The 56001-nt window shown below is 31.3% G+C and overlaps 2 protein-coding genes across 5 annotated transcripts; both read left to right on the top strand.

Annotated features, from left to right (window-relative positions):
• Positions 1-11565: 11565 nt before the first annotated feature.
• Positions 11566-18727, top strand: LOC7484257 (fimbrin-1). Its single transcript, XM_002300313.4, has 15 exons — positions 11566-11776; positions 12192-12513; positions 12630-12800; positions 12984-13222; positions 13321-13492; positions 13576-13614; positions 13933-14001; positions 14117-14233; positions 14658-14869; positions 15875-16030; positions 16253-16452; positions 17344-17501; positions 17593-17689; positions 17814-17905; positions 18294-18727. The coding sequence occupies exons 2-15, from the start codon at positions 12427-12429 to the stop codon at positions 18558-18560; spliced, it is 2076 nt and encodes a 691-aa protein (XP_002300349.4). The 5' UTR covers positions 11566-11776; positions 12192-12426; the 3' UTR covers positions 18561-18727.
• A 15776-nt stretch (positions 18728-34503) lies between these two features.
• Positions 34504-53461, top strand: LOC7487524 (protein ENHANCED DOWNY MILDEW 2). 4 transcript variants are annotated; one of them, XM_024598771.2, is made up of 19 exons: positions 34504-34579; positions 34796-35214; positions 35302-35398; positions 39046-39099; positions 39222-39370; positions 42415-42511; positions 42625-42723; positions 44686-44933; positions 45021-45110; positions 45239-45790; positions 45967-46114; positions 46258-46359; positions 46657-46749; positions 48372-48413; positions 49253-49363; positions 51583-51657; positions 51756-51874; positions 51950-52010; positions 52089-53461. In XM_024598771.2, exons 2-19 carry the CDS (start codon positions 34799-34801, stop codon positions 53277-53279), a joined length of 3744 nt encoding a protein of 1247 aa, XP_024454539.2. In that variant the 5' UTR covers positions 34504-34579; positions 34796-34798; the 3' UTR covers positions 53280-53461. The 4 variants fall into 4 exon arrangements, with proteins under 4 accessions (XP_024454539.2, XP_024454536.2, XP_052311938.1 ...); XM_024598768.2 differs by having other exon boundaries at positions 34553-34621; XM_024598778.2 differs by lacking the exon at positions 34504-34579 and adding an exon at positions 34654-34672.
• Positions 53462-56001: the final 2540 nt, after the last annotated feature.

Below are 56001 nucleotides of genomic sequence, written 5' to 3'. Positions count from 1 at the left end.
GGTTTATTATATCTTAATATAAACTAAACTCCTCTTTTATTGATACACACATGAATTCTAAATTAATCTTTAAATTTTAATTAGTTATTCAATTAATGTCTCCCACTTTAAATAGAATTGTATTTTCTAGTTATTGTGCATTCATATTTTCTTGGTCAATCACTTTTTTTGGTCGATTATAGCTTCTTATTGCTTGGTTGACTAGTCCACTACCTTTTTAACTCTCCTAGTCAATCAATAAATCTTATAGCTTAGTTGATTTTGTTGATTCATGATTGATTGCAGCTTTTTCCCTTTTTTAATTATTGTTGTTCCTTGTAGCCAATCAAGTGGTTGTATTTGACATTGATGTTATTAATGCAAAACATGTATTTTTATTTATAAATGAATATTGTTATCTTTAATATTCATTTAAGTTTGATTAATGTGTCTAAAGTAAAGACAAACTCCTTTGGACAATAATATTTTACAAAGAAAATTATAAAATGGTTATTATTATAAAAAATTCTACTACATTAAAGCATTGCTTTTAAATATTCCTAGTCACTGCTTTATTACAACTGGATATTAATTAGATCTATTAAGATTGATACATAAAATATTATTTCCTTAATAAAAAAAAGCGATTATTATGATAAACTAGAGTATGAGGGACACTTGAAACTAATAGGTAAATGCTTAATAAATAACATGTACATTAAACTAACATGCATGATTTTATATAGGGGTAATCATTTTCGGTTCGGTTCGGTTTTCACATGAAAAACTTAACCAAACCGGAATTATTATTTTTTAAAATTTAAAACCAAAACCGGTTCAAACCGACCAGTTTCGGTTCGGTTTTTGTTGTTAAAAAACTGGTAAAACCGAGAATCAAATCCCATTTCTGCTGATTTCATGGTTCAAAATGACCGTAGATGTGAGATAAGCTGCTGCTGGATAAAAACCCCAAGACTCAGATATTTAAATCCATATTCCGATGCAGAAGGCAATCCATTATTGTCCAGAGATGTAGCTGAGACAACTCCTCATGGGAAGAGGAGCTGGAAGCACACTACAAATGAAACTTCTAGGAGTTTGAGTCAGAAATTTAGGCCAAAATCCTTTGATGCATTGTTGGGACAAAATGTAATGGTAAGATCTCTTTTGAGTGCCATTTCTAAAGGAAGCATAACCTCTTTATATCTCTTTCATGGTCCTCGTGGCACAGGCAAGACCTCTGCTGCGAGGATATTTGCTTGATGCTGCCCTGAATTTCCTCTCACATGAGTACAAACCATGTGGTGTCTGCTGAGAATGTGTTGCGTTCTTTTCTGGGAAGAACCGAGATGTGAAAGAATGTGGCGGCTGTAAGTGTTGAAGTGTTGTTTTAGGATTTAGGTTAGTGACTATTTATACTATCTTTTTATAGTCTTTTTTTTAGAGTTATGTGGTTGAACCGGTTCGGTTCATTCCGGTTCAATCGGTTTTAGGCATTTAAAACCAAACCAAACCGGAAATTCTTTTGGGTTTGCTAATCGGTTAAGTTATTTTTTTTTCTCGGTTCGGTTTTTTCGGTTAATTTTTTTCGGTTTTCTCGATTTAATCGGTTTTTTGAATTTTTTGCTCACCTCTAATTTTATATAAAGATATTACCTATGTATATGGAAAGACTCATATGAAAGTTGTGTAAGTGATTCTTATATTTGAGATCATCAAGTTATCTTATATAAGGAACAACATGTTTTGATCCTGACTATATGGTGCCTTACTCAAAGGTAAAAAATGGACAAATATTAAGTAATATATAAACTATATTGATGTATTTGAGTGATTAAGAGAAGATTTATCACCCTAGGTGATTTAGAAAAATTAGTCCACATGTTTTTAAATAACATTGATTATGAAATTCTTGTGCAAGGTAAAATGAGATCTGAAAAGGGTTTCAAATCTTATTTAAATAATCAAAGCCTATGGTATTGAGAAAACATATAATTTGATATGATAAACACATTTCATGCTCAAAGGTCTAAATAAAAATATTCTAGATGAAGGGATAATAGTTACACTAAGAAACTAATAACTAAAAGACTAAGTCAAACCACATATGACTTTTCTAATATTTAGGAGATCATGTCACGTTGCTTGATGTTATACTTGATCTTTAAATATAAATCAATTAATTTGTTGAATTAATAATATTTTGTTTTTTTAATTTAATTGATCTTATTTTAATTGGGCTTATGATTTAATTTGGAACAATATATTAGGAACCTAGTGGTCACACACATTAAGAATCATTTGTAAGAAATTCAATTAGGATGATTAATCAAGTATGACTAGATAATAAATAAGTTATAAAAATTAAGGACAAGAGTGTAATTAATAAAGGAGATTACAATTCTAGACCTAAAAAAATCAAGTAAGGACTTGATTGCATAATTTTGTAATAATTGTTATAAAATAAGATATATGATATTTTTCAGGGGAAAAAGTAATATTTTACCATTACATGGATATTAAGTTTTTCTTATAAATAGAATGTTATATCTCATATTTTTTTGATGAGTTAAAAAAAGAGAGTTCAAAGTACAAAAATATAATAGAATAAATGTAAGAACAAAAAGAAAATAAAACAACTAGCGCTCGAGGTAACAATCCTTGTATCTTAAAAAGATTGTTAGCCTTGAAGATTTGATAAACTCTAAGAAAGAATTGAGCTTAAGTAATCTTCACACAAACCTTAAATAATTTTATATTGTCTAATAGGATCAATGATACCCCTAAAAAGTTTTAAAATATAATTTCACTATATTCATGTCTTTTAGGAAACCTAATAATGGTGGTAGAGTTATCGTTAAACAATTAAGGTATTTAATTGCATGTCTTAATCATTATTATTAGGGTTAATTATGAATTAATTTTTTATGGAAAAAAATGATTTCTCAAGAATTGCTTTTCCTCATATAGATTTTCAAAAAAAAAAAAAAGTAACTGTTTAGGCTTAAGGTGGCCTGATTTCTCATAAAAAAAATTAGGAAGAAGGTTGTTGCTTCCACCAATGATGACGTTAACATCATAGCCTACTCAAAGCTACTACCTTACACATCGGACCAACATGTAGTGGGTAGTATGCATGTTTCCACCATAGGAGAAAAAGGCAAAATTACAGTTCTACCCCTAGAAATATAAAGTATTGATTTTATATTAAAAATTAAAACACAAAATTAATTTAATTATAGTATTAAATATTAATTGGATTATGATTGAAATTACAACACTTAATTAAAATAAGAAAAATAGATTTTCTAAATAAAAAGAGTTTTTTTAAAACTCCATAAATTTTATCTAATTAATCTTAAAAAGTTAAGAATGTTAGTAAGAATTTTAATATGGTTATTTTATTATTAAAACTTGAAAAAAATATTTTTCAAAGAAAATAAAATAAATAAAATTTATTAGGAATTTACCAAATTGAGTTTGATTTAATATTTCTAAATGTTAGAAATATTACTTTAAAAATTACATATAAAAAGTCAATAATTGAGAGAGAGAGAGAGAGAGAGAGAGAGAGAGAGAGAGAGAGAGAGAGAGAGAGAGAGAGAGAGAGAGAGAGAGAGAGAGAGAGAGAGAGAATGTGTGTGTTTTAATGTGATTAATGCATGGTGTATGATTATGGATATTAAAAGACCAATATGATTATGTTTTGAATGGTCAAATACTAAAAAAGGACTATATGCCCTGCTTTTTTTCTATTTTTCTTCTTGGATGTAAATTTTTTTTCTTATCTAATTTCTCTCGAATTTAACTTGAGATTTATTACTCAATTATATACACTTTATTTAATTTAAAAATGTGGGAATTCAAATAAAAAAATTCATGCTAAATGATACACCTATGGTGCTTGCATGAACTTATAAAGATGTATCGTAACTACTTTGATTTTGACCACCTCACTTCTTTTTATGGTTCGAGAAAATTAGTTTAGATATGTCCACAATCATTCAATTAGAATAACATGCCACATATGTATATTTATATATAATTGTTATATATGATATAATAATCATGCCAAAGTATTAGACCTAATTAATAAAACAAATCTCTCATTAATATATTTATATGTTAAGAACATGATTTATTGCCTTTTAATTTATAAGTATAAAATGAGAGTTAATTTATGATTAATTTGTTGAGTTAAACAACATTATTTTATATTAGATATGTTTAATGTTATAGAAATTAGGTCATACTTTACTAAAATTATATGATTCGAATGAGACACTTATGATCATATACGATTAGAGATAGTAGTTAGGTACCAATTTACTTAAATAAAACATCAAATTATCATTTCCCTAAAGATCAAACCCCTTGGCAATTGTAAGTAATTCGAAACAAAATTGTTATAAACTTACATCAAGTAAATTTTTGTTTTTAAAATATAAGGAATTAATTCATTTAAGTCATGAATAGCCCAACTTTAAGTTAACACTTTTTTCTTAAATTTTACCTTGTCAATTCTTAGCTAGAAACACATAAAAGATGCATGACATATCTTAGGGTTACGATAAAAGAAACACTTTTAAAATTACATCTCATGATTTCTTTACAATAATTAGACTTGAATGGATATGATCCTTGAAATTTATAAGGTGATTCCAAAATAAGAAAGTGATTTTCAGACAAAAGAGGTTATTGACCGAGTTTGCATAGTCCTTGATATAAATGACATTGACATTTCTTGTGAGTCATCCTAAAAAATTTGAGCAGCCAGAGGGCAATGCGATGGATCCTAAAAAGGATAATAAACAATATTTAGATCATCTAGGGGGCAAAGAAACATATAGTCAAAAGATGATTCAGTAAAATCCATTAAAGCTATGAATAACATCTAATAAATAACTCTTGATGATAGTCATAAGAATAAGTAAAGCTAGATCAGATAAAAGCAATTATGCTTAGAGACAGAGGGTTACTTGATGAACTCCATTAGCAGTTGAGAATAATGCTACACTTGGAAGGGTATCTTCGTGTATAAAAATATGGTTTACCCTTTAAAGGGTGGCTATGTGTAATACCTCATCCTACTAGCAAGATATTATCCGTTTTGACCCACGAGCCTCACGGATTACACTATGATACATGAAAAGTGTTATCACATGAATGCATCAGTTAGGGAAAATATGCAATAATCATTGACAATAGATGATTTGATAAACTCCTTTAGAAAAGTGAGAATAATGGGACGTTGCTTCTCCCTTAAAATAAAATAAGTAGGCAATGATGCAAGAATATCACAAATTAGGATGCATCATCCGACTAGGGGGCAACATCATGGCTAAGAAAGTTTGTCACTTCTCAAAGAATGGTTAACTAAGCAAAGCTTCATTTATTGCCTTAAAGTCTATGCTATACGACAAAGAGGTAATCAAACACATTAATCAGATGGGCAAAACCCAAATGAGTTGATGCAACAAAAAAACAATCAAACACATTGATCATATGGGCAAAACCCGAATGGATTGAAAAGTTAAATTGAGCAACCAAGATGCCAAATCAGTAATAACACACCTTTCCACCAATCAAAAGATGATTTGCAAGAAGGAAAGCCTATATTTCAAAATTAGGTAAAGATGCATGGATAACATTTAAAAGCATTGTACAAATTTTTGCACAGGAATTGCATAAGAAATAATCTTTAGTGAAGTCTAGCAAAACTCCAACAAACAGGAACCTAGTAAAACTCGATTTGATTTTCAAAGCCCGACAAGGTTTCAGCAAAGAAGGAATCCAACAAAGTTATAAAGCCTAGCAATGCTCAAGATAATCCTAAACCTATTAAGGTTTAATGAGAAAAGGTCCAGCAAGACTCTATAAAAAAAAAACCCGATAAGGTTTCCGTTGATCTAAAACATAGCAAGGTTTTAACAAAGAAAGAGTCCAACAAGACTCCAGCAAATTAGGACCTGACAAGGTTTTGAGCCCAGAAAGGCTTCATTTGATTAAAACCCAGCAAGGTTCCAGTGAAAAAAAGATTTCAGCAAGACTCTAGAAAATAAAAACTCGATAAGGTTCTGAGCCCATAAAGGCTCTATTTGATTAAAAACCTAGCAAGGTTCCAGTAAAAAAAAAAAAACTTTAGTAAGACTCCAGTAAAGTAGAATCCAACAAGGTTCTGAGCCCAACAAGGCTCTCGGTGGTTAAAAACCCAACAAAGTTTTAAAGCAAGAGTCTTGCAAGACTCCAACAAATAAGGATCGGTAAAGTCCTTAGCCCAACAAGGCTCTAAAAGGGTTATTTGTTTCGTCTATCACCATAAATGGAAGAAAACATGAAGATGAAAAGAGAGGGAAATTGCAATAAAAGAAATAAAAGGTACTAGAACAACAATAGATAAAAATAAAAAAAGAATAGTTGATAAAAGCAATAAAAGCTAGAAAGAAATATAAGTTGAATTGAAATTCCATACATGCAGCTGACCATCATTTGCAATATTTGTATGGCTCTATTTATATTAGTATAGAATTTGAATCTTATCTCAACATGTAGCTTTAATCATATACAGATATTGGTATCAAGAAGACTTTATCAATTCCTAACACAAACTAAACTCTCCTATATTGATATTCATATGAATCCTAAGCTAATTTATAAATTTTAATTAGTTATTTTGTTGAGAAATCCTATTTTAAATAGAATTAAGTCTTGTGATTCTTCTCATACACGTTCAAACTCTTATGACCAATTGCTTTCCCTTGATCAATGGTTACTCCTAATTAACTAGTCAATCATTGTCTTGTTTTCTTTACCTTTGATTGATCATATTATTCACAATCGATTTTAACTTATCTTTTTCTGATATGACAATGAACAAGAATTATTCTTATAAAAAAAAAAGATGAAAAAAGAAATACATATAAAAAAATCACATAAATCCCAATGTAAATCAATCTTGCTCCCTAGATCAGAACATTGTTCCCTGGTTATGGCTTATATTATATTATATGCAGATGACCTGGAAAGTGAAAAGCATAAAGAAAGAAAAGAATAGATAGAGTGTGATTTTGTGTTTCCCTCGTGCAGCCGTGGAGACATCGAATTCACAAATTTCGTAGTCCAACGTGCAAGACACATGGGAGGAAGGAAGATGTATTTCATGGTCGGTTTGGCCGGCTGGCTGGTAGTTAAAATGGTGAATGAGTGGACAAGACAAGAAATCAACAAGGCAAAGGAAGAGCTACTCTGTAGGGTTTGTTTGGCAGTGTGGTTGCGGTTGCTTTTCAAATAGTTTTTCGTGCCAAAATGCATGCCAATGATATTTTTTTATTTTTTAAAAATCATTTTTGACATCAGCACATCAAAATGATTTGAAAACACTAAAAACATATTAATTTGAAGTTAATAAAAAAATAAAAATTTTCAAATTTTGTCAAAAGTGCTTTTGAAATTTGGTAATGTGTAATGCAAACCAGTAATACTATATACTAGATATTTGACCCTTGTTATCTCGGGTTACATTTTTTTTAATAAAAAATTTATATATAAATGTTTTTAACACGTTTATATATTTTAAAAAATTCTAAGTAAAAATTAAAAAGTTTATATATAGATATAATCATATAAATCGAGAATTATATGTGTTAATAAGTGGAAAAAAACCATAAACAATGACTAAAAATAAAAATTAAAACAATCTAGAGATAAGTGTAGATCAAGAAATTTAATTTTGAAAAACATGATATTTACGGGGTTGTGTTTGCTAAATTTATTAATTAAAATAATTTTTTTATACAATCAAACAATAATAAAAATAGACACACATTAAATTGATTGAATAAAATAAAAGAAAAACAAAATAATATATAAGGCTGCAAATATTAGAAATATTATTTTAAAATAAATTTCTTTTTAATTTTAAAAATAAAGTTCATCTATACAAAAAATTAAAAAAATATAGATTAATCAGAAAAACATCCTAAAAAATTAAATATGTAATTAAAATATAATCATCATTTAAAATAGACTTTCTAAATAACATAAAAAAACAAGGGATATTAATCTAAATAAAAATAAAAATAAGATTTAGATTTAGATTAATTTTTAAAAAATAGGAACAAAAAAAATTCTTAAACAAAAAAAAGTGAATAGTGGTGTCGATAATAAAACTTGTGGGGTGAATCTGGACCATGAACTCAACTGGGTTTAATATTGTTTTCCCCTTAAATTTATAGCAAACCTAAAAAAAAATAAGCGATGTGGTCCATGGTAAAACATGAGGGGGTGATCAGTGTGGGTGTACAATATTCACCTCACATATTTTCCCCTTAAATTTGTAACAAAACCTTAAAAAAAAAAAACACAGTGACCAATATTGTTCAAAGAAAAACATAAGGGGGTGAACAGTGCGAGCGCACAATGTTGTCTACGATAAAACATGCAAAGATAAATAATACAATTGCATAATGTTCATCTCACACATTTTCCCCTTAAATTTATGACAAAACCTAAAAAAATATGAAAAGTAAAACATGAAGGGATGAACAGTACGGCTACAAGGTATTCACTCTACACACTTTAGATTATAAGTAATTTATTTCATAGTTATTACAAGGATTATTTTAGACCACAAAAGATTAAAACTTAAAAGTAGAATAGTATAAGAATTGCCAATTACAATAATTTGGAGTTAATTTTTAATGTATAGATGTATTTAATTATATCATATTTTTTTAATTAATAAATACAAAAATGTTATTTAAATTTATTTAAATGAGTTTTAAAACACATATAAGTATCAATACATCATCAAAGAGTTATTAATGTTAATTAAATGCTGAAATGAAAAGCTAATATTTCTTCTAAAAATAAAATATTTAACATAAAATTTTCTTGTTTTTATTTTTTTATCTTAGAGATTGTTTTTTCTTACCAAGAATAAATTATTTTTATTTTTATAAATAAATCATGAAAAATAAATTTTATTTGTATCAAATATAAAAGAAGAAAATTAAAGATAGGTTATAATAGAAATATTATAAAAATACAAATAATTTTTAAAAATAACTAATATTTTAAAAAATAAACTAAAAAACGTTAGAAAAAAATCACACAGAGATAATATTAAATTATTAATTGAACCTCTCTTTCGTCAAATAAAACTTGTTAACTCCAAGATGAACTATATTTTATTACATAAACTTATTAACTCCAAATAACTATTTTTTAGCAGAATATAACTAATTAATAACTTTCTCCTATCTTAATTTTTTTTTTTGGTAACTTTATCTTTCTTATCTAAAATTAAAAGACTAAAAATAAATAAAATAAATTTTTATATAAAAATTAAGATTTTAAAAACTTTGAGATTGACCTGGTATTGTTTTTCATATTTTACATTGTGATTCTTTATATTTTAATTTTATATTTTTACAATAATTATAGAAATAGATCACAAAAAGATTAAATAAAAAAGGAGGTGATTCATTATAGCTCAATGGGTGATTAATCTAGTGGGGACCCCTTTCCTTATTATTGTTGTCTTGTTTTGTGATGTCTGGTTCCTTTCTTCCCTGTAACTTAGGGTCCTCCTGCATCTTAACAAAAAGTTGATAGGATGATAGCTGACAAACATGATACTGTCACTCTTCATTCCTTTTTTTAATCTTTATTTTTTCTAGGATAAATAGAATTTATAATAGTAGTTATGATTTTAAATATATTTTATTTAAAAATATATTAAAATAATATTTTTTATTTTTTTAAAAAATTATTTTTAATATTAAATTATCAAAATAATTTAAAAATAAAAAAAATTAATTTAAAATAAAAAAAATTAAAATTTTAAAAAATACAATTTCAACCATGTTTCTAAATATACGAATACAAAATGTTTGTGTCAATTTAGCAAATTAGTCCTTATAAAAAAGTTTTGGTCAAAATATATCTTATTTAGTCAATTCAATCTAAATTTAGTTAAGGATTTTTAAACTTTTATTTCTTAGACTTTTAAGAATTAAGAGAGTTCAAATTTTTCATTCATTAAATATCTTCCAAAACTATTTTTTTATTTCTCAAATTATTTTCAAGTTTTAAAAACTTTTAGTAGTTGAGAATTAAAAGAAAAAAAATTATCTGAGCTTCTTGATTTTTTTTACTACTTAAAAACTTTCTAAAGCTTATGTCAAAAACTTATTTTTTTATTTATTAAACATTTTAAAAGTATTTAATGACCTTGTATTGTAGAATTGTTTTTCTTTAAAATGTTTGAGAATTAATTTCAAAAGATATTAATTTTTTATTCCTAAAATTTCCTCAAGACTTTTATTTTTAAAGAGTTAATGTTTTTTTATTTGTTAAGCATTTCTAAAACTTTAATTGATAGTCATATTGTACAATAGCCCGTTTAGAAATGTGACTGCAGTTATTTTTTATTTGGAAATGTATTAATATGATATTTTTTTAAAAAAATATTTTTGATATCAGCGCATCAAAATGTTCTGAAAACACTAAAAAAATATTAATTTAAAGTAAAGAAAAAAAAATTTAAATTTTTTTAAAAGCGCTTTTAAAACGCAAAAATAAACAGGACAAGATGTTTTTTTAATTAAAGCTTATTTATTAAATTAATATAAATATAAATATTGTTTTGAGAGGTTTTTTTTGGTGTGCATAATTCTATAGGTTAATTTTTAAGTTAAAAAAACAAAAAACAAAAAATAAAAAGTTGATTAGATTGACAATGTATATAAAAACGAAAATGATACACCTAGGAAGTAATAGAAAGATTTTCTAGGGAAAAAAACAAAAAAAGAAAAAAAAGAAAAGCAGTCCACCTAACACATGACTTTGAAGAAGGGAAAAACTATCTTATCCTTGTTTTTGTAGTTTTTGAATGTATTTGTAGTTATTTTTTAAAATATTTTTTATTTAAAAATATATTAAATATTATTTTTATACTTTTTAAAATTTATTTTTGATATATCATATCAAAATAATTTAAAATTTTTTAAAATGATTTTGAAATTAAAAAACAAACAGGCATAAATTTATAGTCTTTTTAAAAAAATATTTTTGTTTAAAAATATATTAAAAATATTTTTTTAATATTATTATATCAAAATAATTTAAAAATATATAAAAAAATAATTTAAAAAAAAATTACTGAAATTACAGTGCAAAATAAGTCCAGATAAAAACAAAAATAGCAGAAAAGATATAAAATTAAGAAACACGTGTCCACAAATGATGAAGAGCTGGCAAATAAATACAGCGAGTGCATAATAAATATACCATTCCTCGAGAGTAGGAAAACCACCCTCAACTTCACAAACAATCCAAATGAGTTCTCCACCTCTAGCCATACTGGCCTCTCAATCAAAGAAATTCTGAATAAATCGTAAATTATTTTTATTTATTTTACAAAATAAATTAGATAATTTTTCTTAAAAGAACTTATTATTCTTTTTGACAAGTACTGATCATGCTTAATTTAATATTATTTTATTTTAATTAAATAACTTTTGTTAAAAATTAAGAGAATTAACTAATTTGTAATTTACTGAAAAAAATATCGGGAAAAAAAGAGCACAACAACGACTCGAGTTCAAGGCCAGTAAGCTCTTGGCTGTCTCTTTGGTAAAAAACTAATAACCGATCCTTCTCTCTCTAATACTTTGCTCTCCCACGAAGAAAATCCGATCCCTTCTTTCTCTATCTCCCTCCATATTCACACTATAAACAGAGATACTAGAGATTTTCATTTTTCGAACGTGAATCTGTTGTTTTTTCTTAACAGGTATGCACTTCTGGGTTCTATTTGATTTTACGTTTCTTCTAACGAATTCGTTTATATTTCCTGTAATATGTAGTAACAGTTTGGTTTTGATATACATATATGGTTTACGTTTTGCTGTTTCGTTTTTTTTTTTTTAATGCTGGCTGGTGCATCTATATTTAGTGTTTTTGTTATCTTGTTTATTAGCCTATCTTTATTTTCTTGTGATTTTGTGATTCTATTTTTAGTTTTTTGATTGGCTATGGTGCTTGTTTTTTTTTATGTCTTGTCATTTCTTCTGCATGATATTTGATAAACGGTTTCTGCTTCATTTTTGGCAACATTAATTAAGGATCATTTTGGCCCTTCTTTTGTTGTTTCTTATTATGCACAGAGCCTTATTTGAAGTGTGTCTTTCTGGGTTTTGCGTTTTCAGGGACGGAGAAGTGGGCGGGGTCGTGGCGATTCAGGCGATTTAAAGACCATCTGCGAGGATAATTTGGCGGTGGTTTGTTGCTGTTAGTTGTGTATATCAGGATCCGAATCTGAGTCTTTGGTTCTGCTGGTGGGTTTTGGAGTCTGGTTTCAGAGACTCTTGAGGCTTTCTTTTATCAATCTGGACGATTCTGTTTGACAGTAGCTAGTGCTCGCTGCGTTGGGAATTTGTAGAGATGTCTAGTTATATGGGTGTTCATGTCTCTGATCAATGGCTGCAAAGTCAGTTTACGCAGGCTGAGCTTCGCAGCCTCAAGTCAAAAGTAAGTTTGTCTTCATGGGTTATGTGTCTGAACTATTTGTTTGTTATTAATTCTGCATTCATACCAGGATGCTATTCATGCCTTTCTCTTTATTTTATTTTCTTCTTTGATTCTAGTTTATAGCAATGAAGAATCAAAATGGACAAGTTACTGTTGGAGATATGCCGCTTCTGATGGTCAAATTAAACGCTTTTAATTCAATGTTTAACGAGGAGGAGATAGCTGGGATATTGAATGAGTCGCATGCCGACCTAAGTAATGAGATCGATTTTGAAGCCTTCCTCAAGGTCAGTCATCGTGTGTCTAATTTAGTGTTTTGTTGGTCCCATTCTCGTCGGCCTCCTCTTTTTATCAAGTAAAATTCAGATGAGAGTTTTTCAAGCTAGCACTGTTGGAGCTTGCATCCCCATATACTGCCCAGAAGTTGGAATAAATTAGGAGGTAACATATTTATCCAATTGCATTGGCAGGCATACTTGGATTTACAAGGTCTAGCTACAGCAAAATCTGGGGCTTCTAAGCAGAGTTCATCTTTCCTTAAGGCCACAACCACTACTCTTCTTCACACAATTAGTGAATCTGAGAAAGCATCTTACGTTGCTCACATAAACAGCTATCTCGGGGATGACCCATTTCTGAAGCAGTTTCTTCCCATAGATCCAGCTACAAATGATTTATTTAATCTTGCTAAAGACGGAGTGCTGTTATGGTATTTAAACCTGGTTTGGTTGATTTGATCTGCTTTGCTTGTCAATGAAAACCGATATTGGTGGCGGTGTTGATTTTGTCTTGTGGCTTTTGGTGCAGTAAACTCATCAATGTTGCTGTGCCAGGGACTATAGATGAACGAGCCATCAACACGAAACGGGTTCTTAACCCATGGGAAAGAAATGAGAACCATACCCTCTGCCTCAACTCTGCAAAAGCTATTGGATGCACTGTGGTAAACATTGGCACACAGGACTTGGTGGAAGGAAGGGTAAGTTTAGCTAATTTTGATTCTCACATGGTATCTTGTGTGTTGTGGTCTAAGGGATTTTATTTTGTTTGTTCATTTTGCAGCCTCATCTGTTACTTGGGTTGATTTCTCAGATTATAAAGGTGAGCCTCAGGATTTTTGGTATATTAATTTTGCACAGAATATTACCTCATGGATTCAGTATGAAATACCAAGAAGAAGGCATTTTACTAGAATAACCATGTTGCATTTACCTTTTTGTCGTGATTGAAGATTTAAAATCTCTTGATATGACTGATTGGATTTGGTAAATGACCTCATGTGGAATGCTGCAAAAGGATCGATATCGCTAATCCCAGCTAGTTTGGGATTGAGGCTTGGTTGTTGTTTCTGTAGTAATTGAGTTTTTTTTCTGTATCTTTTCCAATAATCTTATCTAATACGGAGTGCTGTTATATCAGATTCAACTACTGGCAGATCTTAGTCTTAAGAAGACACCTCAGCTTGTGGAATTGGTGGATGCCAACAATGTAATGGAATGTTTATTTAATTTGTTTCAAAATTTTTGCCAAAGTATGTTTTGTAAATTTATAAGCATTGAAGATTATGGATAATTGACTCAGCATGATCTTTTGTATCTTTCAGGATGTTGAGGAGCTTTTGGGATTAGCCCCTGAAAAGGTCCTATTGAAATGGATGAATTTCCATCTCAAGAAAGCAGGCTACGAGAAACCTGTTTCGAATTTTTCTTCTGATTTGAAGGTACTAGCCATTTCAGTTGTATATGTAGTCTTGTTAACAATCACAAAGTAAGTTGCAAGGAGTTGTGTATTTATTCGCTGATTAAGTAGACATGCATGTTTCTCTTCATTTTTTCATGAGATTTGAGTTCATAGCTCGGTTAGATTATGCTCAAAATCTCTGAATTTAGGGGAAACTAAAAAATCATAGGTTTTGTTTTTATCTAGAAAAGGTTTGAATGGTTAAATAATGATTTGATGCGCATGTATTTGCTTCTACAGAACTTGGTAAATCTTTTGTTGTAGCTCATTGTAGATGTTCTTAGCTCCTTACTATTATGCTTCTCTACCTGTGCTATTTTTATCCATGCTTGATCTGATTTATCTTTCATTGTCTGATTATACCTAATATACTTGTAATAATGTCTTCTGTCAAACATGTGTAGGATGGAAAGGCTTATGCATACCTGCTTAATGTTCTTGCACCAGAGCACTGCAGTCCATCTACATTGGATTCCAAAGATCCTAAGGAAAGGGCTAAGCTTGTTCTTGATCATGCAGAGCGGATGGACTGCAAACGATATTTAAAACCAGAAGACATCGTTGAAGGATTGCCAAATCTGAATCTTGCATTTGTGGCACAAATATTTCATCAAAGGTGGGAAACAAAAAGCACGGCAACATTTATTTTACTATGATGAAAACTTTGTCAAGGGTAGGTTAAAAAAACCCCAAGGTTTGGATTTACAGGCACTACTTAACTGGCTAAAAAAGCTGGCCTCTCCCCCCTCGACAATTGAACATGTGCAAGGGGGTTTCAGTCAAGTTTAGTTAACCATTTAACAAATCAGAGGCTGCTTTTGTCAAACTTGGATACTTTCGGGTAGCACCTGTAATTTTGCAATGCCCTGGGGGTCCCTATTAATTTACCCTTTTGTAAAAGTACCTCTCTCCTCAACTTTTTTTTTGGCAGTTAAACATTGCAAGATTTCTTTGAAAATTAAGATTGGGCATGTTTGAAGTTTGTGCTTATAAGACTTTATGCTGCTTAGGCCATCTAATATTAATATGAAATTGAATCTGCTTTCCAGAAGTCAAGTTCAATAGCTCCTTTTTTCACTTTTTTATAGTATGTTCATCATATAGAATGTAAGTATCAATATCTGTAATATGAAATAGTTTGGCATGAAGTTCTGATGATTGGATTAAACCAAAACATTTCCCATATGGGGAAACATGCAGTTTTTGGAAGTTTGTTTTTTATTCAATAGGTATTATGGAAATGTGAACATTATCCAGCTGAACTGGAATTATAAAATACACGTTATTTTCTTCGCATAACTTTCCTACATGTTTACTCATTGTTTAAAACAATCAGCTGGTCTGTTTCTGTTATAGAATGTTTATAGGCAGTGTCTTAGTGACAATTGATTATGAATTTCTTGGAGTAATCTTATGTTATCAACTTGGACTTGCCTTGCATTCCTTCTCCAGATTTTGATTATCAGCTCCTCTGCTGATCTCTCTTCCCTTTATCAAATCTCTTCCTTAAGCTCATGATTGTATTGGCAATTTAGATTCTTTAACATCTGAACTCTGTCTCTTTCTACCAATATTTAATCTAATCTTGTAATTGAGAGGAAAGGATGGTATACATTTTCAGGAATGGCCTGACCACAGACAGCAAAAAGATTTCCTTTGCTGAGATGATGACCGATGATGTGCAAACTTCTAGAGAGGAAAGATGTTTTCGACTATGGATTAACAGTCTTGGAATTGTTACATATGTTAACAATGTATTTGAGGATGTTAGAAATGGGTGAGTTCAGTTTTTAAGCAACCGACATAAATGCAGCAAGTTACTGGCCCATTACTGGTTGAATATTGTATTAACAAATCTCAGGAAAATTTGCATATATTTTAAAGAATTCTTGGAGTTGAAATCTTAGATTTTTCATTTTGGTTCAACAACATAATTGTTTAATTCTGGCATCAAAGCTTTCAATTCACAATCTTGATTTCTAAATAACTATGCATGCAGATGGATACTTTTGGAAGTGCTTGACAAGGTTTCTCCTGGATCAGTTAACTGGAAGCAGGCATCTAAGCCTCCAATCAAGATGCCATTCAGAAAAGTAGAGAATTGCAATCAAGTCATAAGGATTGGAAGACAAATGAAATTTTCCCTCGTTAATGTAGCTGGAAATGATTTTGTACAAGGAAATAAGAAGCTCATACTGGGTAATTTCTATGATCTAGTCCTTGTCGAATCAGTGACTGAACTCTTTCTATAAATTTTCCTGATGTGATGTGCTTTTTTTGTTTCTTGATCTTTCCGGTTTCTTTCACCTTGATGAATTGAAACTTGCTAATAGAAGTTAAAAAATTACAGAGTGGAAACTACGATAGAAGAGTTGTTTCACAATGTTACATTTGCTGTTGCACAAATTTCTCATGCTCTCAAATGCATCTTATGTGTATGATTTCCTAAATTTTAAAGCTGAATAAACCATAAATAAATTGATAGAATTTGAAAAGTCTCATTTTGGGGATTCCTTTGATGATTGTGTATGAATATCAGTGATTTTCTAAACATCTTGTGATCAAATAAGTGAAATATAGGCTGTGGGAGCGGAATTGTAAATTAGTCAATTGTGTTGCAAGACCTCTCCCTCTCTATCACTTTTTAAAAATCATAACAAACATCGCTCATATATTCTGCATATGCTCCGCCACTTCGAGATTGTAATGTGTACAAGTATTCGAAGACATCCTTCTGCCATAACTTGGATGTGTATGTCTTTTAAACATTTGTTTCCAGTTTGTCGTGTTTCTTTTTAAAAATTAAAATCAAAGCAACATTGATCTGGATATTAGAGTTGCATAGTTTATGTCCTTTTATACAGCCCTAGGATATCAGAACCTTTTTCTTTTTTGGTTTCCCTTTGGTGGATAATGCATCTGAGGTGGACCTGATAGAAAAAGAAAATTTTGACCTTTATGGCATTACTAGACATTAACTTGCTCACCAAGTCCCCTTTTCTGTAAGAATCCCCTTTTCCCTTCCTTCCCAGTCTTAAATGGCTGTGTGCAGTGCTGCGAACATCCTTAAACTGATTACATTTGTTTCAGCTTTCTTATGGCAGTTGATGAGATATAATATGCTTCAACTTCTGAAGAACTTGAGATCCCATTCCCAAGGAAAGGAGATAACTGATGCAGATATTCTAAAATGGGCAAACAATAAAGTTAAACATACAGGAAGAACTTCCAAAATCGTGAACTTCAAGGTTAAACAAACTCTGGCATTTTGTTTATTGAACATGTCACTGGCCCACATCACCATTTCTTTTTGCTGTTACTAATTTCGAAGTTCAACAGGATCAGAGCCTGTCAAGTGGAATATTCTTCCTTGAGCTTCTCAGTGCTGTTGAGCCAAGGGTGGTTAATTGGAACCTCGTCACCAAGGGTGAAAGCGGTATGTTGCGTTCTCCTAGCAAGTTCCCTTACTTTCTGGCAGATGAGAAATGACTTGTTATCCGACTTATTTTGGTAGGAGTTGTTGTGCTCACCCTTCTTCTCTTCTTGCTTTGTAAACGTAGATGAGGAGAAGAGATTGAATGCTACATACATTATCAGTGTGGCACGGAAACTGGGCTGTTCAATTTTCCTGTTGCCTGAAGACATCATGGAGGTATGCATACTACAGTGATGGTTTTTTTTTTTTTTTATTTGCTATAGGATATAGGTGAGATAATTTTTAGATGGCAGCTTCCCATTCTCTCTCTTTGCAACTTTGCAAGCCTACTGTGATTTGTGAGGCATATATTTGTTATTTCAGGAGAAAGAACTGAATTATTGCATTTCTTTCTGAAACTTGCAGAATCACTATTCACTCCAGCAGTGATGTTTATTTATATATTTTCAGAGAAAGATGACCAGACTACTAATCATTGGCTATCTCTCCTGCTACTCATGCTATTTTTAGATATTGAGATATCAAATTTGTAAACCCAATTCATTTATCTATGCAAGAAACGTGTTCATTGAATTTGATCATTGTTACTGTGATCTGGTGGCAGGTAAACCAGAAGATGATTCTGACTCTAGCTGCCAGCATAATGTACTGGAGCCTGCAAAAAGCAGTGGAAGATGGGGAATCATCTCCATCCCCTTCTAATGGGACTTGTACCGCTACTCCTGATGCATCCCCAGCTCCATCTGTCAACGGCGAAGATGAAATTTCTTCCTTGGGTGGTGAAGTTTCAAACTTAAATATTGATGATGTTGCCTCCGACACTACAGTCTCCTCACAGCTTGAGAATGAGGAATTTACTGCAGTAGAGTGAAGCATGAAGTATTGTAGCCTGCAAGATCAGCTTCAGTGAAATGGAAGTGAATATACATATCTCTCCTTTACAGCGAAAACAAAATGTGCAAACAATAGGAAAATGAAGAGCAGAATTTTTGTAAATTGTGAATGCTTTGTGAAAGAAAGAGAGGTCATACTTCTGCATCTTCTTTTTTCCTTCTATACATGAGTAGGTTGCTACTTTTTTTATTTTTTTTTAAAAAACCTCATATTCTATCGCAAAATCTTATTTTTGGTTCTTAAGGTATGAGGGACCCGACTCCATCCCAACTATAGGATTTCATTATTAAAGTCACCTATTCATATTTTCGACGAGGTGATGGCCGTACCAGCATTCATGTAATCTTTAAAGATGTTTAATGTAATCTATTTTTTAAAATATTTTTTTATTTAAAAATATATTAAAATAATATTTTCTTAATTTAATTTTTTTATATCAACATATCATTAAATCGACCTCAAAATATAAAAAAAATTAATTTTAAATAAAAAAATTAATTTTTTTATAAAACACCTTTTGTAATGCTTGCATTCCAAACATCTTCTTAGAATAATTTTTTTTTCAATGTATATATTATTTTCTTGTTTGTTTGCTGAAAATAGTTTTATTTTGGAAAGTGAATTCCTAAAAAGTGAATTATTTTTATGATATTTGGCAGTACCATGGAAAATAAATTAGAAAATATTTTTCAGTGTTTGGGTATATCATAGAAAATGAGTTGGAAAATAATTTATTAATGTTTTAATATTTTTTTTCAAGTTTATCTAATATATATAGAATATTAAATATAAATATTTAATCACTTACAATAAAAGAGAAATCTAAAAAGTGTAATGATGATTTTTTTTTTATTATATCAAATATTCATATATAGTTTATTTTATAAAATATAACTATATATGTCATATCATATTATAGATATATAACATTGTAAAATATTTCTCAAGTAAAACCTATTAATATATATTTTTTTTAATTTTAAAAGCCTAATTTTTTTTTTCATATTAAGAAAGCCAAATTAGTTAATGGTGTTAAATAAGAGTTAGATATTTGAGTTTTTTTATTATGAAGATTTTTTAAAAAAAGATAAATAGATACAAAAATATTTTGATGGGTTTTTTGGATAGAAATTGTCTTTTTTAAGGGTATGGGCAATGATCCTTTTAATATCCCTTTAATATATATCGAATAAGTATTAGAAAATAAATATAAATATCTTACATCAAACATAGTCATGCATAAATATTAAGTTTTGATGTCATACACATATATATTAGTTCAAATTAACAAACATAAACATAGTAGACCAAATTAAACAAGTAAACATACTTGTCAAATAACAAACATAAACTTTCTTATCATAGTAAAATCATCTTAGAAATCAGGTTTGTAGTAGTGTTGGCTCACAAAATTTTAAACCCAGATTTTTCTCAAATTAGCAGTTTTTGTCATAAATGCTTTTGCCAACATTTTATTTTGGACCAAGTGATCAAATGCATCCCCAAGAGTGATCTCATCAAAGCCTTCAATTTTCATCACTTTTATAGATAGCTCATTAACATCAAGTTGATTTTTGCTTAGACTTTGAATTGCAAACGCTACATCTCTGATCTTTTTAAACAACTTTTCAACATCATCATCTTCTTACATACGATTTCATTTTCTATGTTGCCTCTTTTGTGCACTAGAGGAAGATGTTTCTTTTTCTTTTGAAGTTTCTTCATATTCTCTTTCATTTCAATTGAAATCGATTGCACTTCAATGTTCTCTTCCAGGTTGATATCAGCATCTGATTTGGCATAATTTCTGGTTGCCATGTCTTTTCCAACAACAATTGTCATTGCCTTATACATATTAAGTTTTTTGTTGAGATACTTGTAATGATTGGGATGTGCATGTTCATAAAGTTTAGAGTATGTAATTTTTTAGTTCCTTGTATAAATTTTGGAAATAAAAGTAAATGTAAAAATTACAAAGAGTATAATATTTATCATATCTTTACTTTTTTATCATATACATCTTTCGAAATCGTAATCATCTTCCAACAATCATCCCAACCAAAGCCACTTTTATTTTTAAGTTTGGTTATTATTCCCCATTCTTTTTTCACAATTTTGAGATGATTGTCCATATGCTTAGGCTCGCATTACACGTTGAACTTTTGACTAATTTTTGTAGCCACCTTAACAAAAGATTCTGCTTTAAAGGTGGAAGAAGGCTTGTTTCCTTTAAGTGCCTCCTCAACTAATATCTCAAGTAGCATGTGAGACATAAGCTTAGACCATGTGAAGTGCTTACCCTTGCATTTTTCATTCTGTGTGATACTCATTTCTACGAAAAAAAATTATAAATTTATACAAAATAAAATCATACAATATTTAGATTTAATTAATTTTATACAAAAACTACAATTAATATTTAAAAAAGAATACATAAAATACATAAGAAATTATAATCAAGTCAACAAGCAATCCAAATACATAATAAAGATAATACAAACTCAAGAAAGACATAATAAAAACAAATACATACAATTAATACTCAATTACTAGTTTTTTTGAATGTTATAATCAATTTTTTTTTGTTATCCACTCCCTATTCTCTTCCCTCTCCTCCCGTTGACTTAAGTTGATTGTTCATCTAATTGGTTTACTTTTCGAACATATTTCTTCCATAAAAAAGTTATAAGGATTAACTCCCATTATGTGATTATGAATAATACAACATGCAAGCATAACATCTGCTTGTGTTTCATAAGACTAGAAAGGTTTTCCATCAACTGATCTAAAACAACTTTTCAAAATATCAAACCTTCACTCAATAACGGTTCTCAATGAAGAGTGTCGAAGATTAAATAGCTCATTTTTATTTTCTGGTGAATGTTCTGTAAACTCATTCAAGTGATATCGAACTCCACGAAAAGAAAAAATGATTCCTTTTCAAATACCGTAATTAACATCACCAAGATAATATTTCCCTATATAAAAAAAACATATTACTATCTTTATCTAATTAGACATTTTATATGTTTATTGCATATAATAAATACTTTATTATATACTCTCTGGAATTTTTAGACCAGTATGTCTTGATAGTGCATCACCTAAAACCCGTAAATCATGTGCACTTCCTTCTCAGCCAGCTAAAACATATATAAACTTCAAATCAAAAGTTATAGCTGCTAAAATATTTTGTGTTGTTTCTTCTTTTTGACCTCAAAACTTTCCTTGAATTTTAATGAGAACATTTGCAGGAACATGGGTATCATCAATTGCTCCCGCACAATCCTATATAAACATGAAAAAATAATTTATAACCTTTTCTTCTAAATGTAATTAATGTATAAAAATATTGGTATTGTTCTCATACCTCAAAATAAGGATATAATCTACGATTATTCATTATCTCTGCGGAAACTGTATCCCCTAGGTCTTTAATAAGGTGCTTTTAATACAATTCTAAAGTAACGATGGATAGTTTCAACATATAGTATGTACCACTAATAAAATGAAATCTTTGATTTCAGTCTATAATTTGTAAGAATACAATTACTTGTTCCATAATAGACACATTTTGAGTTAATTATAATAGGTCACGACTTGTGAGAACATCACACAAATTATATAATACAACTGGTTTCATGCGAATTTATTCAACGCAATGTCTATCAGCTCGATTCAAAATGCTATTAATAAAGAATTTTCGTAGAGCAATTGCATTTATATGTGGTTCTCTTGGTATATAAATTTCTTTCTTTCTTGTTCAATAATAGCTACCCTTGTAGCTATAACAGTTACAATTGCTCTCATACATGCTGCATGAATAATCTTACTATCCATAACAAGAAAGTGAAGTTTTTTGAAACAAAACCTAAAAATTTAGGGAAATAAACATTAAAAAATATATCAAATACTTACACAATCAATACAAGAAATTATGCTCAAACTGACACACATTATAAATTAAAAAGTTAGAAATAAGAGGAGTTGACAATGTATCATAATTATGGCAATGATATCTGATCCCCTAAACAAATAGGGCCTTAAAGTAGATTATTTTATAAATTCTCAATCCTTATGTTTCATGGTTTGAAAATATAATTTTCTTGCAAAATTCACTCAATCCCCTTACGATTTTTCTACCAAACCATTTCAAATGTCTTTTTTTTTTATCAGGATTCAATTAAAGTCGAAGCAGTTGCAAACAACTATTAGTAAGGGTTTCAAATTTAGTATTTTTAACCTACAATACCCAATATCAACGAAAGTAAAACTATCTGGGCTTAGACCCGCCTAGAAAATCTTACTCACATATAAATTAGCCTCAACTATATTACCCATCTTGGAATACGTATTAACCATTGTATTCAATGTATAAATATTGGCTAAGATCATATCATTCAACATTTTAGTATAAACCCTCTTCATTTCATCAATCATAAAAAACCTCGCCAACATCATTAACAATTCATTATAGCTTCTAACACTCAACTTAAACTTAATATTGTTGTCATCTCTATTCATTTGCCTAAAAAAAACCTAATAGAAAACGAATATCATTAACAGAAATGCAAGCTTTAATAATGGAAACGCAGATTTTCTTTCCAACGCCAAATAAATTATTGGGAATCAAAGTTTTTAACAGAAAATAATGGGATTTGACAATGTGTTTAAAGCCGGGTTTTATAAGGGTTAGGAGTTGAAGAATTGAAGGGCAATATTGGGGTTGAGATCATGGTGGTTGTTAAAGAGGGAGGAAACATGTGAAGGGGATGGATTTGGGATTAGCTTCTGGAAATGAAGGTGTTTTTTCCATTTAGGATGGGAGAGGATGGAGAGAAGGTGATACGAGGAGAAATCATCAGACGGGTCAGGTTCTACTGAAAGAGAAACGATTAAAGAAGAAGGAGAGGAAGAGATGGAGTGGAATTGAAAGCAGATCTAAAAAAAGATTTAAAGAAAAACAGAACATGGATTTAAAGAAAAGACATGAAAAACTCATACTTTCCTATTTAAACAAACATAAACATATAAATGAACATAAAAAAGGAGAGCTCTATTGTTGGGTAAAGAAAAAGGTCTTAAGGAAAGTTGATAAGAGAAAGTAAAGCAAAAAAGGTAAAAAGAAGCCAAAACCCACCAAAAACAAATATTTTGTCAAACTCCCTAACATCTTCCTTCCACGAATGACACCATAATTGTTAAGCCAAAGCAAGGCAGGACACAAGAACAGAGAGAGTACTTAGTGAGAGACACAGATTGTGGAAAAGGCAAGAACACAGACATGTTAGAGAGGGAGATCATTGTGACATAATGTAGGGTGAGTGGGGAGATCAACTGGAATTGAAAATGGTTTGAAAAACTTAAACCAACTCTCATAACCAATCATATAATCTTAACAAAACAAAGCATGAGATTGTTGTGTTTCTTTTCCAGAAACCAAACAAAACATGAAAAACATAACAAATTAACAAGATCACAAGATTTATGCCATATCATAACTACAAATCCAAACAAAGAAGAGGAAAACATAAGGTAAATAATAGAGAGACATTTGAGGAAAAAGGGTTACCTGAAATAAGAGGATTCAATATGCTTCAATAGAGATTGTTGCAGATAACAAAGAAAAAAAAGAAAATTATGATGATTTTGTAAAGAAAGGAAAGTGTTTTTCAAGGATAAGAAAAGGAAAACACTTTCCTAACATAAAGGTTTAACTTTTACTTTGACTAAAATTCATTTTCCTTTGACTAACTTTCCATAAGTTCACCAAACATATGAAAGTGAGGAAAATGGTTTCCATGAAAGTGTTTTCCTGGAAACAAACAAGGCCTATATATATATAAAAAACACTTAATTTTTTTGTTTATTAAAATATGTAAATCAAGCTTACACATTTATCACATAAAAAAAAGAAACACTATTTCCAAGTCAAGTAGAAATTAGAAGATAAATGAAACGATAAATAATAAGATGTTAGTGTGTCATTGTGATTTTAATATTGGATCTCATGTTGAGTTCTCTAAATGTGTTTTAGAATATTTTCTTGCTTTTTCTTATTGTTTAGTAACAATTGATTTTTTTCTTGGACAGATTCTCAAAATAAACTCAATCAAATAATAATTAATTTATGATTTTAAGCCTTTAGAGTATATATACGATTGTGGATTAAAGACATCAACGCAGACTTATGGACAAAAGATTATCTAGGAGTGAGGCCATATGTATGCCTTAATCCCATACAAAAATAGCGTTTTGTTACTGTTATAAGATAGAAAAAACAGAGACAATGAAAACAAAAATATATTGATTGAAAAGACCAAAACAAAGACATAAAAATAAATCTATCTCCAAAATAATTTTGGAGTGAATTTTTTTACTTTCAAAATAAAAAGTACAGAGAAGACATGTCTTTAAAGACAATATTTTTTATTTTTTATTCCTAAAATATCCTTATAAAAATCTCTTAATTTCAAAATTATTCAACTAAGACATGTAAGAATAAAAATAATTATTATCATAGTTTTAAAACCCAACTTGATGGTCGATCCGGGGCAAAGCTCGGGTCATTGGTCAAGACTTGAGTTACAGGTTGCGTTGACCTAAGTTGACTCAAGTTAGTGTAAGAATAAAAGTGGTTATTATCATAATCTTAAAACCCGATTCAAGGACGACTCGAGGTAAGGCCCGAGTCACGAGTGATGTTGACTTGGATCAACATAAGTATAAAAGTAATTAGTATCATAGTTTTAAAAATTAACACAGGAGATGACCCAAGACAAAGCTTGGGTTAATATAAGAATAAAATAGGTTATTATCATAGTTTTAAAACTTGATTTAGGGGTCAACCAAGGGTAAGACCTGAGTCACAGACCGAAAGGGTTAGGCCAGGTTGATTCAGATCAATGTAAGGATAAAAGTTATTATTATCATAATTTAAAACCCGACTCAAGAGTTTATCAAGACAAGGCTCGAGGCATAGGTAGTAAGGGTTAACATGGGTTGACCCGAGTCAATATATGAATATTAATGGTTACTATCATAATCTTAAAACTCGACTCGGGAGCGAATCCAATTTGAGAGTCAACTCGAGATAAGGTTCAGGTCTTGAGTTGGAAGGGTCAATCCAGTTGATCTAAAGTTTTTTTTTAAAATAATCAAAGCAATCTTGTTTTGACAAAAAAAATTTAAAAAAAGTCAACGAGTTTTTTACCTGTGTTTTATTCTAAGTTGACCTGGGTTTTTGACCAGGTAAGGTCAATTCAATCTTTCCTCTATTTTCTCTTAAACTCGAACCAGTCCAGGCCCCAGATTGACCCAATTCTGGGTCAACCAGCCATACCAATCCTGATTTTATATTTAGGGTTATTATTATATTACTAATTTTAACACTCAATATAAACTAAAAAAAAAATATGTAATTATTTTTTTCAATATGTAAGTTTGACAATATATATTAAGAGTAAAATAATTTTTTTCATATTTTTTTCTTTTTTATCCACTATAACCAAACAATATACAAAGACAATCATTTTGTCTTGTACACCACCACCAAATACAATTTTGTCATTGTCTCATTCTTTGTCTTGTTTCCTCTCTCTCCATTCTCTCTGCCTTTTCTATCTTGGAGCAGTAACAAAACGCTAACAAAGTGAAAATCAATTTCAAATTTAGAGATTTTTCAGTTTAAGAGAACAAAAAATAAATTAAAAAAAGGTGATAATTGGGTTGAAACAATAAAGAAAGAGAGTTGCACAATAAAAATCAATAATTAATGATTGAAAACCTAGGCAAAATGTTGTAGAAAAAGTAGCAACAATGTGATGCAAATAGTAATTGGATGGATTAAAGGTGGAGCAAGACATTTGGTGTAAGAAATGAGGTGAAAGAGAGGCAAATTTAGTATTTGAAGCTTGTTGTGTGTATTTTATAGTTGCTTTGTGTAGGTAAATAGATTTTTCTTTCATGATTTCTTGGTTATGCTATATATATATTTTTATTTCTATTAGATTTTTGCAATGTAAGTTCGTAGAAGGTTAGAATCCAAAATTTTAAAGCACATTTATGGGAATTAAAATTGGATATCATTTGTTGTGGTTTTTTGTTTTTGTTTTGATTAGTGAATGCAATAAAAACTTTTCCAATGCAAATGTGTTTGAAAAACAAAACTAATTGAATTCTATCTAGTTTTAGGTATATAAATGACACTTCCAGTGCATAGAATTCCAACTTAATATATCAAACGCTTTTAATTAAGAAAGGACAAAATAAAACAACATCTAAAATTCATTCAAATAACAAAGATAATAAAATAATAATAATATGATTTTCTTTCAAAGAACAAGATAGAACACAACTGAAAACCCATATTATGCATAACAAACAAAAAAAATTCTTAGTTAATCAAAACATAATATAGTTATCATTATTAAGTTCACAATTTCATTATTTTTTCAATGTATGTTGAATCTAAATGTAGGTTTAATCATTGATTTTTACTCTTTCTTGGGTTAATAAAATACGTGATCCAAATGCCACCTTTTGTTTCATCTTTTCTAGTTGACTCAAGAATTTTCTGGTTAGGCTAAGGCTATAAAATCTTAAAATGTTACTTGGTCATCATAATCAAGACATGAACTCACATTCAAGATTATATATCTAGTTTTTGAATTAACATATATGCATCTACCTTCAAACTTATTCATATTTGTTCCTCTAGCTATGCCTCTTCTTTTAATTCTTCATCTACCTCCATCCCTCATAAAACACCTAAATCAACTATATTTTCACTTTTTTTCTTCAATAATAAGACCTTTATTAGATTTAAAAACCACAACATTACCTTTCCTTATAAATTTGGCTCTGACCTTTACATTTGCATCTAACTCAATTGCATCCCCACCATTGTTGTCAAAATCACGAGTGGACTCGTAAAATCATATGATTTTACGAGTCAACATATATATAACGTGCAAAATCGGGTTAAAAACTCGAAAACCATCAAACTTGGTCAACTCGGTAAACTCAGACCAAGTTGACAAGTTTGATAAAAGTAAGGAAATTAATCGACTCCCCTCCCTGTCCATCACTCACTCCCTAGTCCTAGTCTCCCTTTTCCCTTTTGCCTGGTTCCACAACTTTCACTCTCTCTCTCTCAAAACACCATTTTCTTTTCTTTACTTCATTTGCCTCTGTTCTTCCTCAAGTCTCTACTCACCAGTCACCATCTTTTATCTGACTTACTTGAGTGGAAAAGAACAAAAATTTGATGCACATTTTTCTTTTTCATAAGCCAGTCATGACATATAAAATTCCCTAAGAGTTTCAAAAGTCGCCCTTTCTCTTCCCTGAATAGGTTATTTGGAATTTTACAGTCTTTTGATGAACCACCTTAACTGTTCTAAGAGGGAGACAAAGCCTACTTCTAGAATTAGGATTAGTGATTTAAAATATATAACCCTATTTGGCTCACAACTAAAGATCAAAATCCCTCCCTTTCCCCCATCATTTCTTTCACCAACAGATCAATCTCCCAAATCTCTAGGTGAATTTGATATTAAAAAAAAGAAACTCTCAATTAGGTTCTCTCTTTTGGGTTTTCCCCTTTTTTAGTAAAAAAATCATTATTCGAATCATCTAATTCGGGTATGGAAACTCCTAATTCTCCTCGGGTCTTCTCTAGGTGTCTTTCTACTAGTGAAATGGAGCTCTCTGAGGATTATACTTGTGTAATAACCCACAAGCCTATTCCTAGAACTACTCATATTTTTTACAATTGCATTGTCGAGAGCTGTTGTGGTGTTGTTGGCTTCTCTACTTCTTTAAAGAAATACAATAATAGATTTTGGGTGATGGGTCAAGTTACTCGCCTAATAATTTCTTAAGCTTCTGCTTTGCTTACAAGAACAATCTTGAGCAGGAAAACTATGCTAAGCTTGTTAACTTAAATATTAAACATGGAAATTTGGCTCAAACATAAGAATATAATTATTTAGCTTCCTTGAAAACAATAAAGTTTTCATAATATTTCTGTTGTGCACATTGTATTGTATTTTTAAGTTATTTAAACTATGTATGAATTTTTATTTTAACTATATATTTTAAGGTGTTTGGACTTTTGTATTGTTTATTTCATTTTTATTTTAATTATGTTATATTATTATTTACTACTTGACTGGAATTGTCACTATATAATTATTTTAAATATTTTATTTACGATTTTATGATTTTACGATTCAAGTTTACAATCTGAGTTTATATTGTATATTCTGTGTCGTGTCAAAAAAACGATTTTGACAGTCTTGATCCCCACAACCTTTTTCAGCAGCAACTTCATTTTCATTAGGTTTATAAACAACAACATTGCCTCTCCTTCTGCTACTCACTCTAGCTCTAGCTCTAGCCTTTAAATGTGCCTCTCCCTGTCCTTTCACCTCTATGATTATAAGTAATTTTTTTTTTCTCAATAGCATTTCCACAACCTTCTTTAACAACAACTTTAATTTTATTAGGTTTGTAAATAATAATATTGCCTCTCCCTCTCTTCGCACCTTTAGGTTTATAAATAATTATAACTTTTTTTCTTTACTTACATTGGCTTATTTCTTTGTCAATTTCTTTAGACAAATCTTGCAATTATACTCCCTTTTTATGATATTATATTCCCATTACTCTTCCCTTCTTAGTCAATGTTATGTCATCACTAGACTATTCATGTTGTTTTATAATCCTCGACTTTGTTATCCTACATGGTTGTTTATCAATCACTAGAGAACTAATAACTCATTTTCTAGTAACTAGCTAAAATTTTAGACCTGCAACATGCTTAATTGGGTTATTGTAAGATAACTCAAATTTTTTCTATAGCATTGATGAACATAATTAATAAGGGATAATAGCATTTCAAGACTCTATAGTCTTCTATTCCTTTTTTATTTTGAGTAATTATACTAATGAGATTTGATTAATCAAATACCTCTATTAGTTTTGTTAACAAAAATGTTTATATGATCATGTTTGCACCTAAAATAAACATGCATATGTTAATTATATAAAACAATTATTGTTCACCAAAAAAGGAATATAGCTAAAATCGGTTATGAAATAGAAAAATCAACAAAGTTAAAAGAGTCTTTGATCAACTAGGAGAGTTGAAAAAGTAGTTGATTAGTCAACCAAGTGACTAGAAGTCATGATTGATAAAAAAAAAAAGCGATCAACCAACATAATTTTATTGCATGTAGATAACCAGAAGATGCGGTCCTATTAAAAGTCAGAGTCCTCAATAGAATAACTAATCAAAAGTCAAATATTAGCCTATGATTCATGTATGCATCAATAAAAGATGAGTTTAACTTGTATTAAGATTTAATAAACCTTTTTATCTGATATCAATATATGTATAGGATTAGAATTACCTGTGTAAATAGAACTCAAACTTTATAAGAGCATAAATAGGGTTAAATACTACTGTAAATGATGGATGACCCCACATATTCAATTCCTAAAAAACATTCTAGATGTTTATTACTTTTTTTTATCGCTTTCCAAAATTTTTAAATTCCTTTAATTTTCTTCTTTTATAAAATTCTTGTCTCTTTTTGTATAGTGGTGCATCTTGGAATAGATAACCTTTTCTAAAGGTTCAATATCTAGAGTCTCCACTTCTCATTTAATATGGGTAATTGTTGTCTCATTTAATGTTCAATTCTAAGTAAGATTTAAATGGAAACATATAGATTAACATGCTTAGTGGGATAAAATCCATCGTATTTTCCAAAACAACTATTAAAACATGCCTTCGAAGAAAAACATGGGTAAACTCATCACTATTGTACTATACAAACAACTTCTACAAGAAATAGAGAGAGGCCAACTTCTTGGCTTTAAAGAACTTATAATCCACCATCTCCTTTGATTCTGGTGGATCAACCACTATCATGCATGCCTAAAGATGGGTTTTCATCATCTAATCATTATTATCAGGGACGGAGCCAGTGGGTGGCAAACAGGGGCCCGGGCCCCTGCAAAATATTTTAAATTTTTTTTTATTTAATATTTTCAATTTAAATAAATTAGCTTTTTAATAATATATATTATTATATTAATTTTGGCCTCCCCTGTAAAATGCACCTAGCTCCGCCCCTGCTTATTATAACATAAAAATACATCTAGACACACCCATAATGTTCCGATATAATTCTTTACATTTTCATCAACTCCAATAAAATCATCATCCCTAACCATATATGAGCAAGTGGTGCATCAGTACCCTATATACAACCATACACTTATATAATCTATGGATCAAATGGTATTGTGGTAAATTTTAGTCAACAAACTGCATTGCTTTTGAAGGAGCATCGTATTATTATTATATAATTCTCTCTAAGGTTGATATCAGGGCTTTCTAACTAAAGATGGAGAAAAAAACAAACATGACCTAACACAACAACATAATGGTGACCAATCAAACCATGCAAGACATTTATGATTAATTAAATCAGAGATATAATGAGCTACATTAGAATATGCCTAATATTTCATGGACCTACGCACCTGGTAGATATATACTAGAGGATTCTAAACAATGAGCACTCTAGCAGAGGTGTTCAAAACAAGTATGCCTCATATAAAAAGGTATTTCCTTACGTATTGGACATAATAATAGACACAACCCAACTTAAGCATGATAGCTTTTGACATTTTAACCACTGCTCAAACATTTAGACAATTACAAGCCAACTATTTAGTCCCACAAAACCTTTATCCCGCATCACAACTTGCCATTAGGGCAATTTTATGCTCCACATCTTGTGTTATAGCAAGGAAACCTAAATTCCCTTGCATAGGAATTTTTGCCATCAATCAACAACAAAGTGAAGGAGTAGACAAAATTGAACTTACCTAACATTTAAGATAGATGGGTCTAAAAGTAGAAGTTGTTTATAGAAATCAAGTACTTAGACATCTATACTTTTACTGATGATGTTATTCGTTATGAGAAAATGCTAGTAACACATACAAAAAATAAGTCATTTAAGGGGACATACCTTGTTGGTTATTCAGTTAATGTTATTAATATACACCCATTGAATGATTTAGACTCTAATGAGAAGTTTAAAAAGATTCAGCAACAACTCATATCATTTGTATAAATAAAATATGAAAGATAATTTGAGATTGTGATATTAAGAAAGCTTAAAAAGGCTACTAAACCGGGTAGCAAAGATGTAAAGGCTACCAAAGCAGTCAAAGACAAGGTGTATGCTTTTAATATCAACACAATGATAATGTTGGTCCAGTCTAATTCATGAGCTTACTAAAATGGGTCACCCCATTGACTTTCGAGTTAGTAAGAAGATAACAAGCATAAAACAACATAGATCTTTTAGTGCATATGTCATGTAGTCAATCGATTGATTACATGTATCACTAACTTTACTCATTCAAAATATATTTATTATTAATAAATGTATTATTTATCTTTAATATTTTTTTATATTTGATTAATGAGTCTGTAGTAAAAATAAAGTCCTTAAAACAAAAATATTTTATAGAAAAAATTATAAAATAGTTATAATTATGATGATTCATATTACATTAAAGCATTGTCTATAAATGTTCCTAGTTAAAGCTTTATAAAGACTAGATATTAATTAAAATTGTTTAAACCATTATATATTATGTTATTTCCTTTATAAAAAAAAGTTATTCTCCTTAGTTGAAGTATGAGGGATACATAAAACTAATATATAAGTTCTTTTCAAATGACATGTACACTCAACTAACCTATATAAGGATTCTATATGGAGTGATTACCTGTGTCTATAGATTTGGTCAAATCTTATTTAAAGAATCAATAATTATAGTATTAAGAACAAATATAATTTGATATAGCAAACACACTTCATGCTCAAATGTTTAAATTAGAACATTATTGATGAATGAATAATAATTACATTAATTAAGGTTTTCACTGTAAGCTTAAGTCAAGCCATATATAAATTTCTTAAGATTTGAGGGGTCAATACACATTGCTAGACTCTACACTTTGAAATACAAATTAATCAAATTATTAAATTGATAATAAGTTAAATTATTTAATTTATTTAATCCTATTTTATATAGGATTGTAATTTATATTTGAGTCAACATATTAGGAATCTAATATGTCACACACATTAAGAATCATTTATAAGAAATTAAACATGGATGATAATTAAGTGGACTTGATTATGAGTAAGTTTTAGCCACTACAAAAAAATTCAGCCACCCTTGTGGCTAGAAAATGAAAGTTTGAGTAATTTAGATCTTAAAAACTTCAAACTTCAAACTATTTTCAACTAAAAAACACCCAAGAAAACATTATAAAAATATTAATAATTTTATTTCCAACCTCAAAATCATTATGAAAACTCAAAATCAAATGTCATTTAAAAAGCCTTCCTAATCCCTAATACACATTTTCCGGCATGGTGAGAGGGAAAATCACCTCAAAGACTATCTCATTGACACAAAGATTGATATATTTTTTAGTTGAAATGTGGCCAACCAAAACCTTGCTCTCCCTTTTTATTTTTCAGCGACTTTCTCTCTCATCTTTCAACATATTATAAGAAACCTAAAATGTGTGGTGCTTTTTCTATGCACATTTCATTGTGTATTCTTTATAGATTGGAGAAATATTTTTTTTTATTTTGATTCTTAAACTTTTTTTTTCTCAAATGGATAATTCTATGGCCAAATTGATGGCTAATTACTCCTAATTTGTTGAGAAATGGTAGGATTTAAAGATGGGGGACTAGGGTGAAGAATAATTTCAAAAATTTAAATGGTCTTTTGGTCTTTATACTTTCTAATTGATACACTGTCGATTCCTTTAGTTTTTAAAAACTCAATTATATTTCAAAATTTTATTTTTCTTATTTTTAAGTCCTTGTTTTGAAAGAGAAGAGAGAAAATCATCGGATTCCAATTGAAGAGAGAAAAAATTATCGATTAGCGTTTATTTCAACCATGAAAAATGTTGCTCTTAGTGTCAACAAAATCTATTTGATGAGAGAAGTTCTATTGGGGTGTTCTTTGGCCTTCACCTTACTTGAGATAATAGATATGGGCTCGAGAAGTTTTTCCAATTCAAGTTGATTTTTAACATGTTTTTAGGTTATTAGAAACCATAGATGAGTTTATTTAGATCCCTAAGGTGTTTTTTGGTGTTTTCGAGTTATAAATGGTTGAAAAAAAGATATTTGGTTTCGAAAATCACATCCTTCTATTTTTTAAGCACCACGGAGGTGATTAGATTTTGGGTTGCAGATGACGTGTTGTTTGCCACAACAAGCGATACGTCATCTGTGCTTTCTTTTCAAAAACAAATAGGTGAACGACGAGTCACTTGTCTAATTGAAAAAAGAAAAAGAGAGGTGCACCCATGTGTTTAGGATTTTTTTAGGTTTAGGCACATTGTCTTTGTTTTTTATTAGATTTTTTTTTAAATTTTGTTATTCAATATTGAATTGATTAAGAATTAAACTTCATTATTTATTTTGATTTGTTTTTTTTATAAAATTATCATGATTTGTTTCTTTACTTTCTATAAAAAAATTAAAGACAATTAATATCAATAAAATACAGGATGAAAAAGAATTAAAAATTAATAATAGAATAACTTAATTAAGCATTGAAAAATATATCAATAACAAAATGGCTGGACAAATTAGTTTATATTTAAGAAGTAGATATACACAAATAATTTTATAAATTATAATACGATAATGATTGTTTTTTAAAATATTTTTTATTTAAAAACATATTAAAATAATATATATATTTTTTAATTTTTAAAAATTATTTTTAACATAGTATATTAAAATAAAATATAAAAATTTAATTTAAAGTAATAATATTTTTTTCTTCTGTATAAACGCTAGATTTTCTTCAAATCTCTCCTATTTATCATTAAAATAGGGTTATTCTCCACCCGGCAAGAAACTTGTGAGGCTTTCTTTCTCTCCTCGGTCGTCTTCGGCTATCAAAGTCTCTATTCGATTTCAATTATGCCAGTGTTGATAGTTTAGGATTTAATTTGTATAATTTTAACTGGATTTTCCGCTATTATTACTAAATTGCATTAAAATAGGGTTCAAGAATAGAAACCTAATTCATATCTTTGGGCGTACAAGAAATGATTTATGTGATTGTTTGTTGTAGGGCATGGCTTCATCGGACGACGAGGCGGATACTCTGCCGGAGTCTGTGTCAACCTATCATTTTGCAGATGATAAAGATGAGCCACTTTCATTCTCTTTGTTACCAATTAGATGGAGGGAAAGCAAGAATTTTGACGATGGGAAGAAAAACCACATGATTTTCTTGAAAGGGAGTGTGGACAATGGGCTCCGCACCATATACAAGCAAGTCATAGCGTGGACGTTTGATTTGTCCAACACAACACCGCAGATATCAGTGCTCACTAAGGAGAAATGCTGGATGGAACTCGGAAAACCGAGAAAGAGCTATGAGATAATGATTAGGACGGTACTGATTACCGTGCATTGCCTTCATTTTGCAAGGTGGAACCCAGAAGCATCCGGGAAATCCGTGTGGGATTACCTGTCAAAAACTTTCAGGTAATTGAGACTTCGTGTGTCTTTCTTTAGCTTTTGTTCTGCTTGTTTTTGTGTCGCGGGCCTTGACAGTCACCGTTAAATTTGTAGTTTGTATGAGCACAGACCTTCTCAGAACGATTTGGTGGACCACTTGGATTTAATCGGTGAAGCTGTTCGAAGAGAAAACTCCTTAGCAAAATGCAAGGTCTGTATAAACTAGTAAGCCTTTTGTTTTCTTATTATACGCCGTTTTATGTGCTTTAAAGTTTATACACAGTTCAAATATTTTCTGCTCACGCATGTCTTGACTCTTAAAGAGTAAGTGGAGCTTGGGACTATTTTTTGATATGTAAAGCTGACAGGATGATCTTGACAATTCGAAACCTTTTCTGTAAATGTGTACATGTAATTAAACAAGTGCTGCTGTGAATAACAACTTTCTAATAAAATGAACAAATAATTTTATTTCCATTCATGTGGTACTCTGTGTTACCACCTATCCTAGGAGCAAATGCTCTACTTTTCTCTCTTTGTCTTCCTTTTAAGGTTGAGTTTGGTAGGAGGTGAAAAAAGTGGGATGAAATAGTAAGTGAGTGATTGTTGCAATTGTAACTTTAACATTGTTATAGTTATGCTTTAATGATTTTTAGTTGTGTTTGCAAAGAGGAGAAATTAAGAGCAGTAGAAGAGAGTGATAAAATACTATTAGAGATTAAAAAATATAATAAAAAAAATCGTATTGTGATATGATGACAAAAAGGAGAAGTGAGAGGCACAAAAAAAAAAAAAAAAGAGAAGAATTTCAAACTTTGGGGGTGGAGTGAGGTTTTAAATTTTAACCCACTCCCTTAGTGTAATAATTACCCTTGCTTTTGGGAAAATTTATGCCTTGTGAGAAATTCCTGCTCCCCTTACATGCCTTAAACAAGGAGAGTGATTCTCTTGTAATCATTCCCCCCTTACCAGTAAACCATATTCACCATCACATCCTTCATATCATTCTCTTAGGAATGGATGCACAATTCCATAATGAATTATATTCAATCGCATTTTCAGGATGATGACCTGTGATTTTTTTGTGTGGAGAGTAGCTCACTTTAAAAGGTCTGAGTTTGTGTTTCTCAGACTTGGCAGATCCAAGGTAGTTGTGCAAATACAACCGGATACTAGTATGGGTTTGAAATCCGTGTCTGACATTCAGCTTTAAATTCTGGCCACCCAACAACAAAGCAACATGGATTATTGCATTAAATAATTTTTTATCCTTCAAAACTACCATTATTGATTTTCATGCATGGGAGAGGTTAGCTGGTGTATCTTGTCCCAGGAGAAGAGAGGGAGAGAGATGGCAGACTATGGAAGAAAAGTAACCTTGGCATATCAATTTCTTCTGATCTCCAATATCATTCCTTCATTTGGTCAGAACTTTCTTCTTTTCTTATCCTGATTAGCCCCGTTTTAAGATGGATGGACAACTGTTAGCTTGGAGTTTGTTCTCCGTTTTAAATGTCTGACATTGAAAATCACACTCTGAAAACAATCTGTATTGTAAATGACTTTAGAACAGGATATAAAAGTAAATTCAATAGAAGAAATAACTCCAACCATCGTTCTGTGTTTAATTATATGTTTTGGTCCCTAATTGGATTACCTTGATTGTTATTTACTGTATTTGGACAAAAGTATCCAGGACTTGAAAGTCTCATCTGTATTTGGATCATTTCAAGCTCATTTCCTTAATGTAAAGTATTTCATCATTGGAACACACCGGAATACAAGGAGTGAAGAGGAGAAAGAAGGAAATATACTAGGCAGCTTTCTTTGACTAATTTAAGTGCAAAAATTTCACTACTCAGTTAAATGATGAGTGATTTCATTCTGTGACACAAAATAAAAGCTGACTTGACCCTAAATTCTCCTTCAGGCATGGCTTCAAACCATGCATGTCATGCTTTCACTACAAACTGCTTATGGGCATGTATTTATTTGATGTGCTTGTAAATTTGACTTCTTTATCAAGTCTCACGTGACTAAGAAATGTAGGTTATGGCACTTTTTTAGTATTCAACTTGAAGTAATTGATGATATGCTTAAGGATCATCTGAACTGTGAATAATAATATATTTCTATTTGTTTGTTTGTTTATTTGTTTTGGTTTATGTACTAGAATTATTTTCATCTGCCCAGCATTAGTCTGCCATTGTCTTATGAACTGTACTTTTGTGGATCTCCAAGAAACATGTCTACATCAGAAGATTAATTTTTCCTCTTGTTTTTGAAACTTGGCGGTTATTGCATGGCTAAGAATAATGCTTTTGTAGGTTGTATTTTAAACTAAAAAAATTCAGCTCATGATGAAGTTATAGTTAAAAGGAATTTCCTGATCCATTATTAGTTAAAAGTTGGAGTTTGAACCCATAGAAATAATCTATTTCTGTTATTAATTAATTGATTCTTGCTTGGTAACAGAGTTTTATTTTTGGGCAGTAGCCTTGATTGGCAAACTCAGGTGAATATTAGCAGAAAGTGCAGCTCTTCAATTAGGAACTAGATGCCAGTTCTGAACATTCACACAGAGGCCTTCTGTGCTTTTCTTATTTTGGTGCAGCCTTTCTCTTTTGTAGCAAAGAACTATGATGTAAGAACAACTACATTAATGGATGATAAGGTTGTGCTAACATCCACATAGAGTAATTATATGCTGAATTTGAAAATAATGGAAGGGAGAAAAAGATTAGAAAAAACAATCCTTCTACTTATGCCATATAATTTTATTTGTCAGTGATAGGGGGCTGGTCGAGTGGTGCCAGTAGAGGAATTGAGTTTTTCAATTCAATATTTTCAAAGAGAGGGAAAGAGAAATGAGATTTAGAGAGGGAGAGGATTTTGGATGTTTGGAGGAGGAGGTTTAGGATTTGGAAGTTATGGAATATATATATTTTGAGAGAGAGAGGTGTGGTCGAGGGGAGGGTAATTTCTGAACTAACAAAGGAATAAACTCACATTAATTGAACTTATTCATTATTGCACGTCGAGAAACCTATTGTCTTCCACTTCTACACAAGTACAATGAAATTGATCAAGAAAATGAGGGATACTATATTAATTAGTTGGATTCATCAATGTGGATGCCTTGGCCTCACTCAATCAATCACAAATTTAATTACCACAAACAATTGACATTTGTGCCAAAGCTTACATGATAAACAACCAACATCTATTTGTTCTCCCTTCTCATTATTTATTTCCTCTTAATTACATTGTTGCTGTCATGGTGGATCTTTCATCTCTTTACAGTTTCTGAACTCACCTTTATGTGAACGGAAAATTATTAAGTTTTTGTTTCTCTTCCCCAAAGCCTGTTCCATAAGAAATTTACAACATGATTATTGGTTATCTTTCATTACCCTGTCTCTTCTCTTGTTCTCCTGTTCCATAAGAAATTTACAACATGATTATTGGTTGTCTTTCATTACCCTGTCTCTTCTCCTGTTCTTTCCTTTACATACTGTTTCCTTTATGTCATTATCGATTAGTAGGAACTTGCTTTTGGAGGATGTAAAAACAGTTTTTGGCCTTCATCTACACCAAATTTGCCATAATTTCTTTGTTTAATGCTCTTACTTTGTCTTTCTTCTGTTCTTGTATTCTATAATATTCGACAATTAACTTCTTGATTTTCTTTCTGCTTATGGTGAGCAATTTAAGAGAATCTGAAGGAGATTTTAAGACTTAATGACATTGGTTTTCGGTTGAAATGAGGGAAACCACTTTTTCTTTTTAACCTATTCCGCCTCCACTTGCTTTCCTGAGTTATTCTAACCTTTCTATATGTGTGCACTAAATGAACAGTTCTTACTCAATTTTCTTGGGGAGAAGCCAAGGAAAAAGATGCTGTCTGATGAGGTTATTCTCTGCATACCTGTTTGCTTTGTTCTTTCAAAGTGTTGCTATCAATGATCTTTCTTTCTATTGTGCTCTCGGTAAATTATCATGATGTTTTGAGCAAGTAGTTCATTATTTTTCAGGATTTTCAAGCGGCAACAATGTCTGCATTCATAGTCGATGATGTGGAAGATGATAACTTTGAAGATTTAGAAGAAGATGAATCCAATGATGAGGACGAACTATTTGATTCTGTTTGTGCATTTTGTGATAATGGCGGTAACCTTTTATGGTATGTATTTTTTCTTGGCTGCTTTCTTGAATTAGGTTGATGATTTTGTTAGCAACTATTTTGTTCTTTTTCTCCCTCTATGTTGCTTTCATGAGTGTTTCCCATGCATGATATACGGTACTTTTGGCATTTCTTTTAATGAGTTTTTCATTTTTAAAATACATTTCACTGTTGACCATGTTGTCACAATGATCATTGTTATAGCAATTCTCAATACCCATGATAATTTGCTTTTATTTTTGAAATTTTAATAAGGCTAGATTTAGTTTTTGCTTTTAAAGCTAACATGACAATCATGATGGTTTATGGTCTAGCAAGTTCTTTTGCTCCTTAGTTTATATGCCTTACTAAAAAATGCCTCTCAATAATTACTTTGTTGGTTTTAGAAGTACAAGAACTAAAGCTTAGCCATACTAAAATCTCAAGGGGCTAAAATTAAATTAACCTGATAGTCATACTTGCTCATGCATTGCAAATGTTGTGGGGTAATTTCATCAATATTCTTGGCATGATAATGTTTATTGTATTATTTCATTAATGATTAAGATTTTTAGGTTTCAAAGAATTTAAGAAGAGTCCAAGATGCAATTTAGTAAATCAGGTATAACTTTTAATTCGACTATTGAATCTATTTGAAATTTTGACAAAAGATTATGAAGGCGGGTTAAAATTTCATGATGATCGGAGATCGTGAAGGTTTTCAAATAAGGCTTGGAAGTTACTGTACGAGATTATCTTTATTTACCTTGTTGTATTTAGATTTTTTTTTCTATTTAGATTATGACTTTCAATTTAATTAGAATTTTACTAGTTAGGAATCCTAATGCTAAATGAATTCTATTAGTTATGTAAGTTTTAATTAGAAATCCTTACTATAAAGGATTTAGATCTAGAACTAATATAAATAGGGATGTCTAGTATATTTTGAAAACATTCAAATTCAAACTATTCAAACTTTTAATAAAATGTCAATAGATTTTCTCTATTCCTCTACAGTGACGCTAACCCTTGGGGCTTGAGAACCCTAGCTTTTATCCATGCTATAAGCCGCGTCAATTGGTATCAAAACAGCTTGGCCTCTTCGATGGAAGCAAACAGTAGCAACCCACTCCTCATGTAGGACTGGAGGCCCTCTAGGTCATTGTGCAGGCATAGGATCAGAAACTGGATTGTTTGGAGCAAACTCAGGAACAAATAATGGATCGTCTAGAGCAAGCCATAGCAAATCTAACTCGGCTAATGGGTAATGCAAACAAGGATCGTGAATAGGAGAGGAACTTGCCTTGAGACTTACCTCGAGGCAAGCCAAACCTTAGACCTATTCTTGAATTTGATGAGATTCCATTCTATGATGGGAGATTTTCGAAGAAAAAACTTATTAACTGGTTGAAAAAGTTGGAAGTTTACTTTTATTTCAACAAAGTTCCTTATCGTCTAAAGGCAGGACTTGTCGCATGAAAACTTTTTTATATTGCTAGAAAATGGTGGTTTGAATTTCTAGACTTCAGAACTTGTACTGGTATGCCTTTATTCCATCTTGGCAAGATTTAAGACAATCATTAATTTGGAGTTTATACAAGATGATTATGAAGAGATTTTATATTTTGGGTAGACAATCGTAGGCAAGTATTGTTATTATTTGCCTTTTGTTCAACCTTTTAAAATAGCAAATAAGAAAATTATGGAGGAGGGGTTGTCTATTCAAAGTAGACAGTTTAAACATCACAACAGTGACAACAACAACACCGTTGCAAATACTACTATACTTGTCGATGTTTATTGTACAAATGGTGAAGAAGAAATCAATAAAGCTCCTAAATAGTGATTTTGAAGATATGGCAAACAAGGACATAGAGGAAATGGTACTTCCTGACAACTCCTCTAAATATTTTGAAGATATGGCAAACAAGGACATAGAGGAAATGGTACTTCCTGACAATTCCTCTAAATATTTTGAAGATATGGCAAACAAGGACATAGAGGAAATGGTACTTCCTGACAATTCCTCTAAATATATTATAAAAGATTATCTTGAAGTTTCTTTAGATACAAAGGTTGAAGTATTGGAAGTCATAGATGATGATGAGATCAAGTATGAAGCAAAAGAATGTGGGAAGGAACTACAAGTGGACTTTATAAGAACAAAAAGTATAATCTTAAATATGAATTTTTCTGTAGCTTGCACACATCATATATTAAAATTTGAAGTTCACGAGTCAAAAACATGCTACTTTGTGAATTTATTGGCTACAATGCTATATTCGAAATATTTGTTTCTTGGGAGTGGAAGAGTTCAATTCTTAACAGATAACTCAGGGGCGCGTTTTTTGGAAGTATAACAACAATTTAGGTTACAAGATTGATATACTAAATATTATCAAAATACTTCAATTGCAGTTCTTGTACTTGTCATTGTAATATGATTTTAAAAATGATGATTTCCTTTCAGTTTTTAACACAAGTATCTTTTGGTTGATTGTTTTACCAAAGGGGATTTGAATTTAGAACCGACTTTGCAAGCAAGAGGTGTATCTACCTGGCTATGCCTCAACCACAATTTATCATTAATGAATACAAACAATATACAAAAATTTAAACGTTGACAATTCTAAGGCAGTGGTTGGAATAACAAATTTGGAGTGAATAAACACATTAGTGGCATTAAATTACTTTTTTTTGTATCCATGGCCTTCTTTTTATATGTGTTATTAAAATCCTTTCCACTTATTGTTTTATTGTGTAGTTCACTCCATTTTACTGTATAAAAGGCTTACAACATGCTGGATACAATTGTTAACATTTACAAGGAAGCTTGATTACATTTTGTTATTAATGTGAAGTTACCATATTTATTTTAGATGAATCTTCATCTTCTCTTAAAGATGTTAATGTGCTGCACTCCTTTATTTTTTTGGTATAGAATTAATACTTGGATGAATTAATTTGAATATCTACGCTTGTTGGTTCAACTTGGTGTTGTTTTGTGTTAGCATTGTCTCTGATCTCTGATATCGGTTGCACATTTGATTTGTAATACTATACAGTTGTGAAGGGAGTTGCTTGAGGTCATTTCATGCAACTGTAGAGGCTGGTGAAGAATCTGCTTGCGAGTCTCTTGGCTTTACTAATAGGGAAGTTGAAGTATGCAGCCATTACTTCTTTTCTTCGTAATTCAGTTTTCTTATTGTTTTTCAGTCTAGTGATTGTATTTATTTTTTTATCTTTCAGCATTGATGTCTTTTCTCTTTGGGCAGGCAATGCAGAGTTTTTTTTGTAAGAATTGCAAATTTAAGCAGCATCAATGTTTTGCCTGTGGAAAGTTAGGTTCATCTGATAAATTTTCTGGTGCTGAGGTATGGATTTGGTGTAAGAGAATGGATAGGTTTCCCATTTCATATGTTCATCATATTATTTTCCATTCTAGCATGCTGTGATTTACAGTAGCCAGTCCTGCATTGACAAAAATATTGTTTTCCCAAATTATTTTAACCACTAGAGTTTCTTGGCCTATTTTATTTTTCTGTTTGATGATATGGATGTTTGGAGCTTTTTTTCTCTTTCCATTTTAGAGGTGAATTCAATTAGCATCATGACATAAATGTTTTTTGGATACTTTACCCTTGATGGTTCACGTTCAATAGCCCTGACTCTTGCATTTATCTTTGTACCTTTTCTTTCTTATATATTATGCCATTTTGCATGTTTTCATAGAGGCGGAAGCTTGATGATAAATCTTGTTTTTGTCCAATATCTTTTCACAGGGCTGCTATTTCATGCAGCCCCTTTTTTGGGTTGCTGGGAGAGGGGGCCAAGATTGCAATTGCTCTTCTTAGCTAGCTCTCTTGGCTGGTTGGCTTAGCAGGGAATCACTGTAGCTCTCTCTCTCTCTCCCTTGGTGTCATCCTCTACTGGCTAGGTTATAAAATGAACCCAGCTACTCCTGCTTCATTCAAGTTCAATTACTCATTTGAGCTCTTTTTTTAGCCAAACAAGGTGACCTTGTCAGAAATTTAAAGCTTCACAACTTTCATGAAAAAACTTGACCAGTCCAATATTTGGCTAGAAATGTTCATACTGCTGTACTTTTCTTTTGAAAAATTGGCTTGTAGATATGATTGGATTTGTATAAATAGTAACTGTAAAGTAGACATTAATCAGTAACTTGGTTTTGTGACATCTAAATCAATACAAGTATACATTACTGAGAAAAAGAAAAGCATTGTTAAAGTGAATTGAAATTGTTCACATCTATCTGATCTCTATTGTTTATGATAAGCTCAAGCGCATTTGAAACCCTGAAACTTTTCTTCTTTTTGAACTCTGTTTAAGTTTGAGCTATATTATTAAACAAACCATGCTTGAAGATCATGGGACTCAGTTTCATTCAACTTGATCTTGGCTCTCCAGCTGGTTATGCTAAATTTTTGGACTTACCATCTGTGGCTTCCTTTTATTCTCACACCACTAGTTTTTCTAATTATATCAATTGAGTTCTTCTTTTCCTTTTTTTGTGTCTTTTTGCTTATGTAAATATTCATTTCCAGATTTTGCTGTGTGTGTTGGAATTTGGGTATAAGCAAATCCACTTCACACCTGAGGCACACATTATTGTGTGCATTGAGATTGCTGTTTCCTATTTGTTAGTCAATGTAGAGTGAGTTTGAACAAGTGTTGCTGTGCTTATAAAATCATGTTCTTTTTTCCTTGGATCTCCCATGAGCATCTAATTGTAATTGCAAGTGCATATGTTTCCTGTTAATATTCTTTCTCGAACTCTACTTTTTTTGCCTACCTCTCATCCAAATATTTCCAATGTTTTTTTTTCACACCTTAGAATAATTATTTTCTTACGGTTATCAGATTTTCTTTAAAGGTAAGGAGCATATACTCTTCAAAGGATAAAATATCACCTAAAATTTGATTTCCTGGAAGGGATCTTTGACTCATTCCTTTATAATGTGAGTAGCAATGCCTTCCAAATTTGAGACTTTTCACTTCACATCCTAGCTCTTTGTTTTGTCTGGTAGCTAATCTGATTCATTGGCATCTTTCCTACAGGATGATTCTTAGGTCAAAAACCTTCCTTCTTCCTTCCCAGTTCTTAAGTGCTTTTTTTTGTTTTAAAAAAATAATCCAAACTGTTGCATGCCTTCATATATTCTAGGGTGTTAAAATGGATTTTTGGTTATGGCTTCTGTCGATATCTTGGGATGCCAGTACCATTTTCTTGAGATCTTAGTCTTCCAGGTTTCTCTTTAATAATGATATATATCTACATTTTATACTGCAAACTTGCTCAATCAATTACTTGTCAGGTCTTTCGATGCGCTAATGCAACCTGTGGCCATTTTTATCACCCGCATTGTGCTGCAACAATGCTCCATCGAGAGGACAAAGTTGCTGCTGAGGAACTTCGGAAAAAGATTGCTGCTGGGGATAGTTTTGCATGTCCCATTCATAAGTGCTGCATTTGTAAACAAGTAGAGGATAAGAAGAAAAGTGATTTGCAGTTTGCTGTGTGCAGGCGGTGTCCAACATCATACCACCAGAAATGCCTGCCAAAGTAGTTTCTGGTTTTCTATATCACTTTTCATTCTCATGTAGCAGTGTAAATATGTGTCTGATGTGATATTCATATTGCTGTTACCAGAGAGATAGCTTTTGAAAATGAAGCAGATGAAGATACTATAGCAAGGGCCTGGCAGAATCTTTTACCTAACCGTATACTGATTTATTGCTTGTAAGTGTTGTTGTTTAGTTGCTCTCTCTCTCCTTTTCTCTCTGAACACACACAAGCCCTATACTTTGTTGGGAATAATTGGTCAAATGGGGTGTTTGCATTCTTTTTTTCCTTTTGTTTTGGACAAGGAAACATGACATAATTGAAGACATTGGAACTCCAGTAAGAGATCACATACGGTTCCCTGATGTTGGAGGAAAGAATACTGCTGCTAAAGTACAGAAAAGAAAGACATCTGAGCTTCCTGCAAATGAAGAGGAAAGTTTGTCAAAGAAAAAGAGGCTTACCTCAGAAGAATCATTTTCAGGAACATTTCGTACTAAAGCATCCAAAGAGATGTTTTCTTCTGCAAAAATTGTTAAAATTACCAATGACAGTGAACAGATATCATCTGAATCAAATTCATTGGGGAAAATGAGAATGAATAATCCATCCAGAAAGTCTATAAGGGAAAATACAAAGTCTGCTTCATCAGAGGTGGAGAGGTCTACAACAGCCAACGTAAACAAGACCTCACTGGGTGACAAGTTATATGGCTTCATGACTATCAAGTCCGGAAAAGCAAAGCTCAGGAAGCAGGATATTTTTGGCAGTGAACTTGATAAATCTTTGGCTGTTAAGTCTGTTGGAAAGAAGTTAACCAGTGAACTGCCTTCATTGGATGCCGATACACAAAGGAGGTGACCTTTTAAATTTTCCACTTTGGAATAGTTGCACCTTTCGTATTTTTGTTTGAAATAGTTACGCAATCTCTTGTTTCTACTCTTGTTTTCATTATTAAATTACAAGGGAATTATGACGATTCAAAGTTACAGTTTTTATGTTAAACCATATCTCAGACTTGAATTCTATGCAGGCTTTTAGCTTTAGTGAAAGAGGCTGCGTCATCAATAACCTTGGATAATGTTATAAAAAAGCATGAAGTTCCATCTACACATGTGCACTCTTCAAAAAATGTAGTGGACAAAAACATTACATTGGGAAAGGTGGAGGGTACTGTTGAGGTACCTGTTGTCACCCTCTAATTATCAATCCTTGTAATTAATAATTTTATCTATATTAGGTCTTTTTTCCATAGAAGTTGCTAGTAATCTTGTCAACCTGTTTTCTTCTCCACAAGTAATTATACTTTATACACTCCATCCAGGCTGTTAGGACAGCTCTAAAAAAGCTGGAAGAAAAATGCAGCATTGAAGATGCTAAAGCTGTTTGTGAACCGGATGTTCTGAACCAGGTGTTTAAATGGAAGGTAGTTGTTCTTTCTCATCCTGCTCTCAACTGTTGTATCATTGTATACAGTGAGCATTATTTCCCCCAGGTTCTGCATTGCAATTTATATGATTTTAAGAGTGAATTTTGCACTGATTTGTCATTTTAGTGATGCTACATTTAGAGAAATGATTGTTTTCTATCAATGAAGATCCCTAGTGATGCGTGCTACTTTTTTCCTGAACTAAATGCTTGGAATATTAGAGATTGTTACTTTTGAATGTGTTTTAACAGTGCTGTACTTGATGTTTATTAACCTGTTGATTGATGCCTCTAGAACAAGCTGAAAGTGTATCTTGCACCATTTCTGTACGGCATGCGCTATACATCCTTTGGTCGCCATTTTACAAAAGTAGAGAAACTTGTGGAGGTAAATTTGTTTATTTATTTATTTTTATTGTTTTTATTTTTAATTATCTAATGCCAGAAGCCTTCTAACAATAATTGCAATGATATGCACCATCTTCAATTGTTATTTTTTACTTTTCTACACCATGTGCTAGTGATTTCAAATGCAATATCTTATAAATATCAATTTGTTTTAGAGTCTGCAGTATGCGGGTGTGTAATAAAAATAAAATTCTAGCTCAACATCAATGATGTGAAGTTGCTTAAAAGATGTGTCAAAAAAGCTTTCCACCATGTATCTTGAGGTAATGTACCAGCTTCAGACAATATGAAAGAAATGAGAATGAAAAGCCAAACAGATTGTGATTGTTTCATGGTTGAGTTGGGTAATGAATCCTTACACAAGCCTCCTTACAAGTTTACTTGAACCTGGAGTGGTGGCCACATTGTGTTGGGTATAACTGTCTGCATCGCTGCCTTGATATTAACTTGGCCACTCTCATGATGCATACAACAAAAAGTTGCATGGTGCAAGTCCAAAGACTTAAGGAGTCTGATTATGGTTAATATCATGGTGGTTAGAATCTTACAATTTGTCTTGATTCACTTATAAAATGATGCAAATTGTGGGGTGAATCACATATGTATAAGAATCTTGTGATTTAGTCATGATTTGATTTGGTACAATTCGTTGAATTTTACAAGTCAACTCAAATGGAAAACTGAAGTAAAATTCATAAATTTAAAGGAGATGGTAAGGATAGGAATGTTAAGTCTAGAGGTCATGGATGACAACAACTTAAAGCAATTTTCTTTGATAATTATTTCTACCTGAAACAAGTTATAAATTAAACCCACAGAGAAAGAACATGGTGAAAGAAAGCAAGCATGCCAAAAACAACTAGAATGACAAAGGTGATATCAACATGGGTAAGATTATAAATTTTTATTTTAACCGGGAAATCTAGTAGTTTTAACTAGTTGGATGATATTTTTTAGATAAAGATATCGAGTCTGTAGAATGATCAAGTACCAATGAACAATATGTTTGATTTTGGCAAAACCAGAATTGGCCCAAATTTTGTTGCCTTTGCTCTTTCACTCCAAGTCCACCTCTTCTTAATTTCTTAACCGTATTGATTTATTTCCTATCCATTTTCCAACTTAAGCCACCCTTCGAGTCTGTAGATGAGCTCAGCTTATGGGTCCATGATATTAGAGTTGCATACATTGGGAAAATGGTGGTGGAGAAGGGAGCATAGAATGATAAATAGATATTTCTTGATTATTTGAACTAGCCTTCATACTTGCTAAGTCAATCTTATTTTTCCAGTATTGCCTATTTGTGTTTAATTCTAGAATGTCAGCAAATGACAAGGGAATTCTTTGTAGACAGAATCATAATTAGTGACTGAAAAAGAAAAGGAAAAGGAAAAAGATAATTATTCCCTTTAATTAAGGACAGCAATCTGCAGCATGGGTATAATTGTATGCACATACATGCATACAAAGGGATGCATTAAATATATACTGCTCTATGCAATTCATAATTTCAATTTGTTTGGAAAATGGAGTGAATACTGCTTTGTTTTTCGTGCTTCTATCACATGTAAAGAATTCTGAAACCAGATTCTGAATGTGCAGATTGCTGATATTCTCTGTTGGTATGTTGAAAATGGCGATATGGTAAGACATTAACTACGTGTTGCCTGGAATATTTTGTTTTGTTGGCATGGATATGCTTCAAATTGACATTGATCATAAAATGTATATATGCCTATATGTGTAATTTTATATATATTTACATGCCTTCCTGAAATTTAAAAATTTGAGCTGCAAATTTTCAAAATTTCAACCAGACATTACTATCAAATGTGTATTCCTAATGTCTTAAGGATCTTGTTTTGGCTGATAAATAGATTTTGGTAAATGGATTTTCCTGTTGGTTTTGTTTTAGCAGATTCTTAGAAGAGATGTATTTGTAGCTGATGATTGGTTTATATTCTTCTTCCATCTTGAACTTTTCATAAAGGAGGATCCTCAATATCAGCTATCTTCTAGAGCTGTTTTAATCCCCCGTCTTATTAATTTGATCCAAAGATTGTATAGTGATTTGTTCAATCTCCATCCTGTTGAAAAATGTTGATTCACTCTTTCCTAATTTCATCATGGCTCTTGGCAAGCTTTTGTTTCTCTTTGTTGAGCACAAGCTTGGCACAAAACTTGAACGCTTAAAATGAGGAAAGTTTCTATTATAGATATTCAAAGCATCTTCCTTTATCTATCCTCTTTTGGGACCAAAGAAAATCGGTTGAATTATTTTTAATAATCCTTTTTTCATTGTTTCTATGTTTTAGTTCTGGTAACATAATTTGATGACCTGCATATGCATTTTGTTTTGAATTTTGTTTACATTAAAAACGTCACTTCCAATGGAATAACTGTAACTTTTCACGTCATTTTTAAAAGATGATGCTTAAGCTTATTTTGGCAACTAGCTGGTAATTGTTAGCTCCCGTGGACAGATTGTCGACTTCTGCTGTGGTGCTAATGATTTCAGTTGCATTATGAAAAAGAAGCTTGAAGAGATGGGAAAGAAGTGCTCATACAAAAACTACGATGTTATTCAGCCAAAGGTAACTGTTACCTTTTTATAAGAAATTATTTTGCCTTAATCTGATAACAAGCTTTAAATTTACCCATATATTTTTAATTTCTCAATGATTCCCCTATAGTAAAAAAATTCAAGCTTTACCTACCTGAATAGTGGGCAGGATAACAAGCCCTACATATATTTGATCATCTGTGTATTGGCTTGGCTTTTATTAGTATTATTTTTTAATTTCATTTGTTATACATATATGGGTTGGCCTTAGAAGTGGCTTGGGGGTATATAACTACATTTGTGTTATGTCTAATAATGTTTTATAACAGAAGTATGCACCGGATAATAGAGGTAGGTTCGAGGTTATGATAGTTTTGACATTTTTTCCAGTGGAATTATTGAGAAAATTTTAAATATATTAAGGCAGATTCATAGGTCTCTGGTCTCCCCCTCAAATAAAATAAAATAATAAAAAACAAAAATTTTAAAAAAAAAATCAGAAGAAAAAACTTGTGGGGTTTGTTAGGCCAAAGTTTGGTGGCAGTTTGTAGGTTGCTGAACACACTCAGCATAGTGAGGTTTGATAGCGGTTTCAAGGTTCAAGGAAAGCAAGAAATAAAGAACCAGGTTTTTTCCTCAATTGGCGGTGAATATTGATGTAAATGATGGCAAGCAGTCTTTGAAAAAAGGCAAAAAAAGAAAAAGAAAAAAAGAAAAAAAGAACAAGAACAAGAACCATGAGAAGGGAGATCAATCACAAACTAACAAAATCTCTAACAAGAAATCACTTTCAAATCAGCAAAATGATGAACTGAGAGTTCCTGGTGTTGTCATCAATACTTGTAATCTAGTGAAGTTTCCTTTAACCCAGGTGAGGATCTCAACTTTGAAACTAGTAATCACGGATATGAACTAGATAAGTAAAAATAGAAACTCAGTGTAAGACCCATTAGATCATACTTAAGGATGATTCCAGCGAAGCGAAAGAATTCTGAGGGAAGTGACAAAATTGGATGAGCCACAAACCAAAGCCCCAAACAATTTCTTTGATCAAATTACCTTCTTTGGTACATGAGGTAGCTTGCAACATTCTAATTTTCTATAAACCTCCAGCATAGCCTCTTGTGTACGGTTGATGTCATCCTTATGTGGAGGCAAAAGCATGCTTGTGCTAGAAATATTAACATAAACATTTTATCTTATACAATCCTAGTGCGGTGATTTTATGTTGTGGAAGGGGGGAAATTCTTAATGCTTGGATACCAGGCAGTTTTATTTGTATCTTCTGACAGTTGAGGTTCACAGCTGGACCTTGATTGGAAGGGAAATAAATGTGGTGTTGGAAGTTCAACCTTTTAATGCTTGCATCATTCAGTACCCTAGTGTGTTTCAAGCTAGAACATTGGAGGGCCTGCTGTTATGCATTTAGTCTTTTACTTGTTCCAATAATCTATGGGAATAAATTGCTGATAAAAAGAACTTGTCTTTGGTCCCTTTTTTCTGCCTAAAAATTTCTATCTGTCACTCAATGGAGTTGTTGTGGTTAAGTTTGCTATATGGACTTTGATGCAGGCAACTTCCGGTGCTGTTCTGGAGTTGAGTTTCAGGGGGGCTGTTTAGGGATGTCAATAGTAATTTTATAGTTTGAGTTAACCTTTTGATGACTATATGCTATAGGATTGATGGGGCTTGAACGTGTGGATGTTTGGAATATAGGATTTGAGTTGTTGGAAATTGTAGAAACTGTTAAGAGTCACACTAATAGGGTTTCTAGGAATCACTTCCAAGGTTCTTAGGAGTCACACCTGAAGGAAGATTGAGTCACATAATCAAAAACAAAGTTACTGAAATTTTCTTCCCAAACTGATTTATGAAAATAAGGCATTGCATAATACCTTTATATAAAGTTGCTAGTACTCCAAGTCTAACAAGGACTTGTTTTCCAATATAAGAAAATTATAAGTCTATTTAGAATAGCAAAAATCTAATAAAAATAATTACTTTGGAACTAATAGATTGCTAAACAGAAAATAAAAACCAGGCTTCGGCAATTTTTCCAGATTTTCCAGCAAATATGTAAATTACTGAAATACCTTTGTCTACAAAAAGATATGCATTTTGTTTCTTTTTTTGTCTACATCAAACTGTTAGTGTATTTTGCTGTCAAGCATTGGTGCTGAACTATGCGTGTTTGCATCTAAGTGCTTTTCCAAATTTTGACTGTTTGATATCTTTTCTTATGTCTGGCAGAATGACTTTAATTTTGAGAAGAGGGATTGGATGACTGTTTGTCCAGATGAACTGCCAAAAAAGGGTTCGCAGTTGGTAGGAACGATTGTTCCCTTTTGAGTAAAGAATAAGTAACCTGGGTTACTGAGCTTTTTAAATGAATGGTCTGATTGATCTTTTTTTTCCTTAAGCAGATTATGGGACTGAATCCTCCTTTTGGAGTTAAAGCAGCCTTGGCTAACAAGTTCATTGACAAGGCTCTTCAGTTTAAACCCAAACTCCTTATTCTTATTGTTCCACCAGAAACAGAGAGGTAATGGTTTGCATTTAATTGTTTCCATCTCTCTCTCTCTCTCACACACAAATTATTTTTATTGTCTTTGATCAGGTTAGACAAAAAGAAACCTTACAATTTAGTCTGGGAGAATGATCACTTTTTGTCAGGGAAGGTATATGATATGCATTTTGCAGTTCCTTTCTGGATCAATTTGGATGTTCTATTTCATTATGACATTTTTTTTTTCCAGTCATTTTATCTGCCTGGGTCTGTTAATGAGAATGACAAGCAAATGGATCAGTGGAATGTGACTGCCCCACCTCTTTATCTTTGGAGCCGGCAAGAGTGGAGTGCAAAACACAAGGCAATAGCTCAAAAGCATGGTCATCCGTTCAAGCAACAGGAAATATCAAATTTGGACAAAAACCACTTTGAAACAAAAACCCCTGATCCTGTTAATGATCAATATAACAATGCTGGTGCATCGATGCTTCCAAATTATATTCCCTTGCAAAGTAAAGAGCCAGAAGAATCCAATTGTGGAATAGTTAATGATGATCATAAAGGAAGGTCTCAATGCAACAACAGTGATAGAGAAAGCCAAGATAGTCATTGCCCTAGGAAGAGCCATTCTGATGAGACTTCAAGGAAGAAAAGGCAAGGTGAAAAAATGGTTGAAAGAGGAACGGGTGAGAAATCACTGGAGGGCAGACAGAATGGTGGAAAGAAGCCTTCTCCAAGTGATTCAGACAAGGGAGTGCATCGTCCTTCACCACCACCCAATATTGATGGTAGATCCTTACTGGACGGTTCATCTAGATCCGTTGAAAAGCAATCACAGGCTGGCATAGGCAAAAATTGTTATCAGCATTTGGACCCTAGCTTTTCTGATTCATATTCGCAGCAGCATGCAACACCTTATGGCGGAAGCTGGGCCAGCAATCATGATGACATGAATAGAAGGCACTGCACTAATATTCACGAGTCTTATTCACTCAACATCCATGGATTGTCCAGTGGTGGCAATATGGAGGAGCAATCTACACGATGCATGAACGGCACAGAATTTGTTAGACAGCCACAAGTTCACCTTTATGGGCTACAAGGTGCTGATTCTGCTCGGTGGAATTATCCAAGTGGGCGATATCTGGGATATGGCCATATGGAACCAGCACCAGCTATCCCTTATGGGCATATGGGATCGGCATCAGAACCACCCTATATGATGAATATGTCAGCGATGCAGCGATACGCTCCCCGGCTAGATGAATTAAACCATACGAGGATGAGCAGCTTGGGTCCCGAGCCATCCATGCTGAATAGAAATGGCAGTTATGATCCTAGAGCACCGGGAGCTGGATACCGGTTTGATTCGATGGGCTTTGCTCCTGGTCCTCAACATCCTTACCCACACCACTCAGCAGGCTGGCTAAATGAGTAGATATACCGATATAGTCGGAAGCCTTTTCCTTGAAGTGGTGATGTAAACAAATTAGCGACCTCAAGCTGTGTGCTGTATGCTGCAAGCCTGAAATGTATGTGCCATTCCAGTTTCTACCTCTTCATTACATGGCTACTGGCAATTAAAAAAAAAAATCAATTTATCTCACTTCATCCCTCAAATCTAATCTCAAAACTTACACGCAAGACAAGCTCCTCGCCTCAAACATAACATCTCAAATTGGGCCTTTCTAGATGCTCATAACTAGAAAAAAAAAACCATTATTAAATAAAAATCACCTGCCGAGTCGAATACTACTCCTGTAGTAAAATTTTAATTTTGTCGCTTCATTGCATGAAGGTTAGGGTTAGCCATGAGCATCTATGATCAGGTTTTGGTCTTGTATAAGAATTTATATATATTTATATTTTGTCTATTATGTTTAAAATAATATATATATATATATATATATATATATATATATATATATATATATTAAGTTTGAGTCGAGTTTAACAATATAATATTTATATTCTATTTATTACAAGTAACTATAAAAAAAACTCATTTTATTTATATCGGTTCAGATTGTATTTACAGAGGAAGGAGGGAGAGAGCCATCAGAAGGAAAGAAAAACCTAGAAATAAAAGAAAGAAATCTAGAGCTAATAAGAGATGTAAGAGTTACACTTATAATGAAACCAAACAAGTCCTGAACAATAATTTTTCTTTCAACCCTACACATGACGGTCTCTCGAGCTATCATAATATTAATTGCTTTTTTATTTTTTAATCAACTAAATGTTGGACCAAGGGTCAATTAATCTTTGTTTTGATATATCAAATATTAATCAATGATTTTTCTTGAGAATGTATTATAGGTTTATGATTATTCTTTCTCTTCAATCATTCACTCATAAGAATATGCAAAGTTTCATCTCCCCCCAAAACACCCCAAAAAAAGAAATTGTTCTTTATTATTGTATTTTGTGAGGTTAAATCTTTTATTCATTAAGCTAGAAAATTATTATTAAAGTGTAAATGACACTTTGACCACTTGATTTATAAAAAGTAAGAACTTGTAAGTAAAAGGGCTTTAATGTTGAGCTTATGAAAATATTAATATTGTATAAGGTGAGGCCTCACATGTGAAGAAGGTCGTGAAATAGTAGAAATACTCGAACTTTAAGTTCAAGGAGTGAACTAAGAAATTAGGCCGAGCTAGATGAAATTTCTCCTTCCATACTCTTAATTTTTGCTATGATTGACTGGTGAAAATGAGTTGGCTTGAATTTGATTTTGAGATAATTTCCGAGTAAGTTTCGAAGAAGTGAAAATGATTAAGTAGGGGCAGAGCATTCATGAAAATCTTTTACTTTTTAACACAATCTTTTATCTATAAGAAAAATTACCTCTTTACTATATATAGACATGTAACTTGAATTTTCAATATATTTGTGAAATAATAAAGTTTTCATATTAAATTCTGTTGGAAACTAATGTATCAGCAATAAAATAAAAAGTTTGTTTGTATAACATTACTCTTATACATGTTTATCTATCCATCTTCTATCTTTATATATAAAACATAAGATATATATTGCATATTTTTCTGTTAAATATGAAACAAGAAAAATGTATTTTAGATTGTATCAATTCATTAAGGTGCATTAAGCTTTCATTATTTTTTAAAGCATAGATTATAATTAAGAATTTCAAATGAATATTCATCAAGTGTGTGTGTGTATATACGAAGACGCAATTCAAAATATAAATAGGTTTGCGAAAACTTGGAAGCGAGGTGTTGACTGCAATGAAATTTGAGTTTTTTTTTTTATTGGTACACACGCGCACTCAAAGAACAACATAGGTTAGCTAATAACATTTTTTTTTAAAGATAAAGTTAATAACATTAATTAGCATAGTTCCTGAAAATACCTTAAATAGTTATACTTTAAGTCTTCTATGACATAAAAGAAAATGCATACATAAACTCTTGATTTTAATGAGTTTATTGGATCCTGAAGAAAAATTAAGGAGCTTGAGATTGATGATAGTAATATCAAGAAGAAATCTCTAGCTCTAAAAGCTTTAAATAAGATGAGGATAGAAATAGATACAATAGTGAATATGATGAAGATATAGCCTTAGCGACAAGAAACTTCACCAAATATTTGAGACTTAAGAATTACGGTGCAAATGAAATAGATTTTAGAATATGTTTGGGAACGCGGTGCAAAACGCGTTCCCAAAAAATTCAAATTTTTTTTTGCTAAAATTTAATATGTTTTGTATGTTTTAAATCGTTTTGATGTGCTGATGTCAAAAATAATTTTTTAAAAATAAAAAAACATCATTGGCATGCATTTCGGCACGAAAAGTTATTTGAAAAGCAACCGCAACCACACTGCCAAATACTCTCTAAGAGAAGAGGGTGATAAGGGAGAGCTAAACAATCAGGATACTATCATTTGCTATAAATACAAGAAACCGGATCGTGTGAAGTATATGATTGTCCAAATATATAAAAAAAAGGCATCAACTTGGGATGACAAAGATGATAGTGCAACCTCTTCGGATGATGATGATGATGATGATGATGATATGGAATTCAAGGAACTAGCCAATTTATGTTTAATGGCTAACAACATCATTAAAGAAGAGATATGCATGATGGCAAATAAAAACATCAACATTGACGAGGTAAATGAATTGGGACCTC

The sequence above is a fragment of the Populus trichocarpa genome, chromosome 1 (assembly GCF_000002775.5).
Source record: "Populus trichocarpa isolate Nisqually-1 chromosome 1, P.trichocarpa_v4.1, whole genome shotgun sequence".
Lineage (NCBI taxonomy): Eukaryota > Viridiplantae > Streptophyta > Magnoliopsida > Malpighiales > Salicaceae > Populus > Populus trichocarpa.
Note: the sequence above shows the minus strand (reverse complement) of the source record. Positions and strands in the feature narration are given on the sequence as shown.

What these genes read in the sequence shown, in the direction of transcription:
- LOC7484257 (XM_002300313.4), top strand. Translation starts at nt 12,427, where the DNA reads ATGTCTAGTTATATGGGTGTTCATGTCTCTGATCAATGGCTGCAAAGT. An exon ending in ATTTTGAAGCCTTCCTCAAG is followed by an intron (nt 12,801 to 12,983) that starts GTCAGTCATCGT and finishes TTGCATTGGCAG; the next exon opens with GCATACTTGGATTTACAAGG. An exon ending in TGCCTGAAGACATCATGGAG is followed by an intron (nt 17,906 to 18,293) that starts GTATGCATACTA and finishes ATCTGGTGGCAG; the next exon opens with GTAAACCAGAAGATGATTCT.
- LOC7487524 (XM_024598771.2), top strand. Translation starts at nt 34,799, where the DNA reads ATGGCTTCATCGGACGACGAGGCGGATACTCTGCCGGAGTCTGTGTCA. An exon ending in GATGCCGATACACAAAGGAG is followed by an intron (nt 45,791 to 45,966) that starts GTGACCTTTTAA and finishes AATTCTATGCAG; the next exon opens with GCTTTTAGCTTTAGTGAAAG. An exon ending in CAAAAAAGGGTTCGCAGTTG is followed by an intron (nt 51,658 to 51,755) that starts GTAGGAACGATT and finishes TTCCTTAAGCAG; the next exon opens with ATTATGGGACTGAATCCTCC.